This window comes from Zea mays, chromosome 8, assembly GCF_902167145.1.
Source record: "Zea mays cultivar B73 chromosome 8, Zm-B73-REFERENCE-NAM-5.0, whole genome shotgun sequence".
In the NCBI taxonomy this organism is placed as follows: Eukaryota; Viridiplantae; Streptophyta; class Magnoliopsida; order Poales; family Poaceae; genus Zea; species Zea mays.
This window is the reverse complement of record NC_050103.1, coordinates 78,799,920-78,872,008: the sequence shown is the minus strand read 5'-3', so window position 1 is coordinate 78,872,008 and position 72,089 is coordinate 78,799,920. Positions and strand designations below refer to the sequence as shown.

At 49.4% G+C, this 72,089-nt stretch overlaps 1 long non-coding RNA gene and 3 pseudogenes across 3 annotated transcripts; 3 read left to right on the top strand and 1 right to left on the bottom strand.

The window, feature by feature from the left end:
* Positions 1-36,700: 36,700 nt before the first annotated feature.
* LOC109942000 (uncharacterized) lies at positions 36,701-39,427 on the bottom strand. Its single transcript, XR_002264593.3, has 2 exons — positions 38,240-39,427; positions 36,701-37,192 (listed from the first exon to the last, which is right to left on the bottom strand). It is a non-coding gene; the product is annotated as an uncharacterized lncRNA (long non-coding RNA).
* Positions 39,428-54,600: 15,173 nt separating this feature from the next.
* On the top strand, positions 54,601-55,379 carry LOC100126943 (serine hydroxymethyltransferase pseudogene; annotated as a pseudogene). Its single transcript, NR_164076.1, has 4 exons — positions 54,601-54,699; positions 54,790-54,876; positions 55,022-55,143; positions 55,270-55,379. The product of NR_164076.1 is annotated as a serine hydroxymethyltransferase pseudogene (transcript).
* A 448-nt stretch (positions 55,380-55,827) lies between these two features.
* LOC109941682 (serine hydroxymethyltransferase pseudogene) lies at positions 55,828-56,331 on the top strand (annotated as a pseudogene). Its single transcript, NR_164075.1, has 2 exons — positions 55,828-55,945; positions 56,256-56,331. The product of NR_164075.1 is annotated as a serine hydroxymethyltransferase pseudogene (transcript).
* Positions 56,332-57,478: 1,147 nt separating this feature from the next.
* Positions 57,479-58,344, top strand: LOC103635423 (tubulin beta-5 chain-like; annotated as a pseudogene).
* Positions 58,345-72,089: the final 13,745 nt, after the last annotated feature.

The window sequence follows — 72,089 nt, the reverse complement described above, 5'->3', positions numbered from 1 at the left end:
ATCTTATGATTTAATCTCTTTCTTGTTTAAATTACTACTTTACCTTTTGAGGTATGTTCCAAACACTTAGAGAGTAATCAACTCCTAATTAGGATTAGTTCATTTTATAACATGACGTCATTCTCCTTTATTTAATACTACATCTTTTGAGTTATGTTCCAATGTTTGTACATGTTTGATGTGCTGTTCATTTGTACTTTCCAAATGTATTGAATGTATGATCGCTTTATTTAGACAACGAGAAGCTCATGGTCTTTGAGTGTGTTGCCGAAGATCCCTCTAAGCAACAACCTGGTGAAGGCAAGTGTCCTCAGACCTATCATGTCCTACTTTACTTTATAATTCATTGTCCCGCATTACATTATTGAAACTTAAGGATTGACTAGTCTGTATTTACCTTACCATTGGGGAGATGTACTATGTTTATCAAACTATAGAAACCTAACGGACGACTATGACCTCTGGGGAATCTTTGTAAAGGCTATGTAGTGTGACCCTGCTAGGTCACCATGGTAGTGATTAATGGGGAGGCTAGAACCCCGGGCAGAATGGGAATCACGGCTTGTGGGTAAAGTGTGCAACATCTGCAGAGTGTTAGAAACTGGTATATCAGTCGTGCTCATTGTTATGAGCAGCCTTGGGATCCTGTTTGATTAGAAGAACTTTGGTTACTTTTATGATGATGATTAGCAATGATGGTTATAATTTTGATCTCTGGTATTTCCTCTTGGAGGGAGTACTCCTGGGTAATAACTGGGTTTATTACTAAAATTTGGCTCTATTTATATAATAAAACTTGACCAACTAAAAGCAACTGCTTAACCTTAACTCCACATACATCTAGTCCACTTTAGCCAAACGGGACATTTGCTGAGTACGTTGACGTGTACTCACCCTTGCTTTACAAACCACCCACCCAGGTTGTCCCCACTGTACTCAGTGCTCAGGAGGTGATGTTGGTAACATGGAGGACTTTGAAGATTTCCAGGACTACGATGAGTTCTAGTTTACTTTAGTGGAAAACCCCCAGTTAGCTGCATGTGTAGGCTTATCTTCTACGTTTCGTTTCTCCGCACTTTGATATTAATGTTGAACACTATGGCTATGTATTAGACTCTATGGATGTATTGGACATCTTGATGTAATTAAAGTACCTTTCCGCTATTTATTTCGAGCATTGTGTGATGATGTCCAATTATGTAATCATTGTGTACGTGGCACGTACATGGTTCTGATCCTGGCACGTAGATGGTTCGCATTCGGTTTACCTTCGAAAACTGGGTGTGACATAAGTGGTATCAAAGCCTTGCTGACTGTAGGACCGCTAACCTAGACTAGAATGGTCGACCTAAGGACTATAGACCTTTATTCTTACCTTGACCTTAGAGTCTTTTCAAAAGTTGGTCATCTTGACCAACTCTATCTTATTTACTTATCTCAAAAGTTTTGTCTCACTTTTCTTTCTGTTTACTTTCTGGTCTCATAGTTCTACTCTTGTGCTTACGATGTCATTTGTAGATGGCCCGTATCAGGTGCACTGCACGTAAGTCTGTGATCCCCTTTTTGCCTTCTCACCTGGCGGAGCGCCCACTGCGTCATACGGTGCCAGGTCAGTCCAGTCACCTGGAGAGACTGCATCATCGCCTGCACGAGGAGCAGGAGCGTCGACGCCAGAAGCAGGACCAGGAGCAGCAGGACTCTTCCCCCTCGCCTCAGCAGGAGGTGGAGTCTGAGAGACCGCCTCCCCCTGCACCTCAGCCAGAGATGCCCCTTGCACCACCACAGTGCATCCCACTGCTGGAGGAGACCCTGACGGAGACGGAGACAGAGACGACGACGACGTCGGTGGCAGTTCGAGCCACGACACGGAGCGCTCGGAGGAGTCGGAGCCGGAGGGGTGGATCGCTAGACCCATCACTCTTGACACCGCTCGCGGGTGTCACTTCCATGATGCTCTCGACAACTTGTTGTGTCGGGCCTTCGACCGACACACTTGGTCCATCGAGTACCATTGTGTAGTCTACCAGCATCATCGTGGGTTATACCTGGACCAGTGGGAGGCTACTTGCTTGGTGCGCCATCCGGACGATGATCTCCGGGGTGCAGAGGCCTTCTCAGAGCACTATTCTATCACTGAGGGGTTACTGCCGAGGCAGCCATGCAAGATGCAGCATGACGGGCACTTTCTCAGTATTTCTCATTGTTCAGTGGGGTAGCTGACGGCCATGACCTGAAGTACTACCCTCACTGTTCGACCGACAGTGCTGGAGGTGTGATTGTCTCGCCAGTTGGTGAGGGCAATCCCAGGCTGAACAGCATGGTCAACCTGGCCGCCGTGCTCAACACAGAGCTGGACCACGCCCTTGACGAGTTGGGAAAGGTTCGGGCGGAGGTTGTGGAATTGCGTGCTGAGTGCGCAGCACACCACTATCTGGATGGTGCTTCTCCTGCCCCTGTCGGGATTCAGCACCCTTACCGCTCACCGCCCCGTGGTCGCTTCGACTATGGTACCCCAGACTGCAGGAGCCGGATAGATTTAGATACATAGATCGACAGAGTCGGAGTCTGTAATAATGCTTAATTCAGTGTCTTAATCTAGTCAGTCTTAGTTAGAGTTACTTTGCTTATCATAGGTTGAAATGCTTGTTATGATGGACATGTAATGAAGTTGGATCTTTGTAATGATTGTCATCAAGGTGTGGGTATCCCCTACAACTTGGTGTAGTTATTAATAAAGTCAGTTATTTAGTTGGGTAATCCATTTATTTCCACTTTCCTCTTTATCTGAGAAGTTGTCAGTGAAGATGATCAATTGTTCAGCGCTATAAAGATTTTTGTATATATTTTCTTATGCTGAAAGACTGCAGAGTCAGATCTGATATGTGTGTGGTTTCTACAGATGTCTGAGAACAGGCGTAGAGATGCGAGGCGTGCTCAGCCGGAACAATAGGCACCCCAGGAGGAAGCAGCCCAACAGCAGCAGTTGTCACTGCCACCCCCGATGACAGTCGAGTAGATGTTCATGATGCAAACTCAGGCAGTTCAGGCAATTGGTCAGACCTTAGCAATGATGCAGCAGGTGCAATAGCAGCCACCCCCACCTTAGCCTCCAGTGCAAGTTTAGATGCCACAAGTGCCCAGAGACAAGCGGACATAGTTCATGAGGGGCCATCCCCTATCTTTGCCCACTATGCTGATCCCATGGACGCGGAAGATTGGCTGTGTACCGTGGAGCATGAGTTGCATACTGCCCAGTGCAACGACCGTGAGAAGGTATTGTATGGTCCCCGACAGCTGAGGGGAGCAGCACAGTCTTAGTGGGAGTCTTACCTCGCCACCCATGCCAACCCTGAAGCCATCACTTGGGAGGAGTTCAGGGACAACTTCCGTCGCTACCATGTGCCCGAGGGACTGATGATAGTGAGGAAGGAGGAGATTCTCGCCCTAAAGCAAGGTCCCCTGTCCGTCTGTGAGTACAGGGATAAGTTTCTGCAGTTGTCACGTTACGCCCCAGAAGACGTCAACACGGATGCCAAGAGGCAGTACCGCTTTCTGAGAGGATTCGTTGATCCCCTCCACTACCAGCTCATGAACCACACTTTCCCCACTGTCGGGGACCATAATTAGGGGTACCCTCAAGACTCCTAATTCTCAGCTGGTAACCCCCATCAGCATAAAGCTGCAAAGGCCTGATGGGTGCAATTAAGTCAGGGATCAGTCCATTCGAGCGACTCGATCATGCCTCGCCCGAGCCTAGCCTCGGACAAGGGCAGTCGACCCCGAAGGATTTCCGTCTCGCCCGTTGCCCCCCTCCAACGGCGGACACATCTCCGGCTCGCCCGAGGCCCTGCCTTCGCTAAGAAGCAACCCTGACTAAATCGCCGCACCGACCGACCGAATCGCAGGAGCATTTAACGCAAAGGTGGCCTGACACCTTTATCCTGACGCGCGCCCCCGGCAGAGCCGAAGTGACCGCCGTCACTTCACCGCTCCACTGACCGGCCTGACAAAAGGACAGCGCCACCTGCGCCACTCCGACTGCAGTGCCACTTGACAGAGTGAGACTAACAGGCAGTCAGGCCCTGCCAAAGGCACCATAGGAAGCTCCGCTCCGCCCGACCCAGGGCTCGGACTCGGGCTAGGTCCCGTAAGACGGCGAACTCCGCTCCGCCCGACCCAGGGCTCGGACTCGGGCTAAGTCCCGGAAGACGGCGAACTCCGCTCCGCCCGACCCAGGGCTCGGACTCGGGCTAGGTCCCGGAAGACGGCGAACTCCGCTCCGCCCGACCCAGGGCTCGGACTCGGGCTAGGTCCCGGAAGATGGCGAACTCCGCTCCGCCCGACCCAGGGCTCGGACTCGGGCTAGGTCCCAGAAGACGGCGAACTCTGCTCCGCCCGACCCAGGGCTCGGACTCGGGCTAAGTCCCAGAAGACGACGAACTCCGCTTCGCCCGACCCAGGGCTCGGACTCGGGCTTAGCCCCAGAAGACGACGAACTCCGCTTCGCCCGACCCCAGGGCTCGGACTCCGCCCAGGCCTCTGTCGAACGACCTCCGCCTCGCCCGACCCAGGGGCTCGGGCTCGGCCTCGGCCATGGAAGACAGACTCGACCTCGGCTTCGGAGGAGCCTCCGCGTCGCCCAACCTAGGGTGCAGGCCAGCCACGTCAACAGGAAGCACCATCATCACTCTACCCTGAGCTGACTCGGGCCGCAGAGAACAAGACCGGTGTCCCATCTGGCTAGCTCAGCCAGATAGGCAATGATGGCGCCCCGCATGCTCTGTGACGACGGCGGCTCTCAGCTCTCTTACAGAAGCAGGAGGACGTCAGCAAGGACTCAACCGCTCCGACAGCTGTCCCTCCGCCAAGCTCTGTCGCTCCTCCGACGGCCACGACATCACACCAGCTGGGTGCCAAAATCTCTCTGGCTGCCACATCGGCATGTACTTAGGGCGCTAGCTCTCCCCCGCTAGACACGTAGCACTCTGCTACACCCCCATTGTACACCTGGATCCTCTCCTTACGCCTATAAAAGGAAGGACCAGGGCCCTCTTAGGGGGGGTGGGCCGCGCGGGGACAAGGACGGGACAGGCGCTCTCTTGGGGCCACTCGCTTCCCTCTCCCGCGTGGACGCTTGTAACCCCCTACTGCAAGCGCACCCGACCTGGGCGCGGGACAAACTCGAAGGACGCGGGATTCCCACCTCTCTCACGCCGGTCACCGGCCACCTCGCTCCTTCCCCCCTTCGCGCTCGCCCACGCGCTCGACCCATCTGGGCTGGGGCACGAGGTGACACTCACTCGTCGGCCCGAGGGACCCCCCGGTCTCGAAACACCGACAGTTGGCGCGCCAGGTAGGGGCCTGCTGCGTGTTGACGAACAGCTTCCCGTCAAGCTCCAGATGGGCAGTCTCCAGCAACCTCTCCGACCCGGGACGGTGCTCCGTTTCGGGAGTCTTGAGTTCATGTCCTTCGACGGCAGCTACGACATGATACTCCTTCCACCGCCACGCGACAACGACAATGGCGGCCGACAGCCCGCCCGCCGGCGGCGGAATCGACGACGTCTTCCCCGCGTGGTAGAAGAACAACATTCGAGCTCGCCTCGTCCTCTCCCCCGCCACCGGAGGAGGAGGCGGGGCAACCAAGGCCAAGCGGGAGGCCGCGCCTCGTCGGCTGTCGAGCGAGTCGACGTCCCCAGCGCTCCAACGGGGGGCGCGTCGGGCGTCGACCTCGCGTTTGAGACGAAGGCGAGCGCCGTCTCCTCGCGACACGCCAATCCCGAGCAAGCGGACGACGCCAGTGCGCTCGCGGAGAGCTTGCAGGACGTCGCCCTCGTACCTGAGACGACGGTGCAATCAGTCCCCGACGTGACTATGTCGCTGCTCGTCGACCGAAAGGTACCGACCGATTCCCATCCTACGTCATTTGGACTCAGCCTCAACCTGCCTAGCGACCTTGCTTTGGCGGGCGCTCTCGTAGAGGCGAGATTAAACCCTCTGGGGTTTCGCATGCGGTCGCCTTGGGACCGGCTGATGGATGTCTCGACCTACGGGCCCTCTGGGTCCGAGGAAGATGACGACCCCAACATCTGTTGGGATTTCTCTGGATTAGGCAACCCCAGTGCCATGCGGGACTTCATGACCGCATGTGACTACTGCCTCTCCGACTGTTCCGACGGTAGCCGCAGCCTCGACGACGAGGACTGTGGCCCAAGTCGCGAATGTTTCCACGTCGATCTAGGGGATCCCTCCGAAGGCAATCATCTCGGCATGCCGGAGGACGGTGATCTCCCTAGGCCGGTGCCTCGTGCTGACATCCCACGGGAGCTAGCTGTGGTTTCCGTTCCGGCGGGGGGTCACGACCCACATCTCGAGCAAGTCCGCGCGACGCAGGCCAGGCTCGACGAGGGAGCAGGAGCGCTTGAGCCGATCCGCCGGGACATCGGGCAGGCATGGGCGGGCCAACCCCCGGCCGGAGAAATACGTCACCTGCCCCAGGGTCTCCAGCACCGCGTCGCCGACGACGTCAGGGTCAGGCCGCCACCCGCATCCAGTGGGGTCGGTCAGAACCTGGCTGCAGCAGCGATGCTTCTCCGCGTGATGCCGGAGCCATCAACCACCGAGGGTCGGCGGATCCAGGGAGAGCTCAAGAATCTCCTGGAAGGCGCTGTGGTCCGACGGGCCGAGAGCTCTGCCTCCCGAAGGCAGGGATACCCCTCGGAACCTCATGTCGCGACTTCCCGATTCATGCGGGAAGCCTCGGTCTACACCGGGCGCACGCGCAACACCGCGCCTGCGGCACCGGGCCACCTCGGCAACGAGCACCATCATCGCGACCGTCGGGCCCACCTCGACGAGAGGGTGCGCCGAGGTTACCACCCCAGGCGTGGGGGACGCTACGACAGCGGGGAGGATCGGAGTCCCTCGCCCGAACCACCCGGTCCGCAGGCCTTCAGCCGGGCCATTCGATGGGCACCGTTCCCGACCCGATTCCGACCCCCGACTACTATCACAAAGTACTCGGGGGAAACGAGACCAGAACTGTGGCTCGCGGACTACCGCCTGGCCTGCCAACTGGGTGGAACGGACGACTACAACCTCATCATCCGCAACCTCCCCCTGTTCCTCTCCGACACCGCTCGCGCCTGGTTGGAGCACCTGCCTCCGGGGCAGATCTCCAACTGGGATGACCTGGTCCAAGCCTTCGCCGGCAATTTCCAGGGCACGTACGTGCGCCCCGGGAATTCCTGGGACCTCCGAAGTTGCCGGCAGCAGCCGGGAGAGTCTCTCCGAGACTACATCCGGCGATTCTCGAAGCAGCGCACCGAGCTGCCCAACATCACCGACTCGGATGTCATCGGCGCGTTCCTTGCCGGCACCACCTGCCGCGACCTGGTGAGTAAGTTGGGTCGCAAGACCCCCACCAGGGTGAGCGAGCTGATGGACATCGCCACCAAGTTCGCCTCTGGCCAGGAGGCGGTCGAGGCTATCTTCCGAAAGGACAAGCAGCCCCAGGGCCGCCCATCGGAAGATGCTCCCGAGGCGTCTACTCCACGCGGCGCCAAGAAGAAAGGCAAGAAGAAGTCGCAAGCGAAACGCGACGCCGCCGACGCGGACCTTGTCGCCTCCGCCGAGTGCAAGAACCCTCGGAAGCCCCCCGGAGGTTCCAACCTCTTCGACAAGATGCTCAAGGAGTCGTGCCCCTATCATCAGTGGCCCGTCAAGCACACCCTTGAGGAGTGCGTCATGCTTCGGCGTCACTTCCACAGGGCCGGGCCACCCGCAGAGGGTGGCAGGGCCCGCGACGACGACAAGAAGGAAGATCACCAAGCAGGAGAGTTCCCCGAGGTCCGCGACTGCTTCATGATCTACTGTGGGCATGCGGCGAATGCCTCGGCTCGGCATCGCAAGCAAGAGCGCCGGGAGGTCTGCTCGGTGAAGGTGGCGGCGCCAGTCTACCTAGACCGGTCCGACAAGCCCATCACCTTCGACCAAGCTGACCACCCCGACCACGTGCCGAGCCCGGGGAAATACCCGCTCGTCGTCGACCCCATCGTCGGCGACGTCAGGCTCACCAAGGTCCTTATGGACGGGGGCAGCAGCCTCAACATCATCCACGCCGAGACCCTCAGGCTCCTGCGCGTCGATCTGTCCTTCGTCCGAGCAGGCGTTGCGCCCTTCCACGGGATCATTCCCGGGAAGCGCGTCTAGCCCCTCGGACGACTCGACCTTCCCGTCTACTTCGGAACGCCCTCCAACTTCCGAAGGGAGACTCTGACGTTCGAGGTGGTCGGGTTCCGAGGAACCTACCACGCGGTACTGGGGAGGCCATGCTACGCGAAGTTTATGGCCGTCCCCAACTACACCTACCTGAAGCTCAAGATGCCGGGCCCCAACGGGGTCATCACCGTTGGCCCCACGTACAAACACGCGTTCGAATGCGACGTGGAGTGCGTGGAGTAGGCCGAGGCCCTCGCCGAGTCCGAGGCCCTCATCGCCGACCTGGAAAGCCTCTCCAAAGAGGTGTCAGACGTGAAGCGTCGTGCCGGCAACTTCGAGCCAGTGGAGACGGTCAAGGCCGTCCCCCTCGACCCCAGTGGCGACGCCTCCAAGCATATCCGGATCGGTTCCGGGCTCGACCCCAAATAGGAAGCAGTGCTTGTCGACTTTCTCCACGCGAACGGCCGGCGTCTTCGCGTGGAGTCCCTCGGACATGCCCGGCATACCAAGGGATGTCGCCGAGCACTCGCTGGATATCCGGGCCGGAGCCCGACCCGTCAAGCAACCTCTGCGCCGATTCGACGAGGAGAAGCGCAGAGTGATAGGCGAGAAGGTCCACAAGCTAAAAGAAGCGAAAAGCGTCAAGCTCAACCCTGAAAGGTGGGTCCTCGGGGCGCCCCAGGGCATGGTCTTGGGGTTCATCATCTCCAAGCGGGGCATCGAAGCCAACCAGGAGAAGACCCCGACCATCGCGCAGCACCCCGAGCCCTTGCTGGGGGCACCCGGGGGCTGCACGCACCCTCGGGAAAGGCCGCTTGTCATCGCCGACGTTCTGGAACCTGGAACGTACAAGCTGGCCGGCGGTCAAGGCGAGGTCTACGGCAACGCTTGGAACATCCGACAGCTACGTCGCTTCTACCCTTAAGATGTTTTCAAGCTGTTCGTATACCTCGCTCCCACACAAGTCTCAGTCGTCAAGGAAGGGCCGGCCTCGCCTCGGCAGAGCCCGACCCTCCCTCGGGGGCTAAAAAGGGGGAACCCCTCTGCGTCAAGATTGGGTGTATCTCTCCGCATCCAAAATTTTCGATCAAAAAGGCTTTCGCGTTCTCCCGGCTATGTCAGAAGCAGGGCCCCGAGGAGCGAACGTGGGTGCATGTAAGTGGCAAGGCCGACTGAGCCGAGGAACTCCTATGCCCCCGGGTTAGGGACACCTCACTCAGCACCCGCCACGAAAAATGACCCTACTCGGGAAGCCACCCTATTATTGACAGGCTAAGCCGGACACGCAAAATAAAAGGAAGAAGAGTGTGACTTCATGCAATGAAAACAAAGTGTTCAGGCCTCAGCGGCCGCAGCAAGACACACGCGCATCCAACAGAAACTGTTCCAACAAGAGTTAAGCGTCGCCTTGGGAAGGAGCCGCGCCTTCAGCTCCGTCCCCGCCTTCGGTAAGGTCCATCTCGGCTTCCGGCGACGGCGCAGGGGGAAGGATCTCCGCCTCAAAGGTGGTCGCCAGCACTGCGCTCGGACCCGCGGCGACCGCGTCGAGCCGCTGAACTTCTGCCAGGGCAGCTTCGTCTTCGTCAGGAAGACAATACCCCTCACTAACCCGCTCCAGGTCCACAACGTAGTGGGAAGCGAGCACGGCGAAGGCCCGCCTGACGCCGTGGTGTAGCGCCTCGCGGAGTCTGCCGCGCGCGTGATCACCCAAGGCTTGAAGGCGGCTTTGAGGGGAGCTTCCTGAGGGGACGTCGTCGGAGCCAAGGATCCGATAAACGTCCGAGACGGCCTCGAACATGGCCGCGAGGTCGGCCTCCCTCTGCTCGGCAGCTCCGGCAAGCGCCTCGACAAGCGCCTTGGCGGACTCCTCAAGGGCGGACTCGAGCTCTGCGAACAGCCAGAAGAAAGATCTCAAACACAAGCAGAGGAAACAGACAAGAACAAGAACCAAGGACGGCCAAGGCGAACCTCCGGCTCGGGCACGCTGCTCCGAGGCCGCGACCTGGGCTGCGGCTAAGTCGGCTGCGAGGGTTTCAGCCCGGCTTTCGGCCTCGGCAGCCCGGCCCCGAGATTGGTCCCGCTCCTCGATGACCTGGACGAACTCCGACCGCTGCCGTTGCACCTCTGCGTGCGCCACTGCCGCCTCGGCTCTCAGGTCAGTGCAGAGCAACTGGAGGTCCGCTACCTTGGCACCCTGCTGAGAAAGGCGCGCGGTAGCCCCAGCGAGCGAGGTCCTCAGGGATCGCAGCGAGCCCCAGACATCGACCTCGCGGCGGATGAACGACGACTTGGCGGCGCTCCGATCCGTCAGATCCTGGGGGAAGGAAACGGGGCGTCACGAAGAACGCCTCGTTCACAGAAAAGAAAAGGTATGCCTGAAACCGTTACCTGGAGGATTTTGGGGACGTCCCTGCAGAAAACCTCCAGCGACGACCGGAGCGACCCCACCGTTGCTTCAGCACACTCGCGGAGCTCATCCCAAGACTGGTCCTCCTGTTCATTGTCGAGAATGAAGACAGGGTCCGAGGCCTCGCTGGTCCGAAACTGGAGCAACTGGCGCCGGGCCCCAGGGCTCCGCCGCACAGCGATGAGGCTGCCGCCCGGCGGGACGGATTGCGCCTCCACGCTCACCTCTTCCGAGGCACTGGGCGCCGACACATCAGCCGTCTCGACGTCGGCAGCAACCGGTCGCTCTCTGACTGGGACGGCGGCGACTTCGGTAGCGGCAGGCGCCGACATGGCCGGCACGTCAGGTGGGCTCGGGACCACGTCAGCGTTAGCCGCCTCCCCTATCACGATGGCCGCCTCGGCAGAAGAGCCAGCCTCGGGAACCTGCTCCACAGCGACAGGTGCCGCCCGAGCCCCCTGCGGTGGGACGCCTTGCGAGAGGGTCGGCTGAACGACAAGGCCCGGAGCGGCGCTGGCCGCACAGGCCGGCGCCGTCTTAAGGGCCTTCCGGGGTGCCAGGTCGGTCTGGCCATGGCTTCGCTTGTTGAGGGAAGAAGGAAAATCACGGCCGAGACATATGAATGGAAAGCCAGGACGAAGACATTCCGAGATACCTACCCGCTCCGGGCCATGATCCACCGCGCCTGGGGGGAAGTCTCTTGGATCCCAGCTCCCGGAACAGCCGCCGAGGTCCGCTTCGCCGACAACTTCGGCACCACCCTTGCTTTGGACACCCGGGGAGCAGATTGCCCAGGCACTGTCACGGTGACTTGAGGGTCACCTCCATGCGCTGCCGGCGCGAGCGGCGGCTCTCGGAGAGCAGACGCCCTGGCCTGGCCCCCCGGAGTCACCTCAGCTCCTCCAGCCGAGGGGTCAGGTGCCCTCTCGGGTTGCCCCCGTGCCTCGGGCCGGGACCCCGACGCCCCGACTCCGGGGACTGACGGCGTCAGCCCGCTCGGGGGCTGGCTCGACGGCTCCTGGCCACACCCCAAGCCGGGGCTGAGGCCGAGACGGGCGGCCATGTCGTCCTCCTCATCATCATCATCGTCGTCGTCGTCGTCGGGCGTTTCCGGCGACGGCTCCCTCGGGAGCCCCTCCCTCTCCTGCTGGCGACGGCGCTTTTCCAAGGCGTCTCGAGCCCGCCTCCGCTCACGGGCCCAGGCCTTCTCCGCGTCCTTCTTCCTCTTCTTCTCCTCCGCGGCGACCCGCCGCGCTGCTCGGTCCACCGCATCCTGCGGAACCCGTGGCAGGGAAGGCTTGTGCCACCCCACCTCCTGAAGAAGGGGGGGGAAGAAACCCGATCGTAAGAGCCAGGAGCAACCCAATGTATGAAGAAGGAAGGAGCGAACACTCACCAGGGTCACGCACCCTTGGTCGGGGCGCATCAGAAGCTGAGAGAAGGCGTGGGGGTCCGGCTTCCCCAACGCAACAGACACCCGACATTGGAGGGCGTCGAAGGGAAGAGGATCAGGGGACATCCGCGAGCCCTCCCAGTCAGCCTCCGGGGTCATCTCCCAAAGCGATAGCCGTCGCTCCACCAAGGGAAGCACCCTCCGACGGTGGATGGCGGCAATCACTCCCGCAGCGGTGAGTCCCCCCTTCCACAACGCCTCCAAGGCCTGGAGAAGGGGTTCGAGGTTCTTCTGTCTTTCGTGCGGGGTCCCGTGGCGCCAAGCGTCGGTGGCGGTGGTGACTACTCGCTGGGAGAACGGCGGAAGCAACTCGCCGTCATTCCGGAGGTAGAACCACCAGCGCTGCCACCCCTTGTTCGAGGACGCGAGGATGGCAGGAATGTACTGCGACGCCCGCGACTGCCTCAGCAGGAGGGTGCAGCCGCCGGCCCGCACCGCTGCGCGAACCTTCCTCTCCCCCGTTGGTGAGGCAAAAAGCTCCGCGAAAAAGAGATGGGTCCACAGATCCCAATGGGGGGCGATCCCCCAAATACCCCTCGCACACCGCTACGACGATAGCGGCCTGCGAGATGGAGTTGGGGGTGAGGTTGTGCAACTCCACCCCATAGTGGAACAGGATCGCCCGCATAAAGCGGCCCGCCGGCACACCGAATCCCCGCTCGTGGAAGGAGACGAAGCTCACGACGTACCCCGCCGGTGGGGATGGAGCGGCTCCGCCCACGGGAGGAATCCATTTCGGTCGCTGCTCATCGGTGAGAGGGCGAAGCAAACCCTCGCCGACCAGATCCTCCAGATCGCTCGCCGTCACCGTGGAAAAGGGCCATGGATCGCGCGGCGAGATGATGGTCACCCGGTCAGCCATCACCAAACGGAAGGGATGGCGGCGCAAGGGGCTGGAAGGGCGTTTTTTCTCTTCTCTGGCTAAAGTCTCTCGAGTTGCGAAAACCTAAGAAGGAGGCAGGAAGCGGAGCGAAGAACCGTCACCAGACCCTCTCCCAGGTATATAAAGACCAAGGCGAGACCGTTTCCAACGTTCCGCCCGGACCGGATGCGGGATTCAAAAAACGCGAAGCGGAACAGCCGTTCCTCGAACGGCTCGCGCACGCGCAACGGCCGCCCTGTCAACAACTCGCCCCGTCGCATTAACTCCGCGGAGGGACAGACGGCGCTTCTGGCAGGAGAAGCGGGCGACGCTTCGCCTTCGCCGTAAAAACCGTACCAAAAAAGGTGCGCCGCGTCGTTCGATTTCGTATCCTTTTCCGTTTTTCCTCTTTCTCTATCTCTTGCAACAGGGACCGGGAAAGGGGGATACCCCAAAAAAGATCCTTCCCCGTGAAGGAACCAGGCTCCGAGCCTCCTTACTGATCAGAGGGCTGGCCCCCCGAAGGGTTTCAACAGCCGCCTCAGATCGCGTGGGCCCTACACCCACTACTGGTCAGGGGTTCGAAGGCCGGCCCCCGAAGGGTTCCACGGTCGCCTCAGGCTACTCGGGCTCCGCGCCCATTACTGATCAGGGGTTCGAAGGCTGGCCCCCGAAGGGTTCACAGCCGCCTCAGACGCCGAGCGAGGGATGACCAGGGGTACGTTCGATACATAACCAAGGCTCGGGCTGCGCTCCCGAGGTACCCTAGGACATTTCCGAGACCAGCGGGAGCGATCTTATAACGGAATCCCATCAGAGGGAGGCATCGAGCCCTCGGACCCCGTCGCCAGGGGACCGGGTCCGGCAGATCACCCGCAGGTACTTTTGGGCGTGCCTCTGGGCCCCTAGCCGACCCCTAACGAACGGGGCACGGACGTCCACTCGGATTACCCGCTTGCAGCTCACCGGAGACACCATGTTCGACGCCCATCGAGGGTAACATGGCGCTTTCCCCCCCTCCTCCTTGCGGAAAGGCGACGCAGGGGCGTATGTAAAAAAGCCGAGTCTGTCCCTGATCGCCCTCTCGCCCTGTGCGGAGGCTCGGGGGCTGCTCTCGCAAACCCGGCTCCGACCGAACCGTTGACAGCGTCAACGTACCAGCCCGAGAACTTGGGCCCCGACCGTACACCCGGGCTACGACCAGTTCGCATGAGGGAACAACCAGACCGGCCGAAGCGTTACGCAAGGCATTAAGACCTCGGAGGAGTGAAACCACTCCTCCGAGGCCTCGGGGGCTACACCCGGTGGGTGCGCTCGCGCGCACCCACCGGAACAAAATGAAACCGAGAAAGGCTGGTCCCCTTGTAAAAAAGTGCGAGAAAGCCTCCAAGCGAGTGCTAACACTCCTTTCGAGGCTCGGGGGCTACTGTCGGGGACCATAATTAGGGGTACCCTCAAGACTCCTAATTCTCAGCTGGTAACCCCCATCAGCATAAAGCTGCAAAGGCCTGATGGGTGCAATTAAGTCAGGGATCAGTCCATTCGAGCGACTCGATCATGCCTCGCCCGAGCCTAGCCTCGGACAAGGGCAGCCGACCCCAGAGGATTTCCGTCTCGCCCGAGGCCCCCCTCCAACGGCGGACATCTCCGGCTCGCCCGAGGCCCTGCCTTCGCTAAGAAGCAACCCTAACTAAATCGCCGCACCGACCGACCGAATCGCAGGAGCATTTAACGCAAAGGTGGCCTGACACCTTTATCCTGACGCGCGCCCCCGGCAGAGCCGAAGTGACCGCCGTCACTTCACCGCTCCACTGACCGGCCTGACAAAAGGACAGCTCCACCTGCGCCACTCCGACTGCAGTACCACTTGACAGAGTGAGACTGACAGGCAGTCAGGCCCTGCCAAAGGCACCATAGGAAGCTCCGCTCCGCCCGACCCAGGGCTCGGACTCGGGCTAGGTCCCGGAAGACGGCGAACTCCGCTCCGCCCGACCCAGGGCTCGGACTCGGGCTAAGTCCCGGAAGACGGAGAACTCCGCTCCGCCCGACCCAGGGCTCGGACTCGGGCTAGGTCCCGGAAGACGGCGAACTCCGCTCCGCCCGACCCAGGGCTCGGACTCGGGCTAGGTCCCGGAAGACGGCGAACTCCGCTCCGCCCGACCCAGGGCTCGGACTCGGGCTAGGTCCCGGAAGACGGCGAACTCCGCTCCGCCCGACCCAGGGCTCGGACTCGGGCTAAGTCCCAGAAGACGACGAACTCCGCTCCGCCCGACCCAGGGCTCGGACTCGGGCTTAGCCCCGGAAGACGACGAACTCCGCTTCGCCTGACCCCAGGGCTCGGACTCCGCCCAGGCCTCTGCCGAACGACCTCCGCCTCGCCCGACCCAGGGGCTCGGGCTCGGCCTCGGCCATGGAAGACAGACTCGACCTCGGCTTCGGAGGAGCCTCCGCGTCGCCCAACCTAGGGCGCAGGCCAGCCACGTCAACAGGAAGCGCCATCATCACCCTACCCCGAGCTGACTCGGGCCGCAGAGAACAAGACCGGTGTCCCATCTGGCTAGCTCCGCCAGATAGGCAATGATGGCGCCCCGCATGCTCTGTGACGACGGCGGCTCTCAGCTCTCTTACGGAAGCAGGAGGACGTCAGCAAGGACTCAACCGCTCCGACAGCTGTCCCTCCGCCAGGCTCCGTCGCTCCTCCGACGGCCACGACATCACACCAGCTGGGTGCCAAAATCTCTCCGGCTGCCACATCGGCATGTACTTAGGGCGCTAGCTCTCCCTCGCTAGACACGTAGCACTCTGCTACACCCCCATTGTACACCTGGATCCTCTCCTTACGCCTATAAAAGGAAGGACCAGGGCCCTCTTAGGGGGGTGGGCCGCGCGGGGATAAGGACGGGACAGGCGCTCTCTTGGGGCCACTCGCTTCCCTCTCCCGCGTGGACGCTTGTAACCCCCTACTGCAAGCGCACCCGACCTGGGCGCGGGACGAACACGAAGGCCGCGGGATTCCCACCTCTCTCACGCCGGTCACCGGCCGCCTCGCTCCTTCCCCCCTTCGCGCTCGCCCACGCGCTCGACCCATCTGGGCTGGGGCACGCGGCGACACTCACTCGTCGGCTCGAGGGACCCCCCGGTCTCAAAACGCCGACACCCACCTTCCAGCATTTGATTGACAGGGCAATCATGACTGAAAGGAAGCGTCGGGAGATGGAGGATAGGAAGCGCAAGATTGGTGGACCTCCGGCCGGGAGTAGCAGCCGTCCCCGCTACTCAGGCAACTCATCCCAGCAATTCAAGCAAGCTCACCAGCACCAGCACTAGCGTTAGCATCAACACTAGTACCAGAGACAGTTTCCTCAGCAGTAGCAGCAGTACTGTCAGAGCACCCAACCTGAAGGAAATCAGTACCAGCGTCAGAACAACCAGGCAGCTCGCCTTCCTGCCCCAACACCCAACCAGAATGGCCAAGCAGCCCCAGCGCAAGTAGGAGGTCGTGCATGCTTCTACTATGGAGGACAAAACCACTGGGCAAAGAACTGTCCAAAGAAAGTAGCTCAGCAGCCGCCAACAGTCAATGCCCCAGCAAGACAAGGAACACCACAGCAAGCACCAGGAGTCCGTGGTTAGGCCTACAACCGTGGAAAGGTAAACCACCTGGAGGCCAAGGCAATCCAGGATGCTCAGGACATGGCAGTAGGTATGTTTCCAATCGAATCCTACCCAGCAAAAGTACTATTTGATACTGGTGCCACACATTCTTTTGTTTCTGCATCTTGGGTAGAATCACATAACATCCCCATAGAACCAATGGTCCCGCCTTTAAGAGCTAATTCAGTTGGGGGAAAGTTCATTCCGATAGGATTTGTCCGAATCTAAGGATTGAAATAAGGGGGATAGACTTCCCCGCTAGCCTAGTAGTAATGGGAAATCAAGGGTTAGATGTCATCCTAGGGATGAATTGGCTACATAGAAATCAAGCCACTGTCAGTTGTGACAAGAGAACAGTTAAGTTGGTGTCCCCATCTGGAAAGGAAGTAGTAACCAAGCTGTACTTACCTGAACTAGAAGAAGGAGCCTGTCACCATTTATCAGTAGATGACAAAGAGTCCAATCCCATTGAGGCAATTAGAATTGTGTCAAAATTCCCTGATGTATTCCCTGAGGAGTAACTAGGCATGCCACCTGAAAGGAAAGTTGAATTTGCCATAGAGCTTATCCCAGGCACCGCCCCTATTTCTAAGAGAGCCTATCGAGTGTCCGGACCAGAGTTGGTGGAACTCAAGAAGCAAATTAATGAGTTGTTGGAGAAAGGTTATTATCGGGGACCATAATTAGGGGTACCCCCAAGACTCCTAATCTCAGCTGGTAACCCCCATCAGCACAAAGCTGCAAAGGCCTGATGGGCGCAATTCAGGTCAAGGCTTCGTCCACTCAAGGGACACAATCTCGCCTCGCCCGAGCCCAGCCTCGGGCAAAGATAGCCGACCCAGGAGGATTCACGTCTCGCCCGAGGGTCTCCTCAAGCAACGGACGCACCTTCGACTCGCCCGAGGCCCAGCTCGGGCAGGCTTCGCGGAGAAGCAACCTTGGCCAGATCGCCACGCCAACCGACCGTATCGTAGGAGCATTCAATGCAAGGATCGCCTGACACCATATCCTGACGCGCGCTCTTCAGTCGATAGAGCAGAAGTGACCGCAGTCACTTCACTCCTCCACTGGCTGACCTGACAGGAAAACAGCGCCGCCTATGCTGCTCCGACTGTTGTGCCACCCGTTAGGGTGAGGCTGACAGCCGCCAAGTCCGGCCTCAGGCGCCATAGGAAGCTCCGCCTCGCCCGACCCCAGGGCTCGGACTCAACCTCGACCTCGGACGATGGACTCCGCCTCGCCCGACCCCAGGGCTCGGACTCAACCTCGACTCTGGAAGACGGTCTCCGCCTCGCCCGACCCCAGGGCTCGGACTCAACCTCGACTCCGAAAGACAGTCTCCGCCTCGCCCGACCCCAGGGCTCGGACTCCACCTCGACCTCGGAAGACGGTCTCCGCCTCGCTCGACCCCAGGGCTCGGACTCAACCTCGACCTCGGACGACGGTCTCCGCATCGCCCGACCCCAGGGCTCGGACTCAACCTCGACTCCGGAAGACAGTCTCCGCCTCGCCCGACCCCAGGGCTCGGACTCAGCCTCGACCTCAGAGGAGTCACCGCCTCGCTCGACCTCGGGCTCGGACCGACCACGTCACAGGGGGGGCCATCATTACCCTACCCCTAGCTAGCTCAGGCTACCGGGAACAAGACCGGCGTCCCATCTGGCTCGCCCCGATAAAACAGGTAATGATGGCACCCCGCGTGCTCCATGACGACGGCGGTTCTCGGCCCCTTACGGGAGCAAGGAGACGTCAGCAAGGATCCGACAGCCCCGACAGCTGTGCTTCCACAGGGCTCAAGCGCTCCTCCGATGGCCACGACATCACATGAATAGGGCAGCAACTCCTCTCCAACAGCCACGTTGGCATGTACATAGGGCTCTGGCTCCTCCCCGCTAGACACGTTAGAGCATTGCTACGCTCCCTGTTGTACACCTGGACCCTCTCCTTACATCTATAAAAGGAAGGTCTAGGGCCCTCGCACGAGAAGGTGGCCGCGCGAGAGAACGGGCTGACGCACAAGGCTCGCACTCTCTCTCTCGCTCGCTAACGCTTGTAACCCCCTACTACAGGCGCATCCGCCCTAGGCGCAGGACAACATGAGGTCGTGGTTTCCCCCTACTGTTTTCCCCCTTGTGTTCCGTCTCGCGCCGACCCATCTGGGATGGGACACGCAGCGACAATTTACTCGTCGGTCCAGGGACCCCCCACGGTCGAAACGCCGACAGTTGGCGCGCCAGGTAGGGGTCTGCTGCGTGTTGACGAACAACTTCTCGTCAGGCTCCAGATGGGTAGTCTCCAGCAACCTCTCCAATCCAGGATGATGCTCCGTTTCGGGAGTCTCGAGTTCATGTCCCTCGACGGCATCTACGACATGATACTACTTTCTCCGCCGCGGGACAACAACAATGGCGGCCGTCAGACCACCCGCCGACGGCGGAATCGACGACGTCTTCCCCGCGTGGCAGAAGAGCAACATCCGGGTCTGTCCCGTCACCTTCCCCGCCGACGGAGGAGGAGGCGGGGCAACCATTGTCAAGCAGGAGGCGGCACCTTGTCGGCTGTCGAGCGAGTCGACGGCGCCGGCGCCCCAACGGGGGACACGTTGGGCGTTGACCTCGCGTCTGAGACGAAGACGAGCGTCGTTTCCCCGCAACATGCCAACCCCAAGCAGACGGTTGACGCCAGCACGCTCGCGAAGGACTTGCTGGGCGTTAGCCTCGTACCTGAGATAACGGTGCAGTCTGTCCCCGACGCGACTTCGTCACCATCCGTCGATCAAGAGGTACTGTTCGTTTCCCATCCTGTGCCTTTTAGATTCAGCTTCGACCCACCAAGCGACCCCGCTTCGGTGGATGCTTTCATAAAGGCATATCCGAACCTTCCGGGGTATCATATGTGGTCAACCTGGGACCGACTGACGGCCGTCGCGACCTACGGGCCCCCCGGGTTCCGAGGAAGATGACGAGCCCGACTATGGTTGGGATTTCTCCGGGCTCGGTAACCCTAGTGCCATGCGGGACTTCATGACCGCATGCGACTACTGCCTCTCTGATTGCTCCGATGGTAGCCACAGCCTCGGCGACGAGGACTGTGGCCCAAGTCGCGAATGTTTCCACATCGATCTAGGGGGTCTCGACGAAGGCAACCACCTTGGTATGCCGGAGGACAGCGATCCCCCTAGGCCTGCGCCTCGCGTTGACATCCTTTGGGAGCTAGTTGTGGTCCCAATCCCTGCGGGGGGTCAGGACGCACAGCTCGAGCAAATCCGCGAGATGCAGGCCAGGCTCGACGAGGAAGCAGGACAACTTGTGCAGCTCCGACAAAATATCGGGCAGGAGGGGGCAGGCCGAGCACCGGCCGGAGAAGCGCGTCATCTGGCCCAGGACATCTAGCACCGCATCGCCAACGATGCTAGGGCAAGGCTGCCCCGGGCTTCCAGTGGGGTCGGCCAGAACCTGGCTGCAGCTGCAATACTACTCCCGAGGGGTTCGGTCCCGAGACCTCCAGGTGGACCAGCTGGAAGAGGCTCACTGGACCAACCGAGAAGACTCACTGGACCAGCTGGAAGAGGCTCGGGACATGGCCTTACTACACTCGGCAAGGTATCAGCAATCCCTGCGACGCTATCACGCCCGAGGGGTTTGGTCCCGAGACCTCCAGGTGGGGGACTTGGTGCTTCGGCTACGACAAGACGCCCGAGGGCGCCACAAGCTCACACCTCCCTGGGAAGGGCCATTCATCATCACCAAGATTTTGAAGCCCGGAACATACAAGCTGGCCAACAGTCAAGGCGAGGTCTACAGCAACGCTTGCAACATCCGACAGCTACGTCGCTTCTACCCTTAAGATGTTTTCAAGTCGTTCATATACCTCGTTTACATACACAAATAAAGTCTAACCATCAAGGAAGGGTCAGCCTTGCCTCGGCAAAGCCCGACCCTCCCTCGGGGGCTAGAAGGGGGAACCCCCTCTGCGTCAAAATTTTCCTCGGAAAAAGTATTTTTGCCAGAACATCTTTCGTGCTTTTCAACTACTTCGATAGTGGGATCCTGAAAACGACGGAGTACACGTAAGCGGCAAGGTCGACCGAGCCGAGGGACTCCTACGCCTCCAGGATATGGATACCTCACTCATCACCTTCTGCGATAAGTAACTCACGCTCGGATAAGCGATTCCGCTGACCGAACAAGTCTTAACGCTCGAAAACTTTTCTGCCGAAACGATTTTTCATGCCTTCTCGACTATATCGATAACAGAATCCTACGGACGAGTAAGAGTACACGTAAGCGGCAAGGCCGACCGAGCCGAGGAACTCCTACGCCTCCGGGATACGGATACCTCACTCATCACCTTCCGCAATAAGTAACTCTCGCTCGGATAAACAATTCTGTTACCGATGAACAAGTCCTGATATTCGAAACAAGGGGAAAAGAAACGCAGCTTTACAACCTGACGACGGTATGTTTGGGCCTCAGCGGCCGCAAAAAACATACGCAGACTATAGATAAACTGTTCCTGCAGGTTCAGACATCAATATGGGGAGCAGCAGCACCCTCGGCATCGACTCCACCTTCGGCAGAATCCGACCCGGCCTCGGACGGCAACACGGTCGGAGGATCTCCACCTCGAAGGAAGATGTTAGCACCGCGCTTGGGCCATCGCCGCCAGGGTCTCCTCCAGGAACCTGGCCCAAGCAGACGGCTCGACCGGCCACTCCGTAGCCTCAGCCAGCTGTCCCCCGAGGACATCAGCCCGGCTCATGGCCTCGGCAGCTCGACTCCAGGGTTGGTCCCGCCAGTGGACGACCCGGCAAGGCTCCAGCCGCCGCTACTACGCCTCCTCAGCCTGGGAAGTCCCCTGCTCCTTGGCCAATGAAGTCTCTTTTCGAGCCGACTCCGCCTCTGTCCATGCTGACACCGCTGCCTCCGTCTCTGGCTCATCGTAGAGCGGTCGAGGGTTTCTTTAACTGAGCAAGAGAAGCCTCGGGCGGCAAGGCCGACCGAGCCGAGGGACTCCTACGCCTCCTGGATACGGATACCTCACTCGTCACCTTCCGCATGAGGCAACTCACACTTGGTTAGGTGGTCCAGCTAGCCGACAGACGAGTATGGTGCTCGAAATGAGGAAGAAACACGGCTTTACGCCCAAATACATAGATGTTCAGGCCCCGACAGCCACAATGAACAGACACCGGCACTCAAGGTGCCATTACAAACGGAACTCCGGTTCCACTCCCGCAGGTACGAACAACCCCCCACATTAGAAGGCCTGCGGGACGACAAAATCCCAGGTGGCTCACCGCCGCCCACTCCGGCAGCAGCGACAACGACCTCCGCTCCGGGCGGCCAGACAGCAGCAGCGATGACCTCAGGGCAGACGCTGCTGCGATAAGGCCCTCACCCACGTCCCCACTCGAGGGGCGAGGACAAGCTATCAAAGCCAAAGAGCCGAGGCCCGGAGCGCGGATGGCAGCGGCGATCTCGTCGGCGACGAGGACTTCTCCAGCCGCCACCACCTCAGCACCGACGACGGCAGCCACCTGCCCGCAGGCAGATCCCCACTCAAGTACTCCCGGACGGGCGAGCACCGACCTCCGCGCGAAGGCGTCGTGCCGAAGCAAGGGCAGGACAGCCCAAGAACACGAACGCCACCCTAGCAGCGCACGACGTCTTGGGCGGTCCCCTGGTGCGCGCAGCGCAACAGCCACCCGTATGGCGGGCAGGTAGCCACACTCCGCCCAGCGGTGGGAGGTGGCACCGGAAGTCGTGCCAGAGCCAGCTGAGCCAGCGAACCAGGCATGCTGGAGCCGACGACGCTTGCGGCCGCTTGGCCCCGCGTTGTCGAAGTCCGCCCCTTCCGCTAGGCCGGTGAGCGCCCTCTCCCCTGAATGCTGAAGGAGACGGTGGCCCACGAACCCGTGCGGGAGGTAGAGCTCCGGCTCAGCTCGCCCTCCGCCCCAGCAAGGATGATGAAGATCCTTGAAGCTGAGGGCGGGGCAGAGGTCGCAGCCCGACTTGCTTCTCCCCACCATCAAATTGGTGGTCACCGTCTTAGGTGACCATCGGTGAGGGGATGCAGCCGGGCTGCCTGATGAAAATCCTTGAAGCCGAGTGGTGGCTAAAAGGTACCAACTTCCGCGAAGTTGCGCTCCTCCAACGACAGCAAGACGAAAGCAGCGCGGGCGCTCCCCATCCGGGCGCTCGGAAGGTGGAAGGACGCAATGCATGAGGGGAGTGCGAAGGCATGGCTGCCATCCAAGGGGGTCACCCACTTTTTAAAGGCAACTCTCCCCACTTGCGTCCTCAGTCGTCGCGGACTGAGTCTTCACCAACACGCCCCAAGGTCCTCCCCCTGCGACACGGGGGCTGGGTCCCACATGTCATGCAAGCTGGCCCAGGATAGAAGAAGCCAAACCGCCACGCGCGGAGCGCGTAACTGCCCAGCGGTTACAAGCACTCCTCCACTTTCGCCCAGACCAGCGGGTGAAAGGGCGGACCGCCATGCAGGCGACATGCAACTGCATCAAGGGGGCGCACCCTTTCGACTTCGACGCGTCCAGCATGGAGGCCCAGGCCCACACGTCATGTAACCGGCGCGTCAGTTACTACGTGCGAGAAATTGCACCGCCACTTGCGCCAGTACCGCGCCTTCTCGACTGCGGAACCGGTGCCGCGACTCAAGGTGACCCTGCGCATGGCCCAACAGTGCCAACCGAGCACATCGGTCACGGATCAGTCAGCCGCGGGAGAAGGCGCGACGGTCGATATGGCCAGAAGTGGGCCGACAGTAATGGCGGCAGCAGGCGAGCGGAAGCGGCGATCAAATCGACTGCAGGCTCACGTCCCCTCCTGGAGCAGCAGGAGAGCCCTCTCCCACGGCGTGAAGACGACGCGCCCATATTCCGTTCCTCGAACGGCTCACGCACGCACAACGGCTGCCCCGCCAACCACTCGTCCCGTCGCATCAACTATGCGGTAGGGCAGGCGACACCTTTGGCAGGCGAAGCGGGCGACGCTTCACCTCCACCATAATAACCACGTTAAAAAAGGTGCGCCATGTCGTTCAATTTCGTATCCTTTTCTTCTTCCCCTTTCTCTCTGTTGCTACAGGGACCGGGAAAGGGGATACTCCGAAAGGGATCCTTCTCCGCGAAGGAAGCGGGCCCCGAGCCCTCCTACTGATCAGAGGTTCGAAGGCTGGCCCCTCGGAAGGGTTCGACAGCCGCCTCAGAGCACTCGGGCTCCGCGCCCACTACTGGTCAGGGGTTCGAAGGCTAGCCCCTCAGAAGGGTTCGACAGCCGCCTCAGGCCACTCGGGCTCCGCGCCCACTACTGATCAGGGGTTCATAGGCTGGCCCCCGAAGGGTTCGACAGCCGCCTCAGAACACGCAGAGCGAGGGATGACTCTGGGTACGTCCGATACATGGTCGAGGCTCGGGCTACGCTCCCGAGGTACCCTAGGACATTTCCGAGACTAGCAGGAGCGATTCTGTAATGGAATCCCATCAGAGGGAGACATCAAGCCCTTGGACCCTATCAAACGGGACCGGGTCCGGCAAATCACCTGCAGGTACTTTTGGAGCGCGCCTCTGGGCCACTAGCCGACCCTTATCGAACGGGGCACGGGCGTCCACTCGGATCACCCGTTAGCAACTCACTAGAGACACCATGTTCGGCGCCCTCCAAGGGCAGCATGGCGCTTTCCCCCCTCCTCCTTGCGGAAAGGCGACGAAGGGGCGTATGAAAAAAGTCGAGATAGTCCTTGATCGTCCTCTCGCTCTGTGCGGAGGCTCGGGGGCTGCTCTCGCAAACCCGGCTCCGGCCAAACCGTTGACAGCGTCAACATACCAGCCCGAGAACTCGGAACCTGACTATGCACCCGGGCTACGACCAGCTCGCATGAGGGAACAACCAGACCGACCGAGGCATCACGAAAGGCATTAAGACCTCGAAGGAGTCAAACCACTCCTCCGAGGCCTCGGGGGCTACACCCGGCGGGTGCGCTCGCGCGCACCCACCGGAACAAAATGCAACCGAGAGAGGCCAGTCCCCTTGCAAAAAAGTGCGACAAAAGCCTCCAAGCGAGTACCAACACTCCCTTCGAGGCTCGGGGGCTACTATTGGGGACCATAATTAGGGGTACCCCCAAGACTCCTAATCTCAGCTGGTAACCCCCATCAGCACAAAGCTGCAAAGGCTTGATGGGCGCAATTCAGGTCAAGGCTCCGTCCACTCAAGGGACACGATCTCGCCTCGCCCGAGCTCAGCCTCGGGCAAAGATAGCCGACCCAGGAGGCTTCACGTCTCGCCCGAGGGTCTCCTCAAGCAACGGACGCACCTTCGACTCGCCCGAGGCCCAGCTCGGGCAGGCTTCGCGGAGAAGCAACCTTGGCCAGATCGCCACGCCAACCGACCGTATCGCAGGAGCATTCAATGCAAGGATCGCCTGACACCTTATCCTGACGCGCGCTCTTCAGTCGACAGAGCCGAAGTGACCGCAGTCACTTCGCCCCTCCACTGGCTGACCTAATAGGAAAACAGCGCCGCCTGCGCTGCTCCGACTGCTGTGCCACCCATCAGGGTGAGGCTGACAGCCGCCAAGTCCGGCCTCAGGCACCATAGGAAGCTCCGCCTCGCCCGACCCTAGGGCTCGGACTCAACCTCGACCTCGGACGACGGACTCCGCCTCGCCCGACCCCAGGGCTCGGACTCAACCTCGACTCCGGAAGATGGTCTCCGCCTCGCCCGACCCCAGGGCTCGGACTCAACCTCGACCTCGGACGACGGTCTCCGCCTCGCCTGACCCCAGGGCTCGGAATCAACCTCCACTCCGGAAGACGGTCTCCGCCTCGCCCGACCCCAGGGCTTGGACTCCACCTCGACCTCGGAAGACGGTCTCCGCCTCGCCCGACCCCAGGGCTCGGACTCAACCTCGACCTCGGATGACGGTCTCCGCCTCGCCCGACCCCAGGGCTCGGACTCAACCTCGACTCCGGAAGACGGTCTCCGCCTCGCCCGACCCCAGGGCTCGGACTCAGCCTCGACCTCGGAGGAGTCACTGCCTCGCCCGACCTCGGGCTCGGACCGACCACGTCACAGGGGGGGCCATCATTACCCTACCCCTAGCTAGCTCAGGCTACGGGGAACAAGACCGGCGTCCCATCTGGCTCGCCCTGGTAAAACAGGTAATGATGGCACCCCGTGTGCTCCATGACGACGACGGTTCTCGTCCCCTTACGGGAGCAAGGAGACGTCAGCAAGGATCCGACAGCCCCGACAGCTGTGCTTCCACAGGGCTCAAGCGCTCCTCCGACGACCACAACATCACATGAATAGGGCAGCAACACCTCTCCAACAGCCACGTCGGCATGTACACAGGGCTCTGGCTCCTCCCCGCTAGACACGTTAGCGCATTGCTACGCTCCCTGTTGTACACCTGGACCCTCTCCTTACATCTATAAAAGGAAGGTCCAGGGCCCTCGCACGAGAAGGTGGCCACGCGGGAGAACGGGCTGACGCACAAGGCTCGCGCTCTCTCTCTCTCCCTCATGAACGCTTGTAACCCCCTACTGCAAGCGCATCCGCCCTAGGCGCAGGACAACACGAGGCCACGGTTTCCCCTTAGTGTTTTCCCCCTTGTGTTCCGTCTCGCGCCGACCCATCTAGGCTAGGACACGCAGCAACAATTTACTCGTCGGTCCAGGGACCCCCCGGGGTCAAAACGCCGACAGTTATATCAGACCAAGTATCTCACCTTGGGCAGCCCCAGTGTTATTTGTGGAGAAGAAGGATGGCACCAAGAGGATGTGCATTGATTACAGAGCTTTGAATGAAGTCACTATCAAGAACAAGTATCCTCTGCCTCGAATTGAAGACCTATTTGATCAGTTGAGAGGAGCCAGTGTGTTCTCAAAGATAGATCTGAGGTCAGGTTACCATCAGCTCAGAATCCGACCTTCAGATATACCAAAGACCGCATTCATCACCAAGTATGGGTTATATGAGTTCATGGTTATGTCATTCAGATTGATGAACGTGCCAACTTACTTCATGTACCTGATGAATAGTGTGTTCATGGACTATCTCGACAAGTTCGTAGTGGTGTTCATTGATGATATTCTTATATATTCCCAGAATGAGCAAGAGCATGAGGAACATTTGAGGAAAGTACTTCAGAGGCTACGAGATTGCCAGTTGTATGCCAAGCTTAGCAAGTGCGAGTTCTAGATCAGCGAAGTTCTATTCTTGGGTCACATAATAAACCGAGATGGACTAGCTGTGGATCCAAAGAAGGTAGCAGCGATTCTGGACTGGAAAGCACCAAAAGATGTCCGAGGAATCAAGAGTTTCATTGGAATGGCTGGTTACTATCGGTGTTTCATTGAAGGTTTCTCCAAGATTGTTGTACCAATGACAGACTTGCTAGCAAAGAAGATTGAGTTTAAGTGGACCCCAGCGTGCCAAGAATCATTTCAGATGTTGAAGCAGAAGTTGACAACAACACCGGTATTGGTTCTGCCAGATGTTCACAAGCCATTCTCAGTATATTGCGATGCTTCGTACACCAGACTAGGATGTGTGTTAATGCAGGAAGGGAAAGTAGTGGCATACTCGTCCCGATAATTGAAAGTTCATGAGAAGAATTACCCCACTCATGATCTGGAGCTAGCAGCAGTGGTTCATGCACTGAAGACCTAGAGACATTATCTTTATGGGCAAAATGTGATATCTACACGGACCACAAGAGCCTCAAGTACATATTCACTTAGTCAGAGTTAAACATGAGGCAGCGAAGATGGCTAGAATTGATCAAAGACTATGAGCTGGAGATTCATTATCACCCAGGCAAAGCAAATGTGGTTGTAGATGCTCTTAGTAGAAAGAGTCAAGTCAATATGTTGGCTGCTCACCCGATGCCGTTCGAGCTAGCAAAGGAATTCGACAGATTGAGTCTCGGATTTCTGAACAACACTCAAAGAGTGACAATTGAGCTAGAACCCACCCTAGAGCAAGACATCAGGAAAGGCCAGAAGGATGACGAGAAGATCAACAAGATCTGGCAGCTAATCTTCGATGGGAAAGTTCCAGATTTCCGTGAAGATGACGAAGGAGTGGTATGGTTCAAGGATTGGTTGTGCGTTCTCGACATCAAATCGATCCGAGAACTGATTCTCAAGGAAGCTCATGAGACAACATATTCTATACACCCTGGTAGCGAGAAAATGTACCAAGACCTGAAGAAGCAATTCTGGTGGTACGGTATGAAAAGAGAGATAACAGAGTATGTGGCTAGATGCGACAGTTGTCAGAGGATCAAGGCAGAACATCAGAGACCTGCAGGTTTGTTGCAGCCGTTGTAGATTCCGCAGTGGAAATGGGATGAGATTGGGATGGACTTTATAGTCGGTCTGCCCCGCACTCGAGCTAGTTATGACTCCATCTAGGTAGTAGTGGACCGTTTAACAAAGGCGGCCCATTTCATACCAGTCAAGACCACCTATAATAGTGCGGTGTTGGCAGAATTATACATGTCTCGGATTGTGTGCTTGCATGGCATTCCAAAGAAGATAGTATCGGACAGAGGCACCCAGTTTACCTCTCACTTTTGGTAGCAGCTACATGAAGCTTTGGGTACTCACTTGAAATTCAGTTCAACTTACCACCCACAGACAGATGGTCAGACTGAGAGAACCAACCAGATTCTTGAGGATATGTTGAGAGCTTGTGCTTTGCAAGACAAGTTAGGTTGGGACAAGAGGCTACCGTATGCAGAATTCTCCTACAACAACAGCTATCAAGCCAGTTTGAAGATGTTACCATTCGAAGCGCTTTATGGGAGGAATTGCAGAACTCCATTGCATTGGGACCAACCCGGCGAAAGACAGGTGTTCGGTCCAGAGATTTTGCTTGAAGCCGAAGAGAATATCAGGATGGTCCGGGAAAACCTGAAGGCAGCACAGTCCAGGCAGCGAAGCTATGCTGACACCAGAAGAAGGGAACTCGGTTTTGAAGTGGGAGACTATGTCTACTTGAAAGTGTCACCCATTAGAGGAACCAAAAGATTTGGAGTCAAAGGCAAGCTAGCACCACGCTATATCGGGCCGTATCAGATTCAAGCAAGATGTGGAGAAGTGGCTTATCAACTCAGCTTACCAGAAAATTTGTCCGCAGTGCTCGATGTGTTTCACGTGTCTCAGTTAAAGAAATGCTTGCGAGTACCAGAAGAGCAGTTGCCAACGGAAGACCTTGAAGTTTCGGAAGATCTGACATACATTGAGAAGCCAACACAGATTCTGGAGACAGCAGATCGGGTCACATGGAGGAACACCATCAGGATGTCCAAATACCCTGAACTCTTTGCTAGCCAGCCCTGAATCTCGAGGGCGAGATTTTTTAAGGGGGATAGGTCTGTAACACCTTGAATTTGGGGGTATAAAATTTATTTCTTATTATCATCCAAATTCAGGTGTTACTCTTCTCTATCTCACTCTAGTTTCTCTCTCTAGTTTCTCTCTCTCTCTTCCTCTTTTGATTAGGGTTAGTTTAATTAGTGAAGGATTATTTATTTTATTTTGCCCAAAACATGTGAGTCATGAAATGTTGCATCATGTTGAACCCCAAATATTGTTTGAATTGTTGCACATGGTTGATTTGGTTTGAATTTGAAACTTGATTTGAATTTGAATTAAAACCCCTAGAGAAAATAAATAGAAAAGAAATTAGAAATTCCCTAGAAAATGGAAAACCTAATTCAGCCCAAGTCGGCCCACTAAGCCCAGCCCCGCACGCGCGCGCCTGCGCCCGCGCGTCCTTGGTGCCTGAGAGGCGGGCCCCGCCTGTCGGCGTCAACTCCAGCGCACCCTCTCCCCCCCCTCTCTCTCTCTCGCTGCCCCGTGGGCCAGGCCTGTCAGCGCCGTTTCTCTCGCCCACGCGCTCGCTTCCCTCTCTGTCCCTCCGACCCCACCTGTCAGCTGTCCCTAACCTCTCGCCCACGATCCCCCATCGTGGACGCGCCCACGTCCGCGCATTCTCTGGCCATGTCCCCGCGCCCCTTTTGAGCCCTGCGCCCTGCTCACCCACCTCCCCTTGCTCACTTGCGCCCTCAGCCAAACACCCTCGCCCTCTCTGTCGCTCTGCACACGCGAACAGAGAGCTCCGCCACCACTCACGTCGATCGATGCCCGTTCTGCAATCACCGTCTCGCTCGCGCCCTGTCCTTTGCCTCGCCGTTAGCTGCTCGGGACACCCTTCGGTGTGCCCTCCCCCTCTCTGGTTTGCCCGGCCCATGCTCACCGGAGCGGTTCTTACACAGCCGGAGCTCCACCACTGTCGCCACGTCGTGTCCCTGCGCCACCGCCCGTGACTCCAGCGCTTCCCCTCGTGGTGAGCAACCTGCTCGCGCCCTTAATTCGGTCGTTACTGCCCTGGTTAGCGCGCGATTGTTCGCCAGAATTGCCCTGCGTCGTCGTTGCCCCGCCTCACCGTGTGCAGCACCCTCTGGTGCTCCCACGCCGGCGTGATGCCCATGGCCGAGTCCGCCAGAACGCCCTGAACGTGCCCGAGCTAGTCCCCAAGCCTCTGGAGCCCTACCGTGGTCAGCCCCCTCGTCTCCGACGAGCTCTCGTCGCGGGACCGAGCGGCGCCACCGTGCCTGTGTCCGCCCCTAGCCGTTAGATCTCGGGCGTCCATCCGAGATCGGGCAGTTTAGATTTAACCAGAGCGGATCTGATCGCAGCCCTCCGATCCAGATCCAACCACCCTTCTCTCTTCCCCCTCACCCGCGCCCCTGCCCCTGGGCCCAGCTGGTCAGACTGCCCTGGTTCGCTGATGCCCTGTCCCCGCCTGTTAGTCGCGTCCGCGCGCCCGCGCGATCTAATCCTGGCCGTTGATCTCTTATCTGACGGTTGAAGTTACCCCGTACCCCTTCGCGTGTGAGTTTTACTTAAGAGGCCCTCGACTTTTAGGAAATCAACCCCGCTGTCCTGGTTTTAGTGCGCAGACCCCTGGTTTGTTTTAAATTGCCCCCTGTGCTTTTATTTAATCACAGATTTAGCCCTAATTTCATATTTTAAACTTCAAAACTTGTTTATTTCATATCTTTTTCATATGAACTCTAAATTTAGTGGTTCAAATTGCAAAATGTTCATAAAATTATTCTCTGTTCAAATAAATTATGATCAGCTATAGTCTATAAACTTTAATTTTACACATAGGATACAAGATTAATGTATATGTTAATTGTTTTGTTTAATGAAATAAATAAAATGAAAGCCCTAGGAGTTAAAATATATTTAATCTTATGAGATTAGTGACATGCATTACATGAATTCATTTTTGGTTTAACTTTTAGGTCTCAATGAAATGAATAGAATTAGGTTATGTAATTATGGATAACACTTAAAGAATAATCAAATTCCTAAATGAGATTAGTCCATCTTATGACTTAATCTCTTGTTTAAATTACTACTTTACCTTTTGAGGTATGTTCCAAACACTTAGAGAGTAATCAACTCCTAATTAGGATTAGTTCATTTTATAACTTGACCTCATTCTCCTTTATTTAATACTACATCTTTTGAGTTATGTTCCAATGTTTGTACATGTTTGATGTGATGTTCATTTGTACTTTCCAAATGTATTGAATGTATGATCGCTTTATTTAGACAACGAGTAGCTCATGGTTCCTAAGTGTGTTACCGAAGATCCCTCTGAGCAACAACCTAGTGAAGGCAAGTGTTCTCAAACCTATCATGTCCTACTTTACTTTATAATTCATTGTCCTGCATTACATTATTGAAACTTAAGGATTGACTAGTCTGTATTTACCTTACCCTTGTTTACCTTTTTGGGTTAATCATGGTTAGCTTATGCTATTGCTTAAACTTAATCAATGAACATGATGTGATTATTTATGATACAATGATGTTGTCCCGTTGAGGTTCTTGTGATTACCTTAGGAGGTCAGGCTGTTTCCTGAGTACCTCTCTGTAAGGACCTATTTGGGGAGTGACAACCCGGGATAACAGTGCAACCATGAGGGTGGAATGGGATGCCCTTAGCTGATTAATTAGAGGAACCAGAGGAGTAGTTGGCTTCGTCGTAGGGTCATCAAAGGGGTCCGGGCACAGTACTTGCTCTGCCGAGGCTGGTTGCAGAGGTTCTTTGATTTGGTTTTGTTAGTCACCCTTCCTTTGGGGAGATGTATTGTGTTTATCAAACTGGAGAAACCTAACGAGCGACTATGATCTCTGGGGAATCTTTGTAAAGGCTACATAGTGAGACCCTGCTAGGTCACCTTGGTAGTGATCAATGGGGAGGCTAGAACCCCGGGCAGAATGGGAATCACGGCTTGTGGGTAAACTGTGCAACCTCTACAGAGTGTTAGAAACTGGTATATCGGCCGTGCTCATGGTTATGAGCAACCTGGGTTACTTTGGTTACTTTTATGATGATGATTAGCAATGATGGTTATAATTTTGATCTCTGGTATTTCCTCTTGGAGGGAGTACTCCTGGGTAATAACTGGGTTTATTACTAAAATTTGGCTCTATTTATATAATAAAACTTGACCAACTAAAAGCAACTGCTTAACCTTAACTCCACATACAGCTAGTCCACTTTAGCCAAACGGAACATTTGTTGAGTACGTTGACGTGTACTCACCCTTGCTTTACAAACCACCCACCCCAGGTTGTCCCCACTATACTCAGTGCTCAGGAGGTGATGTTGGTAACATGGAGGACTTTGAGGAGTTCCAGGACTACGATGAGTTTTAGTTTACTTTAGTGGCAAACCCCTAGTCAGCTCCCTATGTAGGCTTATCTTCTACGTTTCGTTTCTCCGCACTTTGATATTAATGTTGAACACTGTGGCTATGTATTAGACTCTGTGGATGTCTTGGATATCTTGATGTAATTAAAGTACCTTTCTGCTATTTATTTCGAGCATTGTGTGATGATGTCCAATTATGTAATCGTTGTGTACGTGAGTTCTCATCCTGGCACGTACATGGTTCGCATTTGGTTTACCTTCCAAAACTAGGTGTGACATACTCCGGTGTGCGGGCGCTGTGGCAGAACCTCCCAAGTTATTGGGCCCACATGCACCTGCCCTTGTCTCAAAGACCTCAGACAGCTATGCATGTGCACCAGATAACTTAACAGGATCTATTCGAGTGCCCCAAGGACCTCGGATAAACCACTTACAACCAGGACCGCGGGATTAGGTAAACACAAATCACACACCAACAATTTTGTAGTGGAAATCTTATTACCAAATTTTACAAGTTACAACAAATTTACATTATATTTATCGGAGTGGTTACAAAAGTGGTTCAAAGAATAAACTTTGAAATGTTATAAATTATTTATAAGTTCGAAATATATGCTAGCTTAAGTGACCATCCTCAATAAGAAGTATAGAAGAGTTACTTAGACTTGTAAGAAGGTCGTGCCCACCAGCGCTTAACACCAATCACAAGCAAAGTGACTCGTAACCTGCAGCAACAATGGGAATAAAACCATAAGTACGCAAGTACTCAGCAAGACTTACCCGACTAAAGAAAAGACTATCAAGGATATGCTGGTTTTAAAAGGGTTCAAGGTATGGTTTATCAAGAATCAAAGACTCTTTTGCAGAAAAGCTTACTATGAGTGGATCCTTAAAAATCCATTTTTACTTGTCAAGTTAAGTAAAGTTACCTGCCTCTAGAGTTCTTTCTACCCTAGTTCAAACACTTGGCCTATACTAGCCGTCTTTTTATCATCCCTTCATTTCACTGGATTTCTACGTGTAAGTCAGTGACCAAGTCTTCATATCCGAGAAGTAACGGCGATCCAAATCGATTAATACCCAGCTGGGGATCTCCAATTGTCACACCCGGATTTTAGGGGCACCAAGACCCGGGCGCGAACATAATCACCAGGTGTGCTGGGACCAAGTCTCACACATATGATGAATCATGGCACAGGATCGAATGTCACAACTTTACTATATAATAGGAGTTCTATACAAAATAAATAAATAAATACATTATAAGGAGACAACGGTCCAGCAACCCAAAGTTGACTGGGATACGATGGCCCAGACCACTCACGAACTCATCACAGCATCCTCCATGCGCCTTATCCTGTGGTACCTGTTCTTGACCTGTGGGGGGTGTGAGACAGCAAGAGTGAGCTCACATACGTTCATTGCTCAACAAGTTGTGGGGAATAATGTGCATGAACTCGCCAAAGATGGGAGCTCATGTGAAGTGTAAGGCTTACCAATGGAGATGGTTGAAGCTAAGCATTGCTTTTAAAGTTAATTGGTCAAAATTTTATTAGCAATTACTAAGTATAAGTAAATACCAACCCAATTAAATAGTAGAACAGAAGTAACAACATCACCTGCGATGCAATGCATATGACAAATTGAATTTAAGTTTCATAAATTAATCATGTGAGGGTCCGAGCTGCTCATGATCGTGAGCACGGCTAGTATACCAGTTTTACACTCTGCAGAGGTTGCGCATCTTTACCCACAAGTCATGTTACCCATTTGCCACGGGGTTATACGGGCCCCATACACCTCTACCAAGGAAGCGAGGCAGGGTAACACTACGAGGCCTTTACAAAGTTCCACTAGCTTCAGAAAACTCGCTACAGTTTATAGGAAGCTCCAATGCAGGGATCCCTTGCCTGACCGCCATCGCAGCAAAATCAACCAAGGACCTCCCTACACTGACCACTCTCATACTTCCCTTGCCCCTTTCGGGTAAGGTAGTCCTCTACTAGCTTTCCTAATTAATCAGCCAAGGGCGTCCATAAACCCTTGTGGTAGCACTGTTTTCCCGGGTGGTCGCTCCATGTTCCAATTAACATAATGATCTTATCATAAACAGTAAATAACAACGGATAACAAAAGTATAATCATGAATAATGTGTATCTCAATGCCCAAATCCACATAAAGCACTAGCAAGTACTACCCAGAAGTTTAGTGGTAAACAAGGCATAAAGATAGTCAAACTAGGGTGACCTATTGGGTCCCATCAAAATTAACCTATGCAGATCATTATGATTAATCAGAACATGAATGGGTAAAAAGAAGTGATCAAGGGCACAACTTGCCTGGGACTTGAGATTCCAGGTACCAGGATGATCCTCAGATTCTCGTGACCTTGCTACTAGTCGTAGTAATACAAACATACATGGTATAGGCAAAATTAACATCACACCAAACATAAGAACAAACTGAATAATAATAATCTACGCGTCGCTACGAGATCGTGGGATCGAGAACTGCTAAATTCGGGGTTACGGTTAAGAAGTTATGGTTTTCCGAAGATCAACGTGGTTAAATACAACTTAGAGTAAATGCAACATTTTAATCTATATTTCATGACTAAACAAAGTTATCAGATGATAATAAATATTATTGTGAGATAATGCAACTAGAATGGATCAAAACAGAGTTACGGTTATTGAGTTATGAATTTCTAAAGATTTAGTATCGGTGTATAAAAGAAATTAAACACATAATTTTATCCTTAAGTTTCATAGAAAAATAAAGTTATTAGGAAATAAACAATATTAATATGAAGTTATAGCAACTGGAATGGATCAAAAAGGTGTTAAAATGAGTTTAATATGGATTAAACAAGTTTATAGAATTGTTTTTGTACTAAGAATCATTTTTAAATGTTATTTCTCTATTTCCTAACAGCCCATGTACTGCGGACACAATATCTAGAAAAGTTAGGGTCTAAACTACTAAATACAGGACCTATATGCAATTACTTTTCAACTGGCGTGGACGGCGGGTTGAATAATAGAAACTAGAGGGTCTATTTATTAATTTGCGCACGGCTGAAGGGGTACAAGGCACTGTGATCCGTCCGATCTAAAACCAGTGGCCCAGATTAGAAGTTGTCTAAATTGAACTGGTATTCACTCCGGGCCGCCCGATCAGGGATCAACGGCCCTGATATCACGGCGCTAAGATCTGCCCCTGGCCGCATGATCAAAGATCTGTGGCCCTGGTTCAACGCGACGAAGGGATGAGTCAGCCCCCAATCCTGGCCACCGGTTAGAGATCCTACGGTGCGTTTGACTTCTCCCCCAAACGCAAGGTGGTGTGAGCTGCACTGCCCGCGACGTCACGGCGGCGGTACACCGGTGATGAGCCATCCACCCAACCCCCTGCCCAAATTTCGATCCGATAGGGCTATGCGAAGTCAGGGCTACGACGAACTTGATAGGATTGTTCTTACCGTGAATCGCACAGCAGAAAGCTACGGCCATGGCGCACGGTGGTTCTGGCTCAACCGAAGTGCTCCGGCGAGCAATTAGACCACCCCGGAGGATATCCTCGCCCGGAAGGACCATGGAGACATGCGGGTAACACAAACGAGCATCCTCGGCCATCCATCAGGGACCCGACGACCACCCATGCTTGAATCAACCACGGCGGCGCACTTCACTCACCTCCCCAACACCTCCCTGCTGGCGCATCCAGATGGTCGAGGGGATGGGGACACCGCAGGGCTGGGCTTTATAGCGGAGGTTGGTTGGGGACGCGACGGGAGAAGAGGATCCGTGGTGGTTACAGCTGAGCGCGGAATTCGCGCGGCGGCACATACGGAGCTATGCGTGTTCTGTTTCTGGGGTAGGAGACGATTCTATGGCGCGGGGCCCACGCACCAGAGGCAGCGGATGACACACCCAGGTGATTGCGCGGAACAGGAAGGGAGGGAGGCTGGAGCTGGGGCGGTGGGCAATCTTGTCCGGATTCCACGCGTGCCGTTCGGCGGAGTCTGTTTACTGGGTGAAAGATGAACCTGACGACTGGGCCCCACATTGTCAGCGACACAACGAGGCGAGAAGGAGATGTATGGCTGGTATGCGGGCCCCACTGGCAGCACCAGGAGCCATGTATATACTGCGCGTGGACTTGGGCCACGCAAGGGGAATTGGTGAGGTGGGCCGAGGCACAGGGATTGGGCCCAACACAGATTTGTTTTCTTTCTTTTTTTCTGCTTTCTATTTTTCAAATTCATTTGAAATTACGATTTCGAATTTGAATTCTTCAAATTTATTTAAAATGCACAATACACAATCCAGCATGGATGCAAAATTTAAGTTTTATTCTTTATTATTTATTTCTTTACTTACATAAACAAGTGCTCATAATTATGAAGAGTAAGAAAATGATTCACACATCCAAATAGTTAAAAATCCAATCATATCATATTTAAAAATCTAATGTTTTCTATTCATGTGAAACATAACTTTTGTTGTTATTATTATATTTTTATTAAATATAAAATTCAACCAAAGAGTTTTTTTAAGGGAATCTTGTTTCTAATATATTGTTAGATAATAGGTTTGTCTAAAACATAGGAGAATTCCCCATATTCTTAAAGTTAGTATTTTGGGTATTACACCAATCACACGACATATGTAGCACTTGACAACCATCCTTTGTCTTAGCACTTGTTCAGTCTACCCTTCAGGTTGGTCCGACTGACGACATTGTTTTGCGGAGATGTCCAATCTCTGCATGATCCTGTGGTCGACTTGGGTTGTCTTCCGCATCACGTGATTAATTAACGTACCTGAATGATATGCATAATGCACATGTATGCACATAAGGAGAAATATCAAGACTAAATGTCTACATAACACTAAGTATCATATCTACATTATTTTAACTTAGCTGGATTCAATTTTAACAGAAACAAACTTATTGATATTATTCGCTTTCACTTATTTTGGTAATGCTAGATATTTACCTAGGGCACTTAATCGGTTTCTAACGAAGAGTATCATGACTACTCAAACATAACACTAACTACAGTAAACAAAATCCATCGAAAGAAACATTAATAACATTCACCATCCACACATTTGAATTTATTAATTTACTTTTCATATTGCTAATTTCACCTTACACCGCATCGCTAAGACCAATCCGATAACCTTTTACATATACCTATATTCCAAACCTAGGATTTACCACATGATACAATTAATAAGGCTAATCATCGATGTACCATAAAAACTGAATTAGCATAACAACACTAATAGAATGCCCACTAGCCAATCAAACACTATTCCTATTTTACATGTCAACAATTAATCAACCATCTCAGGTTTGACTACCAAAATATCCTACAAAATCAAGGATGACAGCCTTACGGATAATCGTTTGGAATACTAAATCAATTCCTCACGCTACTAATTCTCCTCACTCCTCAGCAAAGAGCCAATTTAAACCTATTCGACATATGCATCCACCACATACTACCCACGACGCATTTTAATAATCATTTAATATAACCACACACACTTGCGCAACTAACAAAAGAATTCATCGCGACCAATATACTAACTCGATCTACTTCATGAGTCGGCTAGCGGGAGTAGTGAAATAGTTCACCACACCATAAACGACTCGGATCTGCGAAATCAACGATAAATCCTAGCGCAAGCATTTTATTAGATATTTGGCAAGCGTTGAACTACGTTTTCTTTTCCACACAAAACCCTGGGATTTCTTTCCTTAAATCAGGCACCCAAACTCACGACATCGACTAATTCACAGGTACGCTAGGAACAGTGGCGACCACGAGTCAATGCTAGTTCACCAAACTTTACATTACCTCGTGTAGTTGGCGAATGTTGCGGCACGGAAGCAGTAGCGTGCGCACAAAGGCAGTGAATGTGGCGAGGGACTGGCTTGGACATTTCATTGAGCGCCAGGGCGTTGGGGAGTTCGGTTTCAGATCTGGGCGACAGCGCAGTCCGAGATGGTTATGATTATGACCAGGAACCACGCAGCAAGACGAGGTCAAACGACGACCGACGACAAAGGAAACAGGGGTGCGCTTGTCCGGCAGCTACAACCCACGCCAGACCAAGCAGGGAAAGTCTCCCGGTGCCCAACGCGCGAGGAGCAGGGATGACACGAGGAAGAAATTCAGCGCCATGGCGAACTAGAGTCTAGAGACCGACGGTGGGGTTGAAGCCGGATAGAGGACTGATGGTTCTGGGGCAAGGAGAACCGGCGAGCAGAGGAGCGCGCGCAGGGAACTAGAGGCCGGGCGAGTGGAAGGAGCAGGGAGCTGGGCGGCCGAGCACCATTGGGGATGGGGCTTGCGCGTCCCTGCAACCAGAGGGAGAGCCGCGGCCACAGGGGCGCGAGCACAGGGGCGCCAGGGGGAAGACGCCATGGGCAAGCTCGACCAGGGGCGTAGTGCTTCAGGAAAAAATCTAGGGCGGTGGAGGATGGCGCGAGTCCGGCAAGCTGACGGCGCAGAGGAAGACGCCGGCCACCGGAAATCAAAGAGTGGCGCAGTCCAAGTTGGGAGGCCGCGGTGCCATGGATTTGAGGAGCAAAGAAGGCACCGACATAGAGGAGAAGGGGGAAGATGAAGCCAAGGGGCTGCGTAGCGGCCTGGCAAATGCCACAAGGAGGAAGAGGAGGGAGAGAGAAGCAAGGGTGCGCGCGGCCATGGAGATGGCGGTCAGGAGAGTGAGCAGAGGGACGCCGCGATTGAGCTTGAGCAGAGGAAAGCTGCGTGCGTGGAAGATAAGGCTTCAGAGAACGGCGGCGCGTAGGGGAAAAATCAAGGTGCGGCTGGAAAAATCTGAGCACGGCTGAAGAAAATCAAGTGAGTGGATAAGGCTGCTGGCCGTACGTGGTGGGATGATAGAGCTAGGGTGGTGCTGATAAAAATCTAGGGGAGAAAAATCTCAGTGGGAGCAGCGGTGAAAATATTTGAGGAAAATATTTTTTTACTTTTCCATCCTTTTCTTTACAAGAGAGCACACAGATAATTTATTTCTACGATTGAGTCTGCGCGAGATATAAATTGGACAAAATAAAAGATACCAGACAAACCAGTATAGACTGCGCTTGATTTAATTTAAAGTCGGATAATTTACTGGAGGAATAAATCTTAATTATGAATCCTCAAACACGATTTCTCAACTGACGAGCGGAGACGAAATTATTTAGCACCAAAAACTCTAGTTGTCGAGTTCAGCTTCGGTATTCAAGACTTTATTTAGTCCCGTCTAATTTTACGATTCTCATCAGCTGTCGATCATTCGCTTTAACGTCACGGATCACATGCTGAGAGAAACAATTTAATTAAAGCGTTGGTGGATTATTCTTTTTGGACAGCGCGGGGCTCCAAATTTTGCATAAGATCACAAGTTTTCTGATTTTCGCATTCACTTACGCGCATGATCCAAACATTTCCAAATTCGCCAGCAAACAAAGATTCGATAATCCAAAAGTTTCTCAAACCCCCCTTTTAATTGCTTTGATTATGGAAATAAATACTGAAAGGGAATTAGGCTTACACCTATTTCCTAATTGATTTTGGTGGTTGAAATTGCCCAACACAAATAATTGGACTAACTAGTTTGCTCTAGATTATATGTTCTACATGTGTCAAAGGTTCATCTACAACTATACTAAATCGATTGTCCGGAATACCATAGATTATTCCGGACAGGAGAAGCTTTTTGGACAAACAGGCCAAGCGCGGACCGTCCGGGCCCTTGCGGCGGACCGTCCGCAACACCAGGATGACCCCCGGACAGAACCAATGCAAAAATCCAAGTCTACACTACGGACCGTCCGGAGGAAAAGCAAGGACCGTCCAAGACCTTGCGCGGACCGTCCGGCCTCAGGCGCGGACCGTCCGGTAGGTGAGGAACCGAAAAACCCGAAGGTGACGGGTTCGGAAAAATGAATTATAGCGTCCTCGCGGACCGTCCGGGGTGCACGACCGGACTGTCCGCGACTGGCTTTATCTGACATCTAACGACGCATTAAATGCAATATAGCTGTTACTGTTGACTGTTGCGTTTTCAGCCGTTGATCTACAGGCGCGGACCGTCCGGACCAGGCGGGCGGACCGTCTGCGGTCGGTAGAATGGAGCAACGGCTAGGAAGTGGTTGGTGGCTATAAATACAACCCCAACCACCTCCATTCACTTCACCCAAGCATTCCAACCTTCAACATTCAATACAAGAGCTAGCAATCCATTCCAAGACACATTCAAAGCCTCCATCTCTCCAAGTTTCACAATTGAGAAAAGAGATCATTAGTGATTAAGTGACTTGAGAGAGAAAGTGATCCGTGTGTTATTTGTTGCTCTTGTCGCTTGGCTTTCGCAATCGTGCTTTCTTTCAATCTTTCTTGCGATCAACTCAATTGTAACCAAGGCAAGAGACACCAATAGTGTGGTGGTCCTTGCGGGGAAGTTTGTTCCCGTTTAATTGAGAAGAAGAAGCTCACTCGGTCCGAGGGACCGTTTGAGAGAGGGAAAGGGTTGAAAGAGACCCGGTCTTTGTGACCACCTCAACGGGGAGTAGGTTTGCAAGAACCAAACCTCGGTAAAACAAATCCACGTGTCACACTCTTTATTCGCTTGCGATTTGTTTTGCACTCCCTCTCGCGGACTCAATTATATTTCTAACGCTAACCCGGCTTGTAGTTGTGATTATTTTTGAGAATTTCAGTTTCGCCCTATTCACCCCCCCCCCTCTAGGCGACTTTCAATTGGTATCGGAGCCCGGTGCTTCATTAGAGCCTAACCACTCGAAGTGATGTCGGGAGAACACGCCAAGAAGGAGATGGAGACCGGCGACAAGCCCGCTACAAGCCACGGGAAGGCTTCATCGGAAGAGTCCCGCAACAAAAAGAAAGGGAAGGAGAAGAAGGCCTCCTCCCACAAGTCGCATCGGAGTGGCGACAAGAAAAAGAAAATGAGGAAGGTGATCTACTACGAGACCGACACTTCATCGCCTTCCACCTCCGGCTCCGACGCGCCCTCCATAACTTCTAAGCGCCATGAGCGCAAGAAGTTTAGTAAGATCCCCTTACACTATCCTCGTACTTCTAGACATACTCCATTACTTTCCGTTCCATTAGGCAAACCGCCAACCTTTGACGGTGAAGATTATGCTAGGTGGAGTGATTTAATGAAATTTCATCTAACCTCAATCCACAAAAGTATATGGAATGTTGTTGAGTTTGGAGCGCAGGTACCATCCGTAGGGGATGAGGATTATGATGAGGACGAGGTGGCCCAAATCGAGCACTTCAACTCCCAAGCCACAACCATACTCCTCGCCTCTCTAAGTAGAGAGGAGTACAACAAGGTGCAAGGATTAAAGAGCGCCAAGGAAGTTTGGGACGTGCTCAAGACCGCGCACGAGGGTGATGAACTCACCAAGATCACCAAGCGGGAAACGATCGAGGGGGAGCTCGGTCGCTTCCGTCTACGCCAAGGGGAGGAGCCACAAGACATGTACAACCGGCTCAAAACCTTGGTCAATCAAGTGTGCAACCTCGGGAGCAAAAAGTGGGATGACCACGAGGTGGTTAAGGTTATTCTAAGATCTCTTATTTTCCTTAACCCTACTCAAGTACAATTAATTCGTGGTAATCCTAGATATACACTAATGACTCCCGAGGAAGTAATCGGGAATTTTGTGAGCTTTGAGTTTGTGATCAAGGGCTCACGGAAGATCAACGAGCTTGACGGTCCTTCTACGTCCGAAGCTCAACTGGTCGCATTCAAAGCGACGGAAGAGAAGAAGGAGGAGTCTACACCAAGTAGAACACCCATCGACGCCTCCAAGCTCGACAACGAGGAAATGGCGCTTGTCATCAAAAGCTTTCGCCAAATCCTCAAGCAAAGGAGGGGGAAAGATTACAAGCCCCGCTCCAAGAAGGTTTGCTACAAGTGTGGTAAGCCCAGTCACTTTATTGCAAAATGTCCTATTTCTAGTGACAGTGACAGGGGCGATGACAAGAAGGGGAGAAGAAAAGAGAAGAAGAGGTACTACAAGAAGAAGGGCGGTGATGCCCATGTTTGTCGGGAGTGGGACTCCGACGAAAGCTCTAGCGACTCCTCCGACGACGAGGATGCCGCCAACATCGCCGTCACCAAGGGCCTTCTCTTCCCCAACGTCGGCCACAAGTGCCTCATGGCAAAGGACGGCAAAAAGAAGAAGGTTAAATCTAAATCCTCCACTAGATATGAATCCTCTAGCGATGATAATGCTAGTGATGAGGAAGATAATTTGCGTACTCTTTTTGCCAACTTAAACATGCAACAAAAAGAGAAGTTAAATGAATTGATTAGTGCCATCCATGAGAAGGATGACCTCTTGGACACCCAAGAGGACTTCCTAATCAAGGAAAACAAAAAACATGTTAAAGTTAAAAATGCTTATGCTCTAGAAGTTGAAAAATGTGAAAATTTATCTAGTGAGCTAAGCACTTGCCATGAGACCATTGACAACCTTAGAAATGAGAATGCTAATTTGTTAGCTAAGGTTGATTCAGATGTTTGTAATGTTTCAATTCCAAATGATAATGTTGAGTTGCTTGCTAAAATAGAAGAATTGAACATTTCTCTTGCTAGCCTTAGGATTAAAAATGAGAAATTAAGTGCTAGGGCTAAAGATTTTGATGTTTGCAATGCTACTATTTCCGATCTTAGAGATAAAAATGATATATTGCATTCTAAGAATGTTGAACTTAATTCTTGCAAACCCTCTACATCTATCGTTGAACATGTTACTATTTGCACTAGATGTAGAGATGTTAACATTGATGCTATTCATGATCACATGGCTTTAATTAAACAACAAAATGATCATATAGCAAAATTAGATGCTAAAATTGCCGAGCATGAACTTGAAAATGAAAAATTTAAATTTGCACATAGTATGCTTTATAGAGGGAGACGCCCTGGCATTAAGGATGGCATTGGTTTCCAACAGGGAGGCAATGTCAAACTTAATGCCCCTCCTAAGAAATTATCCAACTTTGTTAAGGGCAAGACTCCCATGCCTCAAGATAACGAGGGTTACATTTTGTACCCTGCCGGTTATCATGAGAGCAAAATTAGGAAAATTCATTCTAGGAAGTCTCACTCTGGCCCTAACCATGCTTTTATGTATAAGGGTGAGACATCTAGTTCTAGGCAACCAACCCATGCTAAGTTACCTAAGAAAACTCCTAGTGCATCAAATGAACATAGCATATCATTTAAAACTTTTGATGCATCTTATGTTTTAACTAACAAATCCGGCAAGGTAGTTGCCAAATATATTGGGGGCAAGCACAAGGGGTCAAAGACTTGTGTTTGGGTACCCAAAGTTCTTGTTTCTAATGCCAAAGGACCCAAAACCATTTGGGTACCTAAAGTCAAGAACTAAACATGTTTTGTAGGTTTATGCATCCGGGGGCTCAAGCTGGGTAATCGACAGCGGGTGCACAAACCACATGATAGGGGAGAAGAAGATGTTCTCCTCCTATGAGAAAAACCAAGATCCCCAAAGAGCGATCACATTCGGGGATGGAAATCAAGGTTTGGTCAAAGGATTGGGTAAAATTGCTATATCTCCTGACCATTCTATTTCAAATGTTTTTCTTGTAGATTCATTAGATTACAATTTGCTTTCCGTTTCTCAATTATGCAAAATGGGCTACAACTGTTTATTCACTGATGTAGGTGTCACTGTCTTTAGAAGAAGTGATGATTCAATAGCATTTAAGGGAGTGTTAGAGGGCCAGCTATACTTAATGAATTTCGATAGAGCTGAACTCGACACTTGCTTAATTGCTAAGACTAACATGGGCTGGCTCTGGCATCGCCGACTAGCACATGTTGGGATGAAGAATCTTCATAAGCTTCTAAAGTTAGAGCACATTTTAGGATTAACAAATGTTCATTTTGAGAAAGACAGGATTTGTAGCTCATGCCAAGCAGGGAAGCAAGTTGGTGCTCATCATTCACACAAGAACATCATGACGACTGACAGGCCACTGGAGCTCCTACACATGGACCTATTCGGCCCGATTGCTTACATAAGCATTGGCGGGAGTAAGTACTGTCTAGTAATTGTGGATGATTATTCTCGCTTCACTTGGGTGTTCTTTTTGCAGGAAAAATCTCATACCCAAGATACTTTAAAGGGATTCTTGAGACGAGCTCAAAACGAGTTCGGCTTAAGGATCAAGAAAATTAGAAGTGATAACGGGACGGAGTTCAAGAACTCTCAAATTGAAGGCTTCCTTGAGGAGGAGGGCATCAAGCATGAGTTCTCTTCTCCCTACACGCCACAACAAAATGGTGTAGTGGAGAGGAAGAACCGAACTCTATTGGACATGGCAAGAACCATGCTTGATGAGTACAAGACTTCGGATCGGTTTTGGGCCGAGGCGGTCAACACCGCCTGCTACGCCATCAACCGGTTATATCTACACCGAATCCTCAAGAAGACATCATACGAACTCCTTACCGGTAAAAAGCCCAACATTTCATATTTTAGAGTCTTTGGTAGCAAATGTTTTATTCTTGTGAAAAGAGGTAGAAAATCTAAATTTGCTCCTAAGACTGTAGAAGGCTTTTTACTAGGATATGATTCAAACACATGGGCATATAGAGTCTTTAACAAGTCCTCGAGACTAGTTGAAGTTTCTTGTGACGTTGTGTTTGATGAGACTAACGGCTCTCAAGTAGAGCAAGTTGATCTTGATGAGATAGGTAATGAAGAGGCTCCGTGCATCGCGCTAAGGAACATGTCCATTGGGGATGTGTGTCCTAAGGAATCCGAAGAGCCTCCAAATGCACAAGATCAACCATCCTCCTCCACGCAAGCATCTCCACCAACTCAAAATGAGGATGAGGCTCAAGTTGATGAAGTAGAAGATCAAGCAAATGAGCCACCTCAAGATGACGACAATGATCAAGGGGGAGATGCAAATGATAAAGACAAGGAGGATGAAGAACAATGACCGCCACACCCAAGAGTCCACCAAGCAATCCAACGAGATCACCCCGTCGACACCATCCTCGGCGACATTCATAAGGGGGTAACCACTAGATCTCGTGTTGCACATTTTTGTGAGCATTACTCTTTTGTTTCCTCTATTGAGCCACACAGGGTAGAGGAAGCACTTCAAGATTCGGATTGGGTGGTGGCGATGCAAGAGGAGCTCAACAACTTCACTAGGATTGAGGTATGGCATTTAGTTTCACGTCCTAATCAAAATATTGTAGGAACCAAATGGGTGTTCCGCAACAAGCAAGATGAGCATGGTGTGGTGACAAGGAACAAAGCCCGACTTGTGGCCAAAGGATACTCCCAAGTCGAAGGTTTGGATTTCGGTGAAACCTATGCACCCGTAGCTAGGCTTGAGACAATTCGTATATTATTAGCCTATGCTACTTACCATGGCTTCAAGCTTTATCAAATGGACGTGAAAAGTGTCTTCCTCAATGGACCAATCAAGGAAGAGGTCTATGTTGAGCAACCTCTCGGCTTTGAAGATAGTGAGTACCCTAACCATGTTTATAAACTCTCTAAGGCGCTTTATGGGCTTAAGCAAGCCCCAAGAGCATGGTATGAATGCCTTAGAGATTTCCTTTTAGATAATGGCTTCAAAGTCGGAAAGGCCGATCCTACGTTATTTACTAAAACTCTTGAGAATGACTTGTTTGTATGCCAAATTTATGTTGATGATATTATATTTGGGTCTACTAACGAGTCTACATGTGATGGGGGAGTTGAAGTATTTCTTAGGATTTCAAGTAAAGCAACTCCAAGAGGGCACCTTCCTAAGCCAAACGAAGTATACTCAAGATATTTTAAGCAAGTTTGGAATGAAGGATGCCAAACCCATCAAGACACCCATGGGAACCAATGGGCATCTCGACCTCGACACGGAAGGTAAGTCTGTGGATCAAAAGGTATACCAGTCGATGATAGGCTCTTTACTCTATTTATGTGCATCTCGACCGGATATAATGCTTTCCGTATGCATGTGTGCAAGATTCCAAGCCGACCCTAAGGAAGCTCACCTTACGGCCGTAAAATGAATCTTGAGATATTTAGTTTATACTCCTAAGTTTGGGCTTTGGTATCCTCGGGGATCCACTTTTGATTTGATTGGTTATTCCGATGCCGATTGGGCAGGGTGTAAGATTAATAGAAAGAGCACATCGGGGACTTGCCAGTTCTTGGGAAGATCCTTGGTGTCTTGGGCTTCAAAGAAGCAAAATTCCGTAGCTCTTTCTACCGCCGAAGCCGAGTACATTGCCGCAGGCCATTGTTGCGCGCAACTACTTTGGATGAGGCAAACCCTTAGGGACTATGGTTACAAATTAACCAAAGTTCCTCTTCTATGTGATAATGAGAGTGCAATCCGCATGGCGGATAATCCCGTTGAGCATAGCCGCACTAAACACATAGCCATTCGGTATCATTTTCTAAGGGATCACCAACAAAAGGGAGATATCGAGATTTCATATATTAACACTAAAGATCAATTAGCTGATATCTTTACCAAGCCACTTGATGAACAAACTTTTAACAAACTTAGGCATGAGCTAAATATTCTTGATTCTAGGAACTTCTTTTGTTGAATTGCACACATAGCTCTTTTATATACCTTTGATCATGTCTCTTTCATATGCTATGACTAATGTGTTTTCAAGTCTATTTCAAACCAAGTCATAGGTGTATTGAAAGGAAATTGGAGTCTTCGGCGAAGACAAAGGCTTCCACTCCGTAACTCATCCTTCGTCGCCGCTCCACGCAACTCTCCATCTTTGGGAGAGAGAGCATCTCTCTTACTTTGGTATAATCTTCACTCATATTTTATTTTACCAAAGGGGAGAAAGTTATTTCAAGGGCTCTAATGACTCCGTTTTTGGCGATTCATGCCAAAGGGGGAGAGAATATTAGCCCAAAGCAAAAGGATCGCACCACCACCTAATTTTAAAATGTTTTCAATTGGAAATTTCAAATTGGTACCCTATTGTGTTCAAAAGGGGGAGAAAGTAGTATTTCAAAATTGATATCTCAAAACCCTCTTGAACACTAAGAGGAGGATTTCATTTAGGGGGAGTTTTGTTTAAGTCAAAGGAAAAGCATTTGAAACAGGGGGAGAATATCAAATCTTGAAAATGCTTCTCGAAAGCTTATTCATTTACCTTTGACTATTTGCAAAAAGACTTTGAAAAGGATTTACAAAAGAATTTGCAAAAACAAAACAAGTGGTGCAAGCGGGGTCCAAAATGTTAAAAATAAAGAAACAATCCATGCATACTTTATGGGTATTTATATTGGCTCAATTCCAAGCAACCTTTGCACTTACATTATGCAAACTAGTTCAATTATGCACTTCTATACTTGCTTTGGTTTGTGTTGGCATCAATCACCAAAAAGGGGGAGATTGAAAGGGAATTAGGCTTACACCTATTTCCTAATTGATTTTGGTGGTTGAAATTGCCCAACACAAATAATTGGACTAACTAGTTTGCTCTAGATTATATGTTCTACAGGTGCCAAAGGTTCATCTACAACTATACTAAATCGACTGTCCGGAATACCGTAGATTATTTCGGACAGGAGAAGCTTTTTGGACAAATAGGCCAAGTGCGGACCGTCCGGGCCCTTGCGGCGGACCGTCCGCAACACCAGGATGACCCCCGGACAGAACCAATGCAAAAATCCAAGTCTACACTACGGACCATCCGGAGGAAAAGCAAGGACCGTCCGAGACCTTGCGCAGACCGTCCGGCCTCAGGCGCGGACCGTCCGGTAGGTGAGGAACCGAAAAACCCGAAGGTGATGGGTTCGGAAAAATGAATTATAGCGTCCTCGCGGACCGTCCGGGGTGCACGACCGGACCGTCCGCGACTGGCTTTATCTGACATCTGACAACGCATTAAATGCAATATAGCCGTTGATATAGCCATTACTGCTGACCGTTGCGTTTTCAGCCGTTGATCTACAGGCGCGGACCGTCCGGACCAGGCGGGCGGACCGTCCGTGGTCGGCAGAATGGAGCAACGGCTAGGAAGTGGTTGGTGGCTATAAATACAACCCCAACCACCTCCATTCACTTCACCCAAGCATTCCAACCTTCAACATTCAATACAAGAGCTAGCAATCCATTCCAAGACACATTCAAAGCCTCCATCTCTCCAAGTTTCACAATTGAGAAAAGAGATCATTAGTGATTAAGTGACTTGAGAGAGAAAGTGATCCGTGTGTTATTTGTTGCTCTTGTCGCTTGTTTTTCGCAATCGTGCTTTCTTTCAATCTTTCTTGCGATCAACTCAATTGTAACCAAGGCAAGAGACACCAATAGTGTGGTGGTCCTTGCGGGGAAGTTTGTTCCCGTTTGATTGAGAAGAAGAAGCTCACTCGGTCCGAGCGACCGTTTGAGAGAGGGAAAGGGTTGAAAGAGACCCGGTCTTTGTGACCACCTCAACGGGGAGTAGGTTTGCAAGAATCGAACCTCGGTAAAACAAATCCGCGTGTCACACTCTTTATTTGCTTGCGATTTGTTTTGCACTCCCTCTCGCGGACTCAATTATATTTCTAACGCTAACCCGGCTTGTAGTTGTGATTATTTTTGAGAATTTCAGTTTCACCCTATTCACCCCCCCTCTAGGCGACTTTCAAATACGACACCAAACTCGAACTTTGCGAGATAATTAAAATTTAGTGTCCATTTTATTCATCGCTATCACGTGTTAAGGTCCGCTCTCGTGGTCGAGCAGACGATAAACACCTGGGGTGTTACAACCCTCCCCCTTAAAAGAATCTCGTCCCGAGATTTGGAGCGAAAGACTTTTAAGAGTAGAGCAGCATGTAACCTTGTCCATATTAGCGATAATGTAAGGCAGTTCCAAGCAAAGGCATGTGTCTCAGGATGTGGTTTTTCTAGTGGACATATCATGTATCGCCTTAGGCTAATTTAGAGATCTCCAACAATAGAGACGATGTCTGCCAGAAGAACACATAAGGTTCCATGTGTGCAGTTTGTATTTTTCTGATGACACTGTACTATCTGAGTCTGTTGGGCGAGTGGTAGATATGTGACTTTACCCAAATAGAATTAGATGCAACCTGTTGGGTAAAACACATAAAAAGAGGTTTACCAACAAGTGGTTACGGTAAGTTCATAACACACGAAACGGGTGTGGATGTCAAATACTGTTGCGGTTAACATGTGGCTAACCAGAGAATTCAAGTCCACAAAAGATGATAGAGATCCAAGAAAATATCAATAAAGATATCTGTTGATGTTGACTTCGCGACCAACCCATTTCATCAAATACTTAGCACGACTCGACATGATCACACATGTTAGAAAATCACATGTGATATGATCGAGGCATGACTAGAGTGATGATTAGGTGGTTTCTGGCCGACTTAATCTCGATTCTGATGAACACTTCCTTAAGATGGGCTGTACAAAAGTGAGTTTAGACAACTCTACAAAATGATCTCTAAACTCAACCTTTGTTCACAAAGCAGTTACAAGTTAGTAAAAACCAACTTGTTGAACTACTTATGGCATCGAATAGGTCCTCTTATTATCCATCGACAAACCAGTGGTCAAGAGTTCACTTTTGCTAACAGGAGATCATGCATTTGGGTAGAAATCCATTGGGTCATGTTGTTCATCCGTTTCTGTATGCGAGATTAATTATCCACTTGGTTAGGGAATACATGGATTAAATAAAAGAGCGGATGAACAAACTCCTGCATCTCAGCAGCAGGGAAAACCAATCTCCATTTGAGAACTAATTAGCTGTTTTTCAACACTAAAAAGCTCCAAGGCTTCACCATTACACAAAGGGCGTAAAGGGAACTTGTATGAGTAGTCACTACTAAGATCAAAGAAAAGAGACCACACATGAAAGTGGTATGCCCGTTTGATCCAACAGAGATGATAGATGTTGCTTGATCACTTCGACAATCAACACCGAAATCGTTTCAAGGAAGAGATCTACGGAAGATAACATATTAGGGTAGTTCCATAATGGATCATGACCAGAGATCTTGATACCAGCATCCGACGAGTAGCACAGTCCTGTGTGCGCATTCACAGGAGGCTCTCAGTTTCGCTGCGGCACCATAAGTCATTAATCGTGACACCATTACCGAACAACACCAATAAGGAATCTCACGTTGAAGAACAATTTGTGCAGAGATCACATATTGATATAATCTCATAATGGATTATGACTCCTAACGGTGATACCAACGCATGCCAAGTAGCGCAACCATGTGTTGATCACCCACCGGAGGCCCTCGGTTTCGTCGTGGCACCATCGACTTTAGTAATAACACCATTACCAGATGTAACCAATAAGAAATCTCATTCCACACCAATAGATTGAGCAAGGGTGACAATATACAAAATAGACTCCACCTATAAGAATGATTACAAGTAGAGAGCCAAATAGATCATGGCCCGATGAAATGAACAAGACATGGCCATAACCTAAACTTGATGAAAGGAGTACGATGGAAGACTGATGCTTCAGCCCCAAGCATATTTCTATGACATCCAACAATTACAAGTCAAGGATTAAGTTGGTATGCCTTCGATAGATATGGGGAAACCAAAGGCATTAAATTCAAGAAGAATGATCAGACATGTCTTTACTAGGTTGGGTTGATGAGTTGATAATGCGATTCTCAAGTAGAGGCAAACTGAAATAGAGATATTAGCTTGCATCAATCGAATAAGGGCATGATCTAGGATGGAAATATGACCACTAAAACATCACAGATTAAATAGCAAGAACACGGACTCAAAATTCTAGCTTTAAGCCCATGCACATCTTGTGTTGGATAAAGAAATTATCCAAACATCCATTTGCATGAGTCTGGTCATGGAGGGATAATGGAAAATTCAAATTTGGGTCATGGTTACCTAAATAAGAACATGACCTAGTTTTTGGTTTAGGCAAACATGTCACAAATATTTTATCAACATATCAAGTACAAGAGCAAACACATATAAGACCTTAACAGGTTACCTAAAGAATGAAGGACAACTATTTCATCGAAGGTCATAATACAAAATTACACCACATTATCTACAATCACTGGTTACTGGAATAAAGATGAGAGAAGCATCTTGGGTGTATAGGTGACAAACATGATGCAACAATCAAGATGCATGCTCGTCCTTTTCATCCTCACAAGTTTTGCCAACATAATGTGGCAATAGAGTTCTACATCGGTGGCATACTTACGACTCTCTCGATATTTTGCTAGTCGTCAGCTACACATACGTTTTCAAGGTTAGTGTACCTGCAGGAAAATCCATCACAGCCCAATTTCCAATGATGCAATTCACACATGACAGTTTAACACAGTTTGTACTCCATATATTGCTATATGGAGGCCATCTCATCATTGCCACACTTTAACCATAGGGCAACACATTATGGTAACTCACCTTCTTACCTGAGCGTAGGTGCATCATTACAAGTACATTACACTTCTCAGTATTCCTATATCTGTGTACCCATACACATCCATGGGGTACTGAATTCCTAGAAAAGTAAATACTCCACATCGTAGCCTTCATATATACATATGTGGAACATGTATATAATCAAGCGCTTTCTATACTCTTCCCTAGACCGACAGTTGTTCGGTCATGCTCGCACATCTCACCTTACCTGAGCGTCGATCCATTCAAAACTGAATGGCCTCAAAAATAACAATACACATGTATGCAATACCCCCTGTTATGGGTTAGTGGTTTTGAACTAAGCCACATGATAGACCTTAATTTAGGGCTTAATAGAGGATGTCGCTAGCATTATAGTTTTTCAAAGTTGTTTTTCAAAGCCAAACAATGTGTTTAGTTGAAAATAGATTTTCTAAAACCAAAACTTTTATTTTGAAAATACGTATGTGACCGTATACACTTAATCTTTCTCCGATACCAGCTGTGGCAGAACATCCCAAGTTATTGGGCTCACATGCACCTGCCCTTGTCTCAAGGACCTCAGACGGTTATGCATGTGCACCAGATAACTTAATAGGATCTGTCCGAGTGCCCCAAGGACCTCTCATAAACCACTTACAACTAGGACCGCAGGATTAAGTAAACACAAATCACACACCAACAATTTTGCAGCGAAAATCTTATTACCAAATTTTACAAGTTACAACAAATTTACATTATATTTATCGGAGTGGTTACAAAAGTGGTTCAAAGAATAAACTTTGAAATGTTATAAATTATTTATAAGTTTGAAATATATGCTAGCTTAAGTGACCATCCTCAATAAGAAGTATAGAAGAGTTACTTAGACTTATAAGAAGGCCATGCCCACCGGCGCTTAACACCAATCACAATCAAAGTGACTCGTAACCTGCAGCAACAACGGGAATAAAACCCTAAGTACGCAAGTACTCAGCAAGACTTACCCGACTAAAGAAAAGACTCTCAAGGATATGCTGGTTTTAAAAGGTCTCAAGGTATGGTTTATCATGAATCAAAGACTCTTTTGCAGAAAAACTTACTATGAGTGGATCCTTAAAAATCCATTTTTACTTGTCATGTTAAGTAAAGTTACCTGCCTCTAGAGTTCTTTCTACCCTAGTTCAAACACTTGGCCTATACTAGCCGTCTTTTTATCATCCCTTCATTTCACTGGATTTCTACGTGTAAGTCAGTGACCAAGTCTCATATCCGAGAAGTAACGGCGATCCGAATCAATTAATACCCAGCATATGTCAACTTGTCACTGGGATTCTTAAGAACAGACCAGGTTCACACCAACCGAGAGCACAGATACACCACCGTCCAGCCTCTTGCCACGGAGGGTACATGCTACTCTCGCCATCTCTCCACTCCCATTGCGTGTTGGCCTTTCTGGTATTAGTTTGCCCGAGGCAAAGCTTACCCATGATGAGGCATGTAACCAGTTAAAAGGTCCTCGATCATTAGGCCCACATTGGTACGGTCCTTAATCGACTTAGACGGAGACACTACACCGAGACTCTCTTCTCGTGCAAGTCACCCGGTCGGTCTCAACTTTATCATTTAAAAACCCAAAGTTTAGTACCTGGCAAAGGTACATCTTGTCTGATGTTGAACCCATCATGGCCATGATGGATCCACCATCAAGTTTTATTTTTGAAAACATCCCATCCACTGTGAAGCATCATCTTTTGTTTTAAAACAAAACATTTGTTTTTCTAAAGCTGGACTAAGCATCAGAAAACCCTTTAATAAAATAGGTAATCAAGGAATGGTAAACAATTCCAAGGAAGGAAATGCAGCAATTGGATTAGCACACAACTCCTATTACCCAATCTCTACTTTTCCTTAAGACGATAGTGTAGACTTGGCACAACCATGCCCCCGCCTCCATCCCCACCGTTCGATTGCCGATGCCATCCATCAACTGCGCCCCCGCATGCCTCGCGCCGTCGCCGCCGCATCTCACCTCGTGCCCCCGCATGCATCGCGCCCCCCATCTCACCTCGCGCCCGCATCTCACCTCACGCCCGAACGCCCAACCGCCATGCGCGCCGCCTCCGCCGGATCCGTGCCTACCGATCCTCATCCTCGTTGGCCAACAGCCATGCGCAAGGCAGGCGCCGGATCCGCCGACGGCACCAAGCAGTGGGTCCACCGACGACACGCAAGTGTATGTATGAATCCTCTAAAAACAGGCAGGCGTCGGATCCGGTCCTACTACTATGCGTCACCAAGCAGCTCCAGCTCCACCGACGGCACGACCACCTGACACAGCAGCCCCAAGCCGCACGAATACCGCGATGGTTGAGGTTGTAGGTGGCCGCAACTTCTAGCAGTGGGTCCATGAAGGCGGCCACGGACGCCGAGTTCTTCTAGCCTTCTGACACCATGTTGATCATTCTTTTCGATGGCGCCCACCCAAGACCCTACTCCCTCTTCGCTCGCGTCTTGGGAAAATTAAATATCCTAATCTGCCAGCTGCAGTGCTCTGTGGCTGTAGGCGCCTGCAACCTCTGCAACGGTGGCGTCCGCTTGGTCCGGGAGCAGCACCCCAACATGTATTGTATAGCCGCGTTGCTCAATTTTCAGTCAATCCAGTCCTTTCATTCAATCTATAAGGCATTGTCTTGTCTTCTACCATACCCACCACTCAAAAGAAAACAAAGAAAGAAAGCATGACTCATGATCCGTTCTTCTGATTTGATTTGATTTGTTTTTTTGTGTGTGCGCAGGCATCCCTTCCGGCGACGGAGGAGAGATCCGGAATCACCGTTTGTACCGGTTACTTTGTTCTAAATCATTGGTATGTCCATTGCTCCGCTTGATTTTTGTTGATCTCGTGTTCTCAGCATTGGCGGCAGTGGACTAAGCAGTTGAACGCGCCGCTGGAAGAGGTCGACCCTGAGATTGCTGACATCATCGAGCACGAGAAGGTCCGCCAATGGAAGGTCCCTGTTTCTTCAATCATCTTTTCCTATACGTATTCTTTTCAGTCATTTCCACTTCTCCAGTCATTGTTTTGTTGGATTATATTATTATTTGTTTTTCCAAGACCCTACCGAGTTCTGTCTGTGTTAATGCGTCTGGTGGCAGGGTCTGGAGCTCATCCCGTCGAAGAATTTCACGTCTGTGTCAGTGATGCAGGCAGTAGGTTCCGTCATGACCAACAAGTACAGCAAGGGATACCCTGGTGCAAGATACTACGGGGGAAATGAGTACTGCCCTGCTCTATCCGTTGTCATTCTCGTGATTGTTTCAGTGGAAACACGCGTGCAAATTGAGTGATTGTCTGCATGAATAATCTGAATTGGGGTTTTTATTCTGTGTGTTCTTGGTTGTAGGTTTATTGATATGGCAGAATCCTTGTGTCAAAAACGTGCTTTGGAGGCTTTCCGTTTGGACCCGACGAAGTGGGGAGGTAAAATCTTGTATAGTCTAGCAGCAATATCTATTATATTGCCATGTCGTATGTTCCTTGTTTGTGAACATATCTCTTTGCAGTCAAGCTTTTACTGCACTAAAGCTGTAGTACTTTTCTCCTTTCCTGGTTTGGATAATGTGAATTAGAGAAGGCAATGATGGAAAACACTCTGTTTTACCTATGAGAGATTAAGAACAGTTTGTAGCAATTTAGAAATGTTACAAAGTCTGCAAGGAGTTTAGATTACATAGGATCAGTTGAGAGAATTAACTTCTGCATATGTAGGAATTGCTCCATCATAGACTAAACAACTTGCCCATCTTACCTACATATAATGTGTGGTCACTCTTCTACATTATTATATATGTTTTTCAATATTTATCTTTTGTTTCTGACCATATTTCTCTCATAATGTTAGCTGCCTTTTCACCAAAATTTTCTTAACTCATGACCAATTTTCAACCTCTATAGTGAATGTGCAACCTCTATCTGGTTCACGCGCCAACTTCCATGTATACACTGCAGTCTTGAAGCCACATGAAAGGATCATGGCTTTGGATTTTCCTCACAGTGGACATCTTTCTCATGGTTACCAGGTACATGGGTCTGGAGTTTCCTTGTACCTCCAACTATTTTTATTTTGATGCTGCACACAAGCATGGATGTTTCCTTCTCTGTTGCCTTTCTTTCCTTTTTGTCTCCGTGGTTGGTTTGGATTTCTTTATGGCTGTTCCATTATTGCACTGGCACCTGCTATGCAAAATTAAGTTCCGCCTGCATGCTTGATTATGTAATGCATACGTACTATCTGCAAATGAGTGACATTTTCCCATAAATTCTTAGTAACATTCAAATATGATACTCTAGATACTCCTATAGCTCAAAAGTTATACCTACTGTTTGCAGACTGACACTAAGAAGATATCTGCAACTTCAATATTTTTTGAGACAATGCCTTATAGATTGGATGAAAGCACTGGATTGATTGATTACGATCAGGTCATTTGCCTTTGCAGCGTGGGCGCACACTAGTTGTTCGCCGAAACTCCCGTGGAGTGAGTAGTGATAAGTATATTTTGTGACAAATGGACTGCATCGACAAGGATTAGGTTTTCTACACATATTGTTTATAGTCTGACCCATGTATGTTGTTTGATTGATTTCATATCTGAAAGACATCAAAAGTGTCATGAGGGATATGTGATTGACACCCGCAATAGGTATTTTCTTATGTGATATTGGACCACACATTGCCCTACTCTTTTGTGAGAGAACACATTTAGGTTGTCTCTATTTTGTTTGTGCACATGTTTACTATGATGGTAACATTCAGGTGTCCTTAGTCTCACTAATTTTCTTAACTTGCTGTAATCAGGCTTCCAAGTCTGTCATTCCCTTGGAGGAGGCACTGGATCTAGAATGGGCACGCTTCTCATTTCAAAGATTAGAGAGGAGTACCCTAATCGGATGATCCTGACATTTTCTGTCTTTCCCTCGCCCAAGGTGTCAGACACTGTTGTTGAGCCATACAATGCAACCATGTCTGTCCATCAGCTGGTTGAGAACGCTGATGAATGCATGGTTCTTGACAACGAAGCACTTTATGACATTTGCTTCTGAACTCTGAAGCTAATGACCCCTAGCTGTAAGTTGATTTAAGCTCAAGTTTAATTTTCCTGTTTTCAAAATGTGTTCTTTGCGATATGCATTGTCAGAAGATTTATATTCCTATGATGGCTTTGCCACAATATATTTTTGCTCAATAATTTCATTGAGCTTTTATTTATTCGTATTGTTAGAAGATTATATACACATGGCTGCCGAAATAAAAACAACAAGCTGGCATTTGATCTGTACCAGATTTCAATCAATGATTTCGCTTCTTAGTGTTTACATAAATCATGTTGTCATTTAGTATTTTGAAATTCTTGAATACTTCTGACAGTTTGTTTCTGAACAGTTGGAGACTTGAACCACTTGATTAGTGCAACGATGAGCGGTGTCACTTGCTGCCGAAATAAAAAAACAAGCTGGCATTTGATCTGTACCAGATTTCAATCAATGAATTCGCTTCTTAGTGTTTACAGAAATCATGTTGTCATTTAGTATTTTTGAAATTCTTGAATACTTCAGACAGTTTGTTTCTGAAGAGTTGGAGACTTGAACCACTTGATCAGTGCAACGATGAGCGATGTCACTTGCTGCCTCCGCTTCCTAGGACAGCTGAACTCTGACCTGCGCAAGCTTGCAGTCAACCTGATCTCGTTCCCTCGGCTCCACTTCTTCATGATCGGCTTTGCACCACTCACCTCGCGTGGCTCGCAGCAGTACCGTGCGCTCACCGTCCCTGAGCTAACCTAGCAGATGTGGGATGCCAAGAACATGATGTGTGCTGCTGACCCACGCCATGGTCGCTATCTCACAGCCTCTGCCATGTTCTTTGGCAAGATGAGCACTAAGGAGGTTGATGAGCAAATGATTAATGTCCAGAACAAGAACTCATCCTACTTTGTGGAGTGGATCCCCAACAACGTCAAGACCAGTGTTTGTGATATCCCTCTGCGTGGCCTCTCCATGGCCTCCACTTTCATTGGCAACTCCACCTCCATCCAGGAGATGTTCTGCCATGTGAGTGAGCAGTTCTCTGCTTTGTTTAGGAGGAAGGCTTTCTTGCATTGGTACACTGGTGAGGGCATGGATGAGATTGAGTTCACCGAATCTGAGAGCAACATGAACGATCTGGTGTCCGAGTACCAGCAGTACCAGGATGCCGCTGCTGACGAGGAGGCAAAATACAAGGACGAGGAGGCCATCCAAGATGAGTAAGGGTGGTTTGGGCTCTGCCACATTTGTACCCTTGTTTCCTTTCATTCTGGGGCTTGCCTATGGTTTGCTTGTTGTATTCGCTCAAGTTATGCGGTATGTAGTAGTACTTTCATGTGTAGCATGCTGTATGCTACCACAAAGACTTTGTTCACCTGCACTGCTTGATATTCCATGGCATATGTGACGAGTATTTCATTATTGTATCTGCGTGCTTGCTCCTGTGATGGTTCCTTCCTATGACATTGAATGCTAATTTGCCCATTGCTCACGTTGGATCTGCAAGGCTCTGCGTGAAGAATAGCAACAGTGGGTTTGATGACATACATACTGTAATAATATTGTCTTAGTTATTCATTCGCTTGTCATTTTGGTGCAACTTCATGATATAAATGGCACATTATAGGTGACTACCATTATTGGTTTTGGATCTCCGAACAAGGCCAACACATATAGCTTCTTCATGTTTATTGTCCCTTATCTCCTATTTGAGAATACCATGTGAGTAACCAAATTTAGCGCCACAATTTCTGGCTTGTTCCAGATCAGGAGTTGCCTACGAGTGGGTTGTCACCAAGAAATCAGGGTATTGTTCTAAGGGGGATATTATTGCCCTTTTCAAGAAGCAGCCTGAACAACAAAGGGTAGGGTCTGCACCCAACCTTGATTCCGTTGCAAAGGAGTCTCCAGTCTCAAAAGGGACTCCAAAAAGAAGGAACACAATATGATATGCAGGAATAAGCTAGCAACTCTCCTCCTCTCAATATATATTATCACTAGGGATGTGTAAGAGGTGCGGTGGCCTTCGGATTGTAGCATGCTCGCAGTGCAAATGAACAGGATCAGCTCGGAGTGGAGGGATGCTCAGTTTGGGCGTGCTGGATGACCTCTACGAGTCTCTTGGAGCTGAAGCTAAGACTGAGAATCTTGTTCCCTGCACAAAGTGCAGGTCGAGGGGCCGTCTCCTGTGTCCAGAATGCTCCAAGGTCGCATGACCCTGAACCGTGCACTCTCAATGTAGTTGTTCTCAGTGCTTTTGGTTGGGCTGGTTGGGTGTTTTGTAAAACTTCTGTGCCATTATTTCACCTTTGCACCAGACCATCCTCGCCCTATTCCACCTGTGTGCACTTATGATGACAAACTGCTTTGAAACTGCGATGCAATACATAAGTCAGTAGGGTATATATTAGCGACAAATCCCTCCACAGTGCCATCAATACGACTGGAGAGAGGGATGGAAGTCACAACACACACACAAACCCACACGCTACAACATGCATGATATGGCACGGCCACAAAAGCACCCATCATTCGAAACACTTTACAACTTAAAATGGGCCCGAGGAACTCCTCTTCCAACCGTTAGATCCTTGGTTTCACGCAGTGCAAAGATTCTTCAGAGGAACTCTATTATCGAACTGTTAAGTTATAAGATCAATTCGTGCAGATATGCCATCCCGACAAACATACAACAAAGAGTTAACAATATTGTTAAAAAAAGATTAGATTAGTGTACAAGGTGTCAATATATTTGCTTATGATTAAGCATTATATATTTACTCTTTAGAAATTATTTGTGCGATTCCATTTCAATCTATTTGGGTAGACATATTTATATCGTTCTGTATCTATGTTTAATCATAGATTTTGCCGTCACTATTGTACTCACGTCGCTCGTCGCCAGGGCCCTAAGTCCATTGGAGGGTCGCAATTTGTGTTCCGTGGCATCGCATGGGCACATTCCTAGTGCATCATATAAGGTGATAAAGATTTAAAACAGCAAGAAGGTGGCAAATGCACCGGGGCTTGCCTGGATAACACTAGGTTAGTGTTGTTAGACGTCGATCACTTGATGACCATCCTTTGTCTTGGAACTTATTCAGTCTGCCCTTCACGTTGGTCCGACTGACGACATCGTTTTGCGGAGATGTCCAATCTCTGCATGATCCTGGGGTCGACTTGGGTTGTCTTCCGCATCACGTGATTAATTAACGTACCTGAATGATATGCATAATGCACATGTATGCACATAAGGAGGAATATCAAGACTAAATGTCTACATAACACTAAGTACCATATCTACATTATTTTAACTTAGCTGGATTCAATTTTAACAGAAACAAACTAATTGATATTATTCGCTTTCACTCATTTTGGTAATGCTAGATATTTATCTAGGGCACTTAATCGGTTTCTAACGAAGAGTATCATGACTACTCAAACGTAACACTAACTGCAGTAAATAAAATCCATCGAAAGCAACATTAATAACATTCACCAGCCACACGTTTGAATTTATTAATTTACTTTTCATATTACTAATTTCACCTTACACCGCATCGCTAAGACCAATCCGATATATGTATATTCCAAACCTAGGATTTACCACATGATACAATTAATAAGGCTAATCATCAATGTACCATAAAACTGAATTAGCATAACAACACTAATAGAATGCCCACTAGCCGATCAAACACTATTCCTATTTTACATGTCAACAATTAATCAAACATCTCAGGTTTGACTACCAAAATATCCTACAAAATCAACAATGACAACCTTATCGGATAATCGTTTGGAATACTAAATCAATTCCTCACGCTACTAATTCTCCTCACTCCTCAGCAAAGAGCCAATTTAAACCTATTCGACATATGCATCCACCACATACTACCTGCGACGCATTTTAATAATCATTTAATATAACCACACGCACTTGTGCAACTAACAAAAGAATTCGTCGCGAGTCGCGACCAACATACAAACTCGATCTACTTCATGAGTCGGCTAGCGGGAGTAGTGAAATAGTTCACCACACCATAAACGACTCGGATCTGCGAAATTGACGATAAATCCTAGCGCAAACATTTTATTAGATATTTGGCAAGCGTTGAACTATGATTTCTTTTCCACACAAAACCCTAGGATTTCTTTCTTTAATCAGGCACCCAAACTCACGACATCGACTAATTCACAGGTACGCAGGGAACAGGGGCGACCACGAGTCAATGATAGTTGACCAAACTTTACATTAGCTCGAGTTGTTGGCGTATGTTGCGGCACGGAAGCAGTAGCGTGCGCACAAAGGCAGTGAATGTGGCGAAGGCCAGGCTTGGACATTTCATTGAGCGCCAGGGCGTTGGGGAGTTCGGTTTCGGATCTGGGCGATAGCGCAGTCCGAGATGGTTATGACTAGGAACCGCGTAGCAGGACGAGGTCAAACGGAGACCAGAGCTGGCTCACGGCAAAGTTGGAGTCGACGACCGGCGACAAAGGAAATAGGGGCACGCTTGTCCGGCAGCTACAGCCCATGCCAGACCAAGCAGGGAAAGTCTCCCGGTGCCCAACACGCGAGGAGCAGGGATGACACGAGGAAAAAATTCAGCGCCATGGCGAACTAGAGACCGACGGTGGGGTTGAAGCCGGATAGAGGACTGATGGTGCTGGGGCAAGGAGAACCGGCGAGCAGAGGAGCGCGCGCAGGGAACTCTAGGCCGGACGAGTGCAAGGAGCAGGGAGCTGGGCGACCAAGCGCCATTGGGGATGGGGCGTGCGCATCCCTGCGACTAGAGGGAGAGTCGCGGCCACAGGGACGCGAGCACAGGGGCGCCAGGGGGAAGACGCCATGGGGGAGCTCGACCAGGGGCGCGGTGCTTCAGGAAAAAATCCAGGGCGGTGGAGGATGGCGAGAGTCCGGCAAGCTGACGGCACAGAGGAAGACGTCGGCCACCGGAAATCAAAGAGCGGCGCAGTCCGAGCTGGGAGGCCGCGGTGCCATGGATTTGAGGAGCAGAGAAGGCACTGGCAGAGAGGAGAAGGGGAAAGATGAAGCCAAGGGGCTGCGCAGCGGCCAGGCGAACGACGCAAGGAGGAAGAGGAGGGAGAGAGAAGCAAGGGGGTGCGCGTCCATGGAGATGGCGGCCAGGAGAGTGAGCAGAGGGACGCCGCGATGGAGCTTGAGCAGAGGAAAACTGCATGCGTGGAAGATAAGGCTTCAGAGAACGGCGACGCGCAGGGGAAAAATCAAGGCGCAGTTGGAATAATCTGAGCACGGCTGAAGAAAATCAAGCGAGCGGATAAGGCTGCTGGTCGTACGCGGTGGGAGGATAGAACTGGGGCGGCGCTGATAAAAATCTAGGGGAGAAAAATCTCAGTGGGAGCAGCGGTGAAAATATTTGAGGAAAATATTTTTTTACTTTTCCATCCTTTTCTTTAAAGGGAGCACACAGATAATTTATTTCTCCGATTGAGTTTGCACGAGATGTAAATCGGACGAAACAAAAGATACCAGACAAACCGGTATAGACTACGTTTGATTTAATTTAAAGTCGGATAATTTACAGGAGGAATAAATCTTAACTATGAATCTTCAAACGCGATTTCTTAGCTAACGAGCAGAGACGTAATTATTTTGCACCAAAAACTCAAGTTGTCGAGTTCGGCTTCGGTATTCAAGACTGTATTTAGTCCCATCTAATTTTACGATTCTCATCAGCTGTCGATCATTCGCTTTAACATCAAGGATCACATGTTGAGAAAAACAATTTAATTAATGCGTTGGCGAATTATTCTTTTCGGACAGCGTGGGGCTCCAAATTTTGTATAAGATCAGAAGTTTTCTGATTTTCGCATTCACTTACGCGCATGATCCGAACATTTCCAAATTCACCAGCAAACGAAGATTCGATAATCCAAAAGTTTCTCGACCCCCTTTTAATTGCTTAGATTATGGAAATAAATATGACACCAAACTCGAACTTTTGCGAGATAATTAAAATTTAGTGTCCATTTTATTCATCGCTATCACGTGTTAAGATCCGCACTCGTGATCGAGCAGACGATAAACATCTGGGGTGTTACAGGCGCACCTGACCCTACTGTTGCCTGCATTTCGGCATGCGTAATGTCGTGAACTCGATGAAGAAGAAACATCATGTGTAGTCGTGGGTATGGAAAGAGGAGAAACCATAGGAAAAGGATACGGTTAGGCCTACCTGCATGCATCACGATCCGTAAAACCGCCATGGGCCCCACGGCATGCACGCAGCTCCGAATCTACCGCACGCAGCCCAATTTCTTTTGGGAGAATCCATGAAATAGCAATTGTTTGAGATGGCGTTCACAAAATAGCATCCGATTTCAAGTAATTCATAGAATAGCACTTGTTTTACCAAATTAATTCAGAAAACAACACTCTATCTATATTTTGCATTCTTTTATTGCTTACCTCACATACAAATGGACCAAATTACCCCTATTTATCACAACCTCCTTTTTTATCTCTTATGTCCATAAGAACAACATAAATAGATAAAATATATGACCTCTATTTTTATAGTGTTAAACATACAAATAGACACATATGTTTTATGAACGAAGAAGTCTATATTTAACTATTAAATTTAGAACCAGGTATCTTCGGTCGTCGAACTTTTAAAATTAGACATATTTGGTCCATTAAAAGGTGTTAGACTGTACTTCCTATGTTCTTTTTTATTTGATACGGTTGTTTTTTTTTCAAAAACTTCAATCACCCGTCCGATTCAAAAAAATTGTATGTTTTTAGAAACTACTTTCTTCGTTCCATAATATAGTTTTGAAGTCCAATGGTTAAATCTAGACTTCTTCCTTTATAGAACATCCGTGTTTATTTGTATGTTTAACATCATGCTTAACAATAAATTTTTTTGGAACTATAAACACGTTGTTATGGAACTTTAAAGGAAGAAGTCTAGATTTAACCATTGGACTTCAAAACTATATTATGGAACGAAGAAAGTAGTTTCTAAAAACATACAAATTTTTTGAATCGGACGGGTGATTGAAGTTTTTGAAAAAAAAACAACCGTATCAAATAAAAAAGAACATAGGAAGTACAATCTAAGACCTTTTAATGGACCAAATATGTCTAATTTTAAAAGTTCGACGACCGAAGATACCTGGTTCTAAATTTAATAGTTAAATATAGACTTCTTCATTCATAAAATATATGTGTCTATTTGTATGTTTAACACTATAAAAATAGAGGTCATATATTTTATTTATTTATGTTGTTCTTATGGACATAAGAGATAAAAAAAGAAGGTTATGATAAATAGGGGTAATTTGGTCCATTTGTATGTGAGGTAAGCAATAAAAGAATGCAAAATATAGATAGAGTGTTGTTTTCTGAATTAATTTGGTAAAACAAGTGCTATTCTATGAATTACTTGAAATCGGATGCTATTTCGTGAACGCCGTCTCAAACAAGTGCTATTTCATGGATTCTCCCAATTTCTTTTTCCTCCATGCGCCCCACACCCCCACAGATCTTCTGCGCCCGCGATCATGTAGCCCATCATGTGGCCAGACTCTAGCCAATGAGATCACATCACGTTGCCTATAATCCGTGAAATATTATTTACTCAATATATTTGCGTTGTAGATCTATTTCAACCCGTTTCAGTTGCGTTAAGTTTGTAATAATATCGTCTACGTGTTAGAAACATTATTTGTCATGGCGTGTTTTTAATTGATTGATTAATTAATTAATCAGTTGTTCATCCGATGATTATTAAAATGGCGATTTTGTTAAAACTAAGTTATAGCTTTAATTTGCGCTTTTATAAATACATGTTAATGTGGTTAATGTCTACTCTAATGTTTTTTAATTAAAACTTACTTAGTATAAACACGATATCTGTTAGTGATTCTTGTGTGTTGCTCTCGGCGTCGTCACGTTGTTCGCGCATGTTGCCACGCATCGTTCCACGTATCACATGCACTCCGAGCCTGATATTAAATTGTTTCGCCATATCATTCATGTTAGATAATTAATTACTTACTTAGTTGTCATCTATTAAAATAACAATTCAATCGACTCAAATTTATAATTTAAATTTATATTTTATAAATGCATGTTAATGTGACTATACCAAACTAAGAGTTCTAATCAATACTCACTTAGCGTAAACATGGTACCTTCTCAACCGTAGCTCCGATTTTGGTAATTCTCAAACCCACGATCTCGTAGTAACGCGTAGATCATTATTATACAGTTTGTTTTTATGTTTGGTGTGATATTAACTATGCCTATACCATGTTTGTTTGTATTGCTACGTTTAGCAGTGAGGTCACGAGTCACCTGAAGAGCAAGTTGGTACCTAGAATCTCAAGTCCCAGGCAAGTTGTGCCCTTGATCACTTTTATTACCCAATAATATTCTTTATAATCATTTATTCATACATAGGTTTAATTTTGATGGGACCCAATAGGTCACCCTAGTCTGGTTATCTTTGTACCTTGTTTACCTCTGAACTATTTGGGTAGTTTTTGCTATTGCTCTATTTGGTTTTGGGATTAATATTACATTATGATTATGTTCTAATTATACTATTGTTTTACTTATTGTTCATGACAAGATCATTATTTTAATTGGAACATGGAGCTTAACTTGAGAAACACGTGCCACCACAAGGGTGGAATGGGACGCCCTTGGCGGACTAACTAGGAAAGCTAGTGGAGGACTACCTTACCCGAAAGGGGCAAGGGAAGTATGGGAGTAGGCGTGTAGGGAGGTTCCCGGGTTGATTTTGCTGCGATGGCGGTCAGACAGGGGATTCCTGCATTGCTCTTCCTAGAATTGTAGCGGGTTTTCTGAAGCTAGTGGAACTTTGTAAAGGCCTCGTAGTGGATCTCTTGCCATTCACCTCGGAAGTGTCTAAGGGCCTTGCAAACCCTGGCGACATGGGATACACGACTTGTGGGTACAGGGTACAACTTCTGCAGAGTGTAAAACTGGTATACTAGACGTGCTCGCGGTCATGAGCAGCTCAGGACTATCGTATGATTAATTTATGGAATTAAATTCAATTTGTCATATGCATTGCATCACGGGTGTTGTTATCAATTTTGATCTATTATTACTCTGGTTTGGTATCCACTTACACTTAGTAACTGCTAATAAAATTTTGACCAACTTTAAAAGCAATGCTCAGCTTTAACCATCCTCTTTGGTAAGCCTTACACTTCACATGAGCTCCCACCTTTGGCGAGTTCATGCACATTATTCCCCACAACTTGTTGAGCGATTAACATATGTGAGCTCACCCTTGCTGTCTCACACCCCCACAGGTCAAGAACAGGTACCGTAGGATGAGGCGCATGAAGGATGTTGTGATGTGTTCGTGAGAGGTCTAGGCTGTCGCCTCCCAGTCAACTTTGGGTTGCTGGATCGTTGTCTTCATATGATGTAAATATTTATTTATTTTGTACTGAACTCCTTTTATATAGTAAATATGTGACATTCGTTTATATACCATGATTCATCATATGTGTGAGACTTGGTCCTAGCATACCTGGTGATTGCGTTCGCGCCCGAGTCCCTAAAACCCGGGTGTGATAGTAAGCGATCGTGAGGGATCCACCATGCCAGAGTGGCAAAGGATCACCTCATAGTGAGCACTTGGTTCTTGCGAGGACCAAGGGGGAGCGATACCCTTGCGCGGGTGCTCCAATGAGGACTAGGGAAGAGTGCCGACTCTTCGATACCTCGGCAAAAAAATGGAGGAGTTTTCTCAACCTTGCTTTACATTATGCATTTAATTCAAGCATTTTACTTTGTTCAATTGTTTAGCAAGTAGTTGAAAGTCTTAGGATTGTTATCTCTCTAGTAGTTTTCTCTTATTGCTAGTAGTTGGTGAAGTTGGGCTATAGCTTAGAGTTTAAATATTTGCTTAGGGTTTAATTGTTATTGAATTTTTAGAAAAGCCCAATTCACCCCCTCCCTCTTGGGCATCGTGGTCCTTTCAATTGGTATCAGAGCCTTGTTGCTCCTAGATTAGCTTAACCACTATAGTAGCGATGTCCGGCGGGGATGGACCTCCTCCCGTTTTTTATGGTGGCGATTTTCCTTATTGGAAAATTCGTATGGAAGCTTACTTAGAGACTATAGACATTGGTGTCTACAAAGACGCCACTCAAGGGTTCCCCAAACCAAGAGATCCAACAAATATTGTAGGAGAAGAATATAATTATGAAAAGTGGAATGCTAAGGCCAAAAACACTCTATTTAGAAGCATTTGCAAAGATGTCTTTAATAGAGTAAGAAATCATAGAAATGCTCATGATTTGTGGATGGATATTTGTGCTCTACATGAAGGGACTAAAAGTGAGCGTGAGGAGAGATATCACATTGCAATGAAAAAATTGAATTCTTTTGAAATGCTTGCAAATGAAAATGTTAATGATATGTACTCACGTCTTAACATTCTTGTAGAGAAAGTCAATGGCTTGGGGCTCACCCAAATTTCACAACCGGATGTTGTGAGGAAGATTCTCAATGTCCTCCCAATTGACAAATATGGACACATTGTCACATTGCTACATCAAATGGATCTTTCAATTGCTACTCCAACACAAATATAGGAAAAGATCAATGCTCATGAAATGTACATGCACATAAATGACAAGGATGGGTCTTCTTCTAAGAGAAAAGACTTGGCTCTCAAAGCCAACCAAGAAAATAAAGGGAAAGCTAAAATGAAAATTGAGGAGGAATCCTCAAGTGATGATGATCTTGATGCTAATATTGCTTTGCTGGTGAGAAAGACCACCAAAATGTTGAAGAAACTCAATAGAGAAGGCATCAAGTTTGACTCAAGAAAGAAGAAGTTCTTCTCCAGCAAAAGAAAGCCCATCTCTAAGATGGACTGCTATAATTGTGGAGAACTCGGTCATCTTGCTCATCAATGCAACAAGCCCAAGAAGAATAAGTTCAAGGGCAAGAAAGATGATGACAGTGATGATGAGAAAAAGGAAAAGAAATTTTTCAAGAGAAAGGATGGGAAGCACAAGAGATTCCATAAGAAGAAAAATGGAAAGGCATATATTGTTGGTGACTGGCTCACTGACATTGAGTCCTCAAGCGAGTCTTCTTCAAGTGAAGAAGAAAATGATGAAAAAGTTGCCGCTATCGCTGGGGATTTCTCTTCACCACCACCATCACCCTCATCCACTTCTCACTTATGCCTCATGGCTAAAGGTGAATGGAAGGTACAAATTGAGAATGATATTATTGATGATAGTGATAGTGATAGTGATGATGAGTTTGCTTCTCGTTCCTATGATGAATTAGTTGACTTACTTAAAGAATACACTCAAATCATTAGGAAGTCAAAGGCTAAATGTGATAAGTTAAAGGATGAAAATGAATTTTTAACTGCCAAGTATGACATAGTTGTAAAAGCTAGTGATGAAATGAAAGAAGAAAATAAAACTATGTCATCCACTGCAAATGAGCTCAAATCCTCCCTAAAAGATGCCAAAGATAAGTGTGACAAATTAAATGAAGCAAATAGGGAGTTGAAAGATAGACTTGTCAAAGTTAAGAAAGATTATACAAAAATTAAACTTGACTATGATAATCTTCTTGTTGCAAATGAGCTTTTATCTTGCAATATACATGAGGCTATTAACCATGCTGTTAAGATTGATGTAGCAACCTCATGTGATGATTTGAGCCAAGTTGATCAATCTAGTCTTCATGATGAATTGACTGAAAAAGTTGAAGTCTTGACACTAGAGAACTAGAAATTGAAGAGATACTTGATAGATGCAACCACTAGAGGAAAAGTTTCCATAGAAAGCAATGCCATTAACAATGAGTTGGCAGTGGACAATGAAAGGCTTAGAAATGAGGTCAAGAAACTTAAGAATGAAAATGAACATCTTGCCACAAGTGTGCAAAAGTTCAACAAAGGCCAATACCTTCAAAATGAGTTGCTCATGAACACTATCATGAAAAATAACAAGAGTGGTATTGGATACAATTCTTTTGTGCAAAAGAAAGCAACAAGTCAATACAAGGCAACACAGACTCCTAAGCCTATCAAATGCTTTGAGTGTGGAAAAGAAGGACACTTTGCCCACAACTGTAAAGCCAAACCACCAACTCCCTTGTCAAAGCACTCAAGGCCATTTGCTTTCAATGCTCATTATGTTCTAAGAAAAGTAGCAAATGCGAAAGTCAAAGTTACATTCCTAGGTCCACCAAGCAAGAGTAGACCTAGACAAATTTGGGTTGCAAAGTCCTTGATTGAGAAAGTTACTGGTCCTATGCAAAATAGGGCCCTCAAAATTGAAACTTGATTTATTTGTTCATGTAAGTGAACTACAAGACCGGTGGGAGTCATTGGGTTATTGATAGTGGATGCACTCAACATATGACTAGCAACCCACAGATGTTCACCTCACTTGATGAAAATAACTTTTGGGGATAATTCAAAGGGAAAGTTTCAAGGGCTTGGCAAGGTGGCTATCTCAAATGATCTTTCAATTTCAAATGTTCTCTTCGTTGCACGATTAAGCTTCAACTTGCTACCAGTGGGTCAACTTTGTGATCTTGGCCTTCAATGCTTATTCACTCCTACAGAGGTTGTTGTGTCAAAAATGGATGATGAGTCAATGGTGTTCAAATGATTTAGATACAACAATCTATACTTAGTGTATTTCACTTCTGAAGATGCAAACTTAAGGACTTGCCTCTTCACCAAAGCATCACTTGGATGGCTATGGCATAGAAGGCTTGCACATGTTGGAATGAGCACACTCAAGAAAGTACTAAAGAAAGACATGGTTAGAGGACTAAAGGATGTTGTATTTGAAAAGGACAAGCCTTGAAGTGCATGTCAAGCTGGAAAGCAAGATGCTAACACACATCCTACAAAAGCTTTTATGTCAACATCAAGGCCACTAGAACTGCTTCATATGGATCTATTTGGACCAACAACTTATGCTAGTGTTGGTGGCAACCTCTATTGTCTAGTTATTGTTGATGACTTTTCAAGATACACTTGGGTGTTCTTTCTTCATGATAAGTCTGAGGTTGCATCTATATTCAAAAAGTTTGCCAAGAAGGCTCAAATTGAATTTGATTGCAAAATCAAGAAGATAAGGAGTGACAACGGAAAATTTGACAACACCAACATTCATGAATATTGTGATAAAATTGGGATCAAGCATGAAGTTTCTGCAACATACACACCTCAGTAGAATGGAGTTGTTGAAAGAAAGAACATGACCTTGATCACTCTTGCAAGAATAATGATTGATGAGTATAACACACCGGAGAGGTTGTGGGCTGAAGCTGTCAACACTGCATGCTACGCCTCAAACAGGCTATTTGAAAGGGAAATGTGCCTTTGGGCTATTTCTATATTGTTTTGGTGATTAGATGCACAACACACTATGTGTGAACCAACATAATGTTGAGCAAAGGAATATCTAGATGGATCAAGTGTGAAGGTAAGTTCTAGACACTTAGTCAATTGTTTTATGTGCTAAACATGCTTGTCTAAGTGCCAGGAACTCAATTAAGTCAAGTCCAAAAGGAGCAAAAGGAGTTCAGCTGAAACAACCAGTGGAGCACCAGTTGCGGGTGCACCGGACAGTGCCCGGTGCCCAGGCTGCTCAGCAATGAACTCGCTGCTCTCGGAAATCGCCGAGGGCACTGCGATTAAAATTCACTAGACTGTCTGGTGTGCACCGGACTATCCGGTGAGCCAACAGCGCCCGCACCAACGGTCGGCAGCGCGATCAACGCGCAATCAACGGGCGACGCGTGGCCAGAGCCAACGGTCACTAGGCCTCACCGGACTGTCTGGTGTGCCAAGTGGACCGAGGGTTCAACTGTCGGCTTCGCCAAAGAAGGAAAGAAATCATGCACTGTTCATTTCCCGTGGTGCACCGGACTGTCCGGTGCGCTAACGGACAGAAGGCAAGAATTATCTACCAAATGGAGATCCAACGGTTCCTAGCTGCCTTGAGGCTATAAAAGGGACCCATAGGCACATGGAGCAGCATACCAAGCCTCCATTGAACATTCTAAGACGCCTAGACTCCGCAAGTATGCATCCGGATCATTGTCTTTGAGATTTGAGCAATTGTTGAGTCGTGAACTCGCTGCGCTGTGCTTGTGTGCTCGATTCTTGACTTGTGTGCGTGTCATTGCTAAGACTCTAGCTCTTGCGTGTGTTTCTATTCCCTCCCTTACTCTTGTTGTTTTCATTGTGATCAATACTATAAGGGAGAGAGGCTCCAAATTGTGGAGATTCCTCACAAGGGAACATCCGCTATAAGGAAGAAAACTGTGGTATTCAAGTGGATCTTTGGATCGCTTGAAAGGGGTTGAGTGCAACCCTCGTCCATTGGGACGCCACAACGTGGAAGTAGGCAAGTGTTCTACTTGGCCAAACCACGGGATAAAATCGTTGTGTCATCTGTTGTTATTCGTGTGCGATTCTCTCTGCTTCCACTTACTTGATAATTGCTCTAAGTTTAATACTCACCTTGTGAAGAGCAATTAAGTGAAGAAGTCATCTCTTTCAATCTAGACATAGCATCTTGGTTTTGATTCCACTAACATTTCATAAACCAAGTTTGTGGCATTTAGTGTTGATTTTTACAGGATCACCTATTCACCCCCCTCTAGGTGCTCTTAATTGGTATCAGAGCAGTAATCTTCATTAAGGGACTAACCGCCCGAAGAGATGGATCCTAAAGGTAAGGGGATGGTTATCAACGACAAGGAGAAGGAGACCCTCTACGTCGATGAGCCAAAAGGCGACAAGCCCACTGACTCAGGCTCAAGTCACAAGAAGAGGGATGGGAAGAAGAAGAGGCACATAAAGAAGATCATCTACTACGACAGTGACGCCTCCTCTTCACCAAGGGATGACGACGACGAAGACTCTTTGTCAAAAAAGAAAACGGTTAATCAAAACTATTCTTTTGATTATTCTCACATCCCTTATAATTCGAATGCCCATTTACTATCTATTCCACTTGGAAAACTCCCACACTTTGATGGAGAGGACTATTCATTGTGTAGTCATAAAATGTGCAATCACTTATTTTCTCTCCATCCTAGTATTTGGG